The sequence below is a fragment of the Lycium barbarum genome, chromosome 4 (genome assembly GCF_019175385.1).
Source record: "Lycium barbarum isolate Lr01 chromosome 4, ASM1917538v2, whole genome shotgun sequence".
Taxonomy (NCBI): domain Eukaryota; kingdom Viridiplantae; phylum Streptophyta; class Magnoliopsida; order Solanales; family Solanaceae; genus Lycium; species Lycium barbarum.
The window spans coordinates 144306491-144378579 of NC_083340.1; the positions used below are offsets into that span (position 1 = coordinate 144306491).

At 34.6% G+C, this 72089-nt stretch overlaps 2 protein-coding genes and 1 pseudogene across 2 annotated transcripts; all 3 read left to right on the forward strand.

The window, feature by feature from the left end:
* Positions 1-18637: 18637 nt before the first annotated feature.
* Positions 18638-22680, forward strand: LOC132638775 (protein SPEAR3-like). The gene is made up of 5 exons (XM_060355547.1): positions 18638-19148; positions 19555-19653; positions 21561-21628; positions 21746-21830; positions 22348-22680. Exons 1-5 carry the CDS (start codon positions 18912-18914, stop codon positions 22441-22443), a joined length of 585 nt encoding a protein of 194 aa, XP_060211530.1. The 5' UTR covers positions 18638-18911; the 3' UTR covers positions 22444-22680.
* Positions 22681-28703: 6023 nt separating this feature from the next.
* LOC132636805 (probable xyloglucan endotransglucosylase/hydrolase protein 26) lies at positions 28704-32374 on the forward strand. Its single transcript, XM_060353830.1, has 4 exons — positions 28704-29739; positions 30414-30514; positions 30632-30825; positions 31750-32374. The coding sequence occupies exons 1-4, from the start codon at positions 29571-29573 to the stop codon at positions 32156-32158; spliced, it is 873 nt and encodes a 290-aa protein (XP_060209813.1). The 5' UTR covers positions 28704-29570; the 3' UTR covers positions 32159-32374.
* Positions 32375-34865: 2491 nt separating this feature from the next.
* LOC132638776 (probable xyloglucan endotransglucosylase/hydrolase protein 26) lies at positions 34866-44808 on the forward strand (annotated as a pseudogene).
* The last annotated feature ends 27281 nt before the right edge of the window (positions 44809-72089 follow it).

A 72089-nucleotide genomic window follows, 5' to 3' on the forward strand; every position in this document is an offset into this window, starting at 1 on the left:
TTTAATATTTGACTGTGCGAGTTCGAACCCGGAACCCATGGGTTTTATGCGAAAGATAAAAATTAAAAATTTCAAATTTGAGGGACGAAAATTAAAGACCACTGCCTTTGAAGGGTATTCCGCACAAAAACAAATGATTAAAACCTTTGCTGCTTGTTAAAAAAAACCCCATTCAACACAAAAGAATCAACAATAGTTCCCTTCCTTATTCTTCAATATATGCAGGCAATTTGCAGGATTGTTCTTGGGGTGGTCTTTAATTTTTTTTCCCTTGGATAAACACCCCTAATTTCGAGTTCGAACTCCGCTCAGTCAAAAATTAAAAAAAAAAATCGCAAAGCATAAGTTGGAATTCGCAAGGCCTTAAGACATAAATTGGGTTTCAAACTCTGCCTTAAGACAAAATGAAAATAAAAAATAAAATAAATTATTTTGCTGGAATTTGCAAACCTCTAGCTTAAGGCCTGACTTTGGACAAAAGTTAGGCCTTAAGGCAGAGGTGCCTTGAGGCCTAATTTTGGATAAAAGTTTGCCTTAAGGCATAAGTTGGACTTGCGAATCTAACTTTTGCCCTGCGAATATCCCAACTTATGGCTTGCGCTTTTTTTTTTTTTTAACTGAGCGAAAGGTAAATATTAAAGATCACCAATTTGAGGAAGAAAAATTAAAGACCACCCCAAAAGAAGGCCAATCCGCGCAAAAAAAAAAAAAAAAAAAAAAGATATATTGAACATCTTAACTAAATAATGGCCCAGTAAAATCCATATCTTCAGCCCGCTGGAGAAGCCCAAAACTCTTAGCTCCGATATCACACAACTCAATAGAGTGTACACTAACATGTCACGCATTTGCTTTTGTTTGACTTATTGAATTATGAATTTGAATTGTATGAATCTGTTCACAGTAAAAGTATTATTTTTTTTGTTACAAAGTCGGTATATTTGACAATTTTTTAAACTATTTGTTCAACATTTTTATGCTACCGATTAATACTACATACGTTTGTGAAAGAATACGGTGAAAAGCATTTACACCCCCAATTATGCTTTAAAAATCAAACTCCTCCCTCAACTTTGAACAATAAACATTCTCTCCCCTTTATCCTATTTGACTTTTTAAATGCCTATTTTACTCATACATAACTTTTGTCTTATTTTTTTACTTCTTTAAATCATGATATTTTTCATTTCTTAATTTATATAATAAATTTCTTATAAAAAGTAAATATTATCTTCTAGGCGAACAAAAAGTGAGAAATACTAATTGAGTATATAAGTTAATGATGTTCTTAATAAAATAAATTAGCAAAATAAACAAAAAAATATTTTATTAAAAATAATCAAAACTTTAATATTTATTTATACAAGTGAAAAATAACAAGTCATAATAACTTTATAAATATATATTTGTGAAGGTAATGCAAAAACAATTAAAAATAGAGATTTTTTATTTAAAAAATATTTATTTGTATTGTAAATGAATTTTATTATAATTTAAGAAATCTTTCATTAGTGACAACCAAAACTTGTTTATTTATATGAATAATAGAAAATAAGAGAGAAGTGAAACTTAAATATAAACACACACACACACATATATATATATATATACACACACTCACACACATACCTACTGCATATGATATTGAAATAATAATCATAAAATATAGCATTAGATTTTGTTGCAAATTCATAAAATTATTATTCTACTTATAATGTAAATGAACTTAAATAAGAATTTATAAATACCTAGATTAAAAAAAATATCATATATAATATAAAAATGTATTACATAAATGGAGGATTGAAAAAAGTAAGGGTGAAATAGTCGTTGCATAGGGGGGGGGGGGGGGGGGGGATGTATATTGTTCAAAGTTGAGGGGGAAATTTGATTTTTAAAGCATAGTTGTGGATGTAAATGATTTTCACCGTGCAAAAAATATGAGCATCTAACTCTAAACTTAAGTAATAAATGAAGTAAAGCAAAATTATTACTCTTTTGTGAACTTTTTCACAACGAACTTCGGATATTATGAGTATGTTTTTCTAAAAGGCATTTGGGTATATTCCTACTAAAGGGATTTATATTTATTAGATTAATAAAGAGTAGGTTAGTATAGATCTTGCAATTTGACAAATAAACAATGTAAGACCATTGATTCTTCAACTCAAACTTATATCGCGCAGAGTCAGAATTTTCATCAGAGAGATTTAAAATATGAAGAAATAAATACATCAAGAGGCCAAAGGAATCCAATATCTACAATATATACCTAAAAATTGATAAAAATTTATTTTATCCTTGTCTGCACCAGTATAATTTTTCGGTGAAGAGGGTTCGGATGAATCCCTTGAGGCTTGAGCGCCCGCTAACTCAACCCTTGCTTATATGGCATGCGTAAGCTGCATGAATGCTGAGTTTTCACAAGCAACTTGGCTAATAATTACTAATACAATGTGGAAAAGCATATTAAAGCTACATCAGAATTTTCATCATTCAAAAGCTTTAGTGTTGAAAAAACAAACAATATGGCCATCATCGATCAAGTTTTACACTACTTCACAAATACCATTCTAAAAGATAATAAAAAGTTCTTCTAGGAAGTCTCCTTTTTAGTACATTGATGCCATTTTAAAGTACTAAATGTATCCCCACATGCTGAATAAAAATAGAAAAAGACTCATCCTAAAGAAGCAACTTGCTTCTTTTGCTACCATCACTCGTGAGTCTGCTTCTTTTGCTACCATCACTCGTGAGTCACTCCATGTGTTCATGAATCTTTCTTGATGTAGAATATATATGGCAGGCTTTAATTTGTAGTGATCAATCTGTTAGGAGTACTTAGTATCATTGCTTCAGCATATTGAAATAGAAAACTTTCAAATTTATTATGCATCACCTTTAATAGCAAGCTTATCAGGAGATTGAATTCTTCTAAACTAGATACTCTAAGGGTGTGTTTGGTATAAAGCAAAATGTTTTTCACGTACATATTTTCTAGTGTTTGATAAGTAAACATAAAATATTATCCAAGAGCATTTATATACAATTTAGGCAAACACTATAATTAAGGGTGGAGGTGGGGTGGATGGGGAGGAGGAGGAGGATGGGTGGAGTTGAGTTGAGGGTGAGGGAGTACTGAGAGGGTCGGGCGTGGGGAGTCTGCGGTGAGGGGAAGGAGCAAAGGCGAATCTAGGATTTCTAGAACATGGGTACACCACTAAAAAAAATGTATTAAGTGGGAAATTGATCCCTACTCCTCTAGGTAAATAACTCAACCTTCAACCAAGTGTACCATTTAGCCTTCTTGTAGTATGGGTGCCGGCAGATAATAATATATCAATTTTAGAAAGTATATTTAATGTATAAATTCGCCCCTGGGAAGGGGGGTGGGGATGGGTGGAATGTTGGTGGTGTGGGAAGACGATCAATATGGAATGATACTTGTGAAATTTATGTTTTCTAATTCCACTATCGAAGTCATTTTTCTGATTTTTGAGAAACTTATTTTCTTAGAGAAAATATTTTTTAATACATCTTGACCAACAAAATATTTAGAAAACCAGAAAATAAACCTTTCCGTACCAAACACACCCTAACTGATAAACATATTTGACCAAATCTGTTAGATAGGATGTGCAGCTTTGAGTACTCTTTGATAGAGTTGTTCCCTGGAGAGAGAATATTGATCTCAAGCTCTTTGATAATTGTTTAATCAATTACTAAGAAGCTTACCTTGGTTAGTAGAATTATTCGTGTCTATATTAATCGGTACAGCAGATGCTACGTAGATGATAATAGTCGAGGTGCGAACGAATTGTCAAACACCATCATTATAAACGAATTATGAATAAACAACATCATAAAATAAGAATTTAAAATGATATTGATAATACGGTGGACATTAATTATATTAGTAGTCTGGTTGGTGAGATAAGGATAATAATCCTGCGGAATATGAGATTGTTTTATCCTGCTTTTGATTACTGGTATTAATTAGTCTCAGGATTATTTTATCCCACTATTTATACTAAAATGATGAGATTAGCTATCTCATATGAAAAATGCGACAACTAATCCCATAAAATATCTTTATTCATTCTATCCCACCAACCAAACGACCCTTTAAATGTTAATGAAGGAGTTTAAGATCAGGGTGCAACAAGATCGAGTAGCCACCTCTAATGAGTCTGAATATATTTTGATGGGGGTAAGATTATGTTGAACTACAATCATTGATGTTTCTAATTTCACCTCCTATTTCCACTACCCCAAAATTCTCTAGGCATGTACTATCTGTGTTGAAAGAGATTAATTCCGTGATTATTCTCATTGATGGAATTGGTAAATATACCATAGTTACAATGTCCTATTAGGATACAAAATATACTAACCTAAATTAGAAGATTTACAAAATATTCTATGACTACATATTTACATTATTTATCACACCCCCGCAGTCGAAACGGGAGGTTTACGAACGCTGAGACTGTCCCGAAAATCCTCAAATAAGACCTGTGGCAGTCCTTTAGTGAAAATATCAGCGAGCTGATATCAGGATGGAACATGAAGGACACGGACGTGGCCGCGCGCCACCTTTTCACGAACAAAATGTATATCCATCTCAATGTGCTTGGTGCGCTGATGTTGGACTGGATTTCCAGACAGGTAAATGGCACTGACATTATCACAATAAACTAAAGTAGCCTTAGGGATCGGACAATGTAGTTCCAAGAGAAGATTACGTATCCAGCATGATTCAGAAACAATATTAGTGACCCCCCAATATTGTGCTTCCGCACTAGAGCGGGAAAGAGTAGGTTGACGCTTAGATGACCAGGATATCAAATTATCTCCCAAAAACACGCAATAACCCGACGTGGAGCGTCTGGTGTCTGGACATCCCCCCCAATCAGCATCAGTGTATGAAACCAAATCAGTAACTGACGATGAGTAGAGATGCAAACCATGATCAAGTGTACCCTGAATATACCGAATAATCCGCTTAAGAGCAAGCATATGCGTATCTCGTGGAGCATGCATATGAAGACAAATCTGCTGTACAACATAAGAAATATCCGGTCTGGTGAAGGTAAGATACTGAAGAGCACCTGCAAGGCTCCGAAAATGAGTGGGATCGTCACACAGATCGCCAGAAGAGGCACTGACCTTCGGTTTAGTGTCAACCGGAGTGGAAGAAGGCTTACACGAGGACATTCCTGCACGTTCAATAATGTCCGCCGCATAACTACGTTGTGATAGAAACATACCACCCTTGTGACGGGTCACCGCAATGCCAAGAAAATAGTTCAAAGGACCTAAGTCCTTCATAGCAAATTCTGAGCCAAGAAGGTCCATAATAGAACAGCGGAGAGCATCTGACGAAGCAGTAAGAATAATATCATCCACATATAGTAAAATGTAAGCCAAGTGGTGGCCTTTGCGATAGATGAACAAGGAGTGGCCAGACCTGCTATTAGCAAAACCAATGGAAGAAACAAAGTCAGCAAATCTTTTATACCAAGCTCTCGGTGCCTGTTTAAGCCCATATAAGGACTTGCGCAACAAACACACATAATCGGGACGAGGTGGGTCTCTAAAACCCATAGGCTGATGCATATAAACCGTCTCCTTGAGCTCGCCATGAAGAAATGCATTTTTGACATCCAACTGATGAATGGGCCAATGTTTAGATAGAGCTAGGCTTAAGACAGTGCGGATCGTTGCTGGCTTTACGACCGGACTGAACGTCTCACCACAATCAATGCCAACCTGCTGTGTTTTGCCATCACCTACAAGACGGGCTTTATGCCTCTCAAAATCACCATTAGACTTTTCTTTATGAGTAAAATCCACATAGACCGAATAACATTCACATTAGGTGGACGGGGTACCAAATCCCACGTCTTATTTTTAATAAGAGCATCATATTCATCATCCATGGCCAATTTCCAATTCGGGTCACGTAGCGCATCCAACGGGTTACGAGGTATGGGGGACTTGGTAACCGTCGCATGTAGATTAAATGGGTGCTTGGGTTTGAAAATCCCTCGTTGACTACGAGTGACCATGTGAGTGCGGGTATTGGGCTGGACAGGAGTAGGAATGGACGAAGTTGGCGGGCTGGTGGCAAGCTGGTGGGGGAGAGACGCAGACTGGTCCGGCATAGAGGATGACGGAGGCTGCTGCCTAGTTTGGGAGGTGTCGCCGTGGTGCTGTGTCGCGGGCAGCGATGGAGGGCTGGCGGCTATATGATGGATCAAGTAAGGAGAGAGGCCATCATCAAAGAAGTTATAAGCGGTGGGAGCCGGAGTATGGATTTTGGAAAACGGAAATTGAGTCTCATCAAATAAAACGTGACGACAGATAATGATTTTATTTGAAGATAAATCAAAACATTTGTAGCCACGATGGTTTGGTGGATATCCCAAAAAGACACATGGAGTTGACCGAGGGTACAACTTGTGAATAGTAGTAGACGGAAAAAGGGGATAACATAAACACCCAAAGACTCGGAGATGAGAATAAGATGGTTTCCTTTGGTAAAGGACCTCTAAAGGTGATTTGTGACCCAATAGCTTACTTGGTAAAATATTAAGGAGATACGTCGCCATTTTCAATGCATGATGCCGAAAAGACGGAGGAATGGAAGCATGAGCAAGAAGAGCCCGGATGACATTATTTAGTGAACGAATTTTTCTTTCTGCTTTCCCATTTTGAGAGGATGTATGAGGACACGAAAGACATCCCATTGGACGCACAAAACTTTCCGAATTGGCTATTAGTATATTCCCTCCCATTATCACATTGGACATTCTTGATAGGACGTTCAAATTGAGTAAGAATATGGGTCCTAAAATCCAAGAATTTTGAGTAAACATCAGATTTTCTAGCCAAAGGGAAAGTCCACAAATAGTTGGTAAAATCATCCAAAAACAGAACATAATAACGATGGCCCATAGAACTCAAAATCGGAGAAGTCCACAAATCACTATGAATAATGTCAAACGGAAACAAAGTTTCGGACATAGAACTAGCAAATGGCAACTTAACATGTTTACCAAGAACGCAAGAATGACAAATACTAGATGAACTAGAACTATTACATTCAATGTTTTTATTACGCCTAAGAAAATCCAAAATAGAAGCTCCCGGGTGGCCCAAACGATCATGCCAACGGGTTGAAGACAAGGCAGCAAAAGTCGACGGTGAATTGGTGGAATATTTGAAGGTGGACAATGGATAGAGAGCACCCCTACTATTACACCTCATGAGAGCCATCCCCGTCCGCAAATCCTTCACAGAAAACCCATAAGGATCAAATTCAACACTCACATAGTTATCAGTAGTAATTTTACGAACTGATATCAAATTCTTTATGAGTTTTGACGCATGAAGGACATTGTTTAACAATAAAGGAGGGTTCGGGGGAGGCAATTTAGCATGACCACAACCTCGAATTGGAATTGAATTACCATTACCAACAACAATGCCAGTATTACGATTTCTCAAAGTAAAATAAGACGAGAGAGTACCTTTTGTGGATGTCATATGGGACGTGGCGCCGGTATCCATATACCAATTCGAATCGGGTTGGTTCAACGTCATCTTGTGCATGGCCGATTCAATATCCGTCGGAGTCCATTGCGTCGGGGGGCCCGCGGCTGCATATGCCTGCTGCTGTGGTCGCGAACCCAAAATGCCAGGCTGGGCTAGCGACCTCGGGCCAGACGAAGAAGATGGCGGCTGCCACTGCTGCTGTGGCCGAGCCCACTGCATGGTCGGATAAGGGCAAGGGGGAGCCCACTGCGGCATCCAACCCCACTGCCACTGTGAGGAGGGTTGTTGCCACTGCTGTTGGTCACCTGAGGGGCGTCCTCCATGGCGTCGACTGCCACTGCCGCCGCCCGAACCACGGCCACTGCCGTTATTATTCCCGCCGCTAGCGCCGTGGTTTTTGTTGTTATTTTTGCCCCGATGATGGTGAGCACGACCAGAATTTTCCAGATGAGAAGAATCATCAAAATCACGTTTGGAATTAGCCACCATAGCCGCGGGCGAGTCATCGTGCATCTCAGCCAACGCCTTTTCCTCAAGACACAAACTTGACCGAGCTTCGGAGAATGGTGGAAGAGGCTTACTTTGGCGGATGTAGGTACCCAAATTCTTGTATGCCTCGGGTAGTCCAGCCACCAGTTGGAGAACGAGGCGGTTGTCAGTCACCGGAGCCTCCACACTCTTAAGTTGATCGGCCAAGGTCTTGAGACGTTGGCAATACGCCGAAGCGTTTGGAAAATCCCACATCTTGACATGAGAGAAATCATGTTCCAAAGCAACAGCACGGGAGTTTTTGTTGTCTTGAAAAAGATTACGGAGGCGATCCCAGGCCTCTTTTGCCGATAGGTCTTCTTCGATGATCGTATGCAATAAGTCCGTGGAGATGGTTGCATAAACCTATTGAAGTACCGTGGCATCCAAAGTGGACCACAACTCCTTTTCGTCGTCGGTGGTAGGAGCCTTCTCCTTTCCGGTTGGCAGAATGTGGGAAAGGACACGGTGAGACCGGACATGAAGTTTGAATAATTCGGCCCAAGCCGAATAATGATCCGTTTCCATCTCAAGAATGATTGGGATGTGATTCTTGATGTTGGAGACAGCCAAGGCAGGATGGAACTTGGTGTCTGCCATTGATGGAAGGCGAGAAAATGGACGGAAATCGAAGAAGAAGAAGAAGAAGAAAAAGAAGAAGAAGAAGAAGAAGAAGAAGAAGAAGAAGAATAAGAAGAAGAAAACGTCGGAAAAATGGGATAGGACGTCGGAGAATTAGGGCAGCGGAAGAGAAGGAAAAGAAACCCTAGTATCTGATACCATGACAGAGATTAATTCCGTGATTATTCTCATTGATGGAATTGGTAAATATACCATAGTTACAATGTCCTATTAGGATACAAAATATACTAACCTAAATTAGAAGATTTACAAAATATTCTATGACTACATATTTACATTATTTATCAGAGCTTAAAGATAGCCTCATTGGGTTTGTTGTTGGGTTGGTTATTATTCCTGCTTATCCAATTTTACCAAAAGCATAGGTGAATCTATATTTTAATTTTAAAAAATGATTTTCCTTATTTAATTGTGGCAAGAAGTCATTCTCCTTGTAACAGTAATACAAAATCACTATTTTCCCACTGAAAAATATTCAGTGGCTATTCTCACTGAATATTGATGGGAAAAATCTAAATAGTAGTGTTAACACGGGAAAATTAGAAAGTTTTTCGGCTTTTTAATGGGAACTTGTTTCCCACTATGCGTTTGAGCTATTTTGGTGAGAATGAAGTGAAAAAATCATATTTTATAATACAAATTTCCCACGGAATATCGGTGAGAAAATTTCTGTTTTTAGTGGTGTAGCTATGTTGATTTTAATTCCATATACTTGATCCAACAATACTCCATTATTAATCTTTCGTACAAAAAAGTTTTATAAGAAATACCTAAATCTGTTAATATTATTAGTTCCTTGGTCTCAAACTCTCAATTAGTATGTGATTCTTTTTGTTTCTCAGGATTCAAACTATGTGAATTTTAATCAATATTTTAAAATAAATTTTTCATCATATTGACATGAAAAATGTTGTAATTTTTAGTACTTCCCGTATAGTTTTTGGATGTCTTTAAATTAATGTAATCAAATTTTGCTTCAAAAACTAGTCGGACTGATTCTCGATAAACGAAAAGTGTCATATGAATTGAAATAGAGGAAATTACTTGTTTTCGAAAAATATTTTTCACATGATTTCTACCTAACCAAACACACGGTCTTCATTTCTTTATTGAAATTGCCTTTCATTTCTTAACGCGTAGATCAGGATCAGGACTTTCTTTGTGGTTTCCAAGATTCCATTTTTACTTGTTAATTCTATGATATGATACAAGAATACATAGACATAGACTCATTTGGACTTAATTAATTGAATATTTTTAGTTTTATTTGTTTATTTATGATTTTTGGTCAATGCAAATGAAATTATTAATCTTCGATTCTATGGCTACTAAGTAAATATTTAGTGGCAGCAATCCTAACGAAAGAGATCTAGGAATCTCTAAAGTCCTTAGGATCAATAATGCACTAAATTATTTCTCTTGTTTGTAACATCTAAACTAATATATGCCCCCACATGACCACCAAGAAGTGTTGTGATAGGTTATGAATATGATCCCTAGATTTTTAATTAGAGGTTTCGAATTCGAGTTTTGGATATGAAATTTTTTTTATTAAGAGTTAAGGGTTGTCTCCCTTAATTTGGGTCTTACTTGACACATATCCAGACAATACAAGTACGAAATATAGGGGAACAAACCAAAAAAATATATGCTCCCACGTGATTCTACAATCCCAAGACCTATCAATATGACTATACAAAAATATTATACCTTCATTTGCATGCAAATCTTGTGAATGTGTTTGGTATTCATGTCAAATTAGGTGGGCGTGGGGTGATGTGTTTGGGAAATAAACTAATATATATAATTTAATTTCTGGAGAATTTTGTTTCTTTTCAGCTTCTTGTGGTCAATAAAAATTGATTTAAATATTTTGATAACCAATCATTCCACGAATCAAATTTCACTTAAAATGAAACTATATTTTATGTATTATATTGAAGCGATTATTAGACTCAATTTTGTTTCTTATAGCCACCGTTTTCAACAAATATAAAAAGATAGAGTTCTAATTAAACAAAAAAAGGTCCAATATTAACAAATGTTGAAAATTCTTCTAAATTCAACAGATTATAAACATCCACTTTTTGTTGAACGCCAAATATTACTACTGATTAATAAGAACATACAATCTAATTAACTCCATGAATTAGATTAACTTGTGTAGCACAAGTTGAATAGCACATTAAACTTGTGTAGTAAGAGAAATAGAGGAAAGCTTCTAAATGTATTTTATTTATTGCTATATTTTTGCTTTTCTTCTCGACAACATCAAGTCCTAATCACTAATAGTTGTCTGTCTTTTTGGTGCAGGTGAACTTAATTTCACTTATAAACACTTGATTAGTTCATTGAACAAGGCCTAGCTTATATTTTAAACAGCATATAGTATTGTGTTAATTAATAAACAGGCACTAAGATAACAGTTTAACAATTAGTGATGGCATGTACGATGGACAAAGGAAACAAAATGGACCACAACATCACCAATTAGTCCATTCAAAAAGAGGAAGTTAATAGGTACAAAGGAGCACCTTCCCAATTTTACCGTTTAACGATTGAAGTTATTCATCGTTAATTACCTCGTACTCTATTTTTTTTTTAAGCTTAGGTCATTATAGCTAACATCGACTTATATAATAAATAAGTGGCTATGAAGGTTGAAGTAAATTAAAGGGGACCTTAGTGTAGTTTGGTGGAGCCGTGGAGATGGATCGAATTTTAATTTGTTCAAAGCTCAATCTCGTAGCAGAAATTCAGATTAGATTAATTAAACGAGTTGAGTCAAAGGTTCATTTTATTTTATTTTCCATAGATTTTGTCGGAAATTTCATTGTATCACTGTATTCACCACGAGTTACTAATTAGTTTCACACGGAATTAAAATTAACAATCCATGGAAAATTTGTGCAAATTTTTTCATCAAATCTGTAGGAAACATTTCTTGACCGTTTGTTTTCAGTGGAATCTCGGAGATTTCTCACTGGTTTTTCATAGATATATCCATGGCAAATTGCCTAATTTCTAGTAGTGATTCGAGTCAGACCCATTCATATTTTTAAATTACTGAAAGTTGGAAATTCGGCCCCATGTTATATTGTACACATCATGGATGTCCAATTCGTGACGTGGAGAGAACATGTTGTGTCAATATATCCCCTAATATATATAGTATTGGTTAATTATCTCACGAACTAATTTTGGAGTTGAGTTATTCCGTCTAATATTAATTTTATAATTTACATGTTATATTCTTAATTTTCTCATAGAAGTGGGAACTCAACAAAGTTACATAAAAAATGTAATCCTAGACATGAAGAAACACAATGACCCTCAACTCTTTATAAGAGGGGTTTGATTAGTTTAACAACATTATTAACTAGAGTATCATTATTTTATTAGATTATGGTTGATATGATGTCTAGTTGGATTGACATGGAGGTGTTGGGTTATTCTCTTTTCTTATGTTTTAAAATATTTTTTCTCTTTCCAAGGGATTTTGTTTTGGAAATCCTGTAGAGTAATGTATACTGTAGTTTTGCATGTGCCCACAAATCTATAGTAGATATTCTCTTTTGTTTTTAAAATTTCCTTCCTAATTAATATTTTCAGATAATTGCAAGTTTGGTCCCTATATTATTAATAAATTTTACTTTTGGTCCTTGTAATACATATAGTGCACTATAATTAACCTTCAATTGATTAAAATATGTATTTTTGTGCCTTCATGTAGAAAATATAATTATTTTTTACTATGTTTAAAACTATATTACCGTCAAATATGAAGTAACAATAAAATTTTAACAAATATGAAACTATTAATCATTATGGTAAATTTGTGAGTATTCACGAGCAAAGTGATCAAATGTGAACAATTCAACTTATTAAAGGCTTAATGTGTTTAGTTAGATATCACAAAGATTAAAATCAGAATTATCAATAACGGAGGTACCAAATGTGCTGTGTTCTTCTCCAGATCAAATCATTACTTCTAACAGCTAGATCAAATCGCCACCTAATCAACATAATCCCTTTGTTTTCTCCTACGATTGCTTTATTTGTTTGTTTAGATTTATTATTGTACTTATTGATCCTTTGTTATAATTATTATGTTTTACGCCATAAAAAGATTAGGTTCTGCATAAGCATATTTTTTTAATCATGATTATGAATGAAAGAAAGGTGATTCTCTAATGCTATTAAAGTATTAATTACGCTTTATGAGACAAAGTTTGGGCTCTACATGTCTAAGCTAATCCACTTTTCACATTTTGCTAAGTAAATATTTTATTGTGATTTTGGAGCCAAAGAGAAAAAGGAATGAAAAGAGGCACCTTTATTGAAGCTAACCTGAAAAGAGAAATCCCTTAGCTATGTTCTCTTTATGTTTCCCTTCTGTCTAGAATTTCTAGGATAAAAATATTAAGGCATTATTCTCCATATTTAAATATTTTATATATATATATATAACCGGGGCGTCGGTCGCCGGCTCCCCTGTCATCAGGTCACCAACTTCCTTGACCTTCCGGCACTGGGCAGGCGTCAGCCCCTATACATGGTCTGATATATATATAAAATTCTAGGATAAAAATGTTAAGGCATTACTCTCCATATTTAAATTATATATATATAACCGGGGCTTCGGTCGCCGGCTCCCCTGTCATCAGGTCACCAACTTCCTTGACCTTCCGGCACTGGGCAGGCGTCAGCCTCCATACATGGTCTTATATATATATATATATATAATTCTAGGATAAAAATGTTAAGTCATTATTCTCCATATTTAAATTATATACATAAACACACATATATATATATATATATATATATATAGCAATTAAATTTTCAATGTATTTTGATTTGTTCCGGACAAGTTATTCATCATCTTTTTCAGGTTACTAATTCATACAATAGTAACACCACCACCACCAATAACAATAATATATATATATATATATATATATATATATATATATATATATATATATATGTGTGTGTGTGTGTGTGTGTGTGTGTGTGTGTGTGTGTCTTAAGCATAAATAAGTTGGGGTCGGATATATGAATTCCCAATTTTCTGTTTAAGCTCGAATCGTGCCATCATCATGCCACATAAAAATAGAAGTTTAATTAACGTAAATATTTGCTAATAATAATAATAATATTAGAGGTCCTCTATATACAAGACAAAACATATTCACAACTAGTAGATATGATCCATTTGAATATTTGTTTCTCCATTTAATCCTATCATTAGCTACAATACATGATAAATTCAGGTTACTAGTTAATCCATGTTAGAATGTTAACCTGTAAATTGTTTTTAAATAATCAAATTGCACTGATATTACATCGTTAGTACATAAACTTTAAACCCTTCATTCTCTACTTATATAAGCATCTCATTATTGGTGATGTTTGATATTTGATATTTGATATTAATAAGATGTACATTACAATAACCCTACGCAATCAATGTCTTCTAGCTTCAATCCAAAGATTTTTTTTTTTTTCAAATTTATATATAACAGTTTTTGTTTCTTGGTATTAGGGAATTTATGCTTCTTGAAGATTCTGATTTTAAGATTACCATCTTGATTGGTCGCAGTAGTCAGTCATAATCTTTGAATTTTATAATTATTATTAATTAATATAGTACTATCTTTATTGGTGTTAGGGCGTGGCTACTTCTTGGACGTAAGAAAACCACATTTTTATGGAATAATTAACCGTTTAATAATATACAAAATGATTTTTTAATAACTGAGATAGAAGACCCTATATTTTTTTAATATTTATAGATTGAGATCAAAGTTTGACTAGTAAAACTTGAAAAGCAAACGAAATATTATGCCTAATTGACTTCAGTGTGCATATATATAGTCACACACTTGCACGGATTTTATATCTAACGTTTATTATTCAAACTAAAGAAAATACCAGAATAAAATAGGAAAACTGCAAGTTCAAAGTAGTCGATTCTTTTTGTCTTTCATTTCTTATTAAAATCATCTTATTTAAGAGCTTAATTAAATCTCATATATAGGAAAATCCTCTCATAAGAGTGAATGTGAATAAATAAAGAATAATTGGACTAAGTTTTTTTCCCATTATTTTTTTGCTAAACCCTTGACCTGCTATAAGTTGTTCAATCTTGATATATACTGAGTAATTCATATTAACTTCAAGAATTGACCCTTAAAAAATGACATCTTTTGGAAAGACGACCATCTAAATATAAAAGCTAAATAAGGAAAAGAAAAGAAAAATTCAACAGAATGACATCTTTTTAAGGAATTGATGGTTTTCTTTGTTATAATTGCTTGCGTTCACATGTCTATTTAACAAATGAGATTATTCTCTCTTTTTCACTACAAAGCAACTATGACCCACAAATCACAGCGTGTAACAGCTCGATTTGATATGGTTTTGCATGCCAGCTCCCCTACCCTCCCCGAAAAATTATTTGCGCTCCATATTTATGCACTTTATGTATAAATATAGATACATATTTAACTTGTATGTCAATTTATTTTATCTTCATCAAGGGTTCCAGTGGCATGAACGAGACTCCTCTATCCTTAATCAAGATTTTAGGGTGCGACCCTGAGAATGGAAAACCTCACACGACTAGGAAGCGTTTTCCTATAAATGAACCTACGCCACGAAAATAGATTAATCGGAACCATATTGTCTCGGACTAGATATAGTTTATACGGAAAAAAGAACTGATTTTTTTAGCTTAACCACAGCTTAGTTATATGTGTTACTATCATTATAATTGCTACTCTTAAGATTAAATTACCGGATGCATGTAAGTATTTTTCAGCCCTATATTACTCCTATTATTTATTTATTTTCTTTATTATAGGAGTAATGGATAGTCTCACCAACATAGTTTACCTTAGATTAGAACTCGGATTCTGCAATAAATCCTCCAAATATGAAAACTTTGTTAAATAATACATTAATTACATTACAATTAAAAAATAAGGACAATCTATAAGGTCACCGAATTAATTCATCTCTCTCAGTGGAAAATCTCTATGAAGATCAGCTAATTAACGAGGATTTATGGATTTATTCATACTAATGTTTTTACGTTATTCTATAGAAGTTGCCTATAGAAATTGAATCTATAAAGCTGATAGATAAGTGCATTGAAGATAGGACTTGATCAAATCCACATCGATGGAAAGAAATTTTTCAGTAACGAGAGAATCACTGAATCAGACATGATCATTTGACAAATTACTAAATAACATTTTAAACTTGATTGCCTCTTACCTAAATCATAAATGATCTACCAACCAAATTCCTATAGATTTTCTCCCAAGTATTTTTCCGGAGCACATCATAATGAAATATTATAATTAAGATTATTAGGGTATGAAGCACGCTACTTGGATATTTATTTATTGTTTTGTAAATTTTAAGTTTAGAAGAATACAGTCAAACCTCTCTATAATGACAATGTTTGTCCGAAAATTTTATAGTTGTTATAGTGAGGTGCTGCTATGTATGTATACAGGGGCGATTTTAGGCCCTATTTTGGAGCACGTGAACACATGGTCTTGCCGTAAAACTAGGTTTTTTATGTATATATTTTCTAAAATTAGTATAATACTACCTACTGGAACACATACTACAAAAGACCAAATGGTGCACTTGGTTAAAAGTTGAGTTATTTACCTAGGGGACTAGGGATCAATTCCGGCTTAATACATTTTTTCTTATTTTTTTTAGTGGTGAACCCATGCTCCAGAAATTTTAGATTCACCTCTGTATGTATACTGACATTTGATGTTTAGATTTCATTTAGCTGTTATAAACAAAAGTATGCAATTTTTTTTTGTTGACTTTTTATGCTGGTATAAACGAAATAAAAAATACTTGTTAAATTTAAAATCCCAATTGATTTTCAATATTCATTAATTAAAAATTGAAAAGACTAATAAATTACTAAGAAATCCATAACTAGTTATACCATACCGATAAAGAATTAAAATCTAAGGAACATATGCACTTAAAATTAATTGACAATTTAAATTTTCAAGTTTGATGTAAGAATTCTAAAATTGTAGATTGTTCCAAAATTCCAGCCTCTTAGTAATAATATAACGTTTGAACTGACGAAGATTTTTGTTCAAACTTTCAACAAAAGGGAATTCAATAGCTTTCTGTTGAAGGCTGTGTAAGAGCTTAATAGTATAATTGAAGATTTTTAGATATTCGTACTTGAAATTTACTATGTACATGACATTAATGATGATTATCATAAATATTTTAATATTTTATTTTATAGATAATATATTTCTTACAAAATATTATTATACAATATTTGAGTGTGGTTGTTATAGAGTAATTTTACAAAGAGTGTACCCCTATAATGAATGCCATTGCTGCTATAGGCAGAATGTTGTTATAGAGAAGTAAAATAAAACATAAAAAATCGGTTCCGGAAAAAATCAGGCCGTCATAGTGAAATGCTGTTATAAGGAATGACAATTATAGAGAGGTTTGACTATATATTGTCAACTAGAAGGTTAGGTTTGATGTGAAAAGAAACTTCTTGACTAAATAATATAAAAGGGGAAAAGGGTAAACAATGCCCCTCTATTTTCGGAAAAGGGCTAAAAATATCCTCCGAACTAATTTTGGATCAAAAATACGCCTCCCGTCATTAATTTTTTTAAATATACCCCTGTCTTAACGGAAATCCGCAACATAACCCGATTTCATTTTTAAACCCGTTCCATTTAAAACCGACCCAACTAAATAAAAAACGCATATGGGTTGCCCGCTCCTGTGCCTAGTGGCTCCAGATGTAGGACTCGGGAACAAGTTGGTCGCATATGGGTTTCTTATGTAGTTTTGTCAGTTTTAAATGGAGCGGGTTTGAAAATGAAATCGGGTTATGTTACAAATTTTCGTTAAGACAGGAGTATATTTGAAAACTTTAATGACGGGAGGGGTATTTTTGACCCAAATTTAGTTCGGACGATATTTTTAGCCCTTTCCCAAAGTAGAGGGGCATTTTTTACCCTTTTCCCATCTAAAAATATAGAATTAGGGGTGGAGTTATACATTACATGTTTAATTGAATACCCTACGCTTAAAACATATACCTTGTAAATAAGAACAAAATAATATACATAAAAAATGTTGAATTCCCTGTGATATAAAGGGAGCTTTTAGTATAGCATGCATAGTGGCTCAAAAGGTATAAGTCTGAATTCCAGGTTTAATATTATTACAATGCAAATAATTATACAATTAGATAAATTAAAAGATAATTGAAGTAACTCCATTTAATTGCATTACTAGGAAACCATAAATAAATAATAAGCAGCCTATAGTAATAGAGAATAACTTTCAATAATGGTATACAAAAATAATGACTATTTTATCTTAGATCTTTTTTTCTTGTTAAACTTTCTGGCTTCATCACTGTGTAAAATTGCGGACATTTAGAAAGTAGAGTATTATTTCCTTTTCCCAAAAAACAAAAACAATAAGAATGAAAAGAATTTATACTATTAAAGATTGTGGTGGGATGGATATAATTTTTTTACCCTTACACTGACATCTCGCATTTGAACTCAAAATTCTAGTAGGAATCCCCTTTAATCGATTTAAATGCGGCACACATATTAATCGAGATCCCAGAACGAATGTCAAACAGAAAAAAATTATACAAATGCTAAAAGAGTGGGTAGAGGAAACGTGGGAGTGAAGCGCGTAAGGGAAGATATGATTTAGAATAATTGCATAAACTAATGAGTTTATGAGACAATCACTATCAAGTCGACAAAAGTCTATGACTAAGACAAAAAAATAATAGAGGTAACATTTTTATAGAAGTTCACAAAAATGAGCTAGCAAGCAAGCAAAAGTAAGGGCATAAAATCCAATTATATAAGGATAAATCAAATCAATCTCCATAAATCTAAATGAAATCTCATCCAGCGATGCAATTATTGTCATCTTTTTTTTTTTTTGAAAAAAAAAATACCCCTTTTGAAGATCTCTCTCTTTAACCTATTGATTTAGCCTTATAATGCTACAAAGTTTTGAGCAAAATCATCTCAATTCTTGAATCTTTCTTGGTTTCAATTTCTTTCTTCTTCATCTTCTTGATTCTCAAGTTTTTTATTTTTATTTTAAAAAAAAAAATTGAGAATATGGGCAGCAATTATTTTGGTGAACTAAACTTGGGAAATGAAAGATCATCTTCATCTTCATCAGGATCATCAAGAAAAAGCAAGAAAAACAATTCAGAAAAACCAAACAAGCAGCCACAAAGAGGACTTGGTGTTGCTCAATTAGAGAAAATTAGATTGCATAGTGAAATGGGTTGTGCTAATAATTATCTTCCTTCTCTTCACAACAATAACCCTTATGCCAACAATCTCACACAGGTAATTAATTTGCCTCTAATCTTGTTTATATCTCTAACATCTTCAGTGGCAGATCTAGTCATGAGTTTAACGTAGTTAGTGTTTTGAAGTCAAACCTAATATACATCTGCAAAAAGTTATGAATAGAGTATTTATCATAGTGCAATTTATCAACTCAAAACCCATATCGTCTAAATTTTGAATCCATTACGTGCACTCCCAAGTTTGTTTCAGAACTCATAGCATCTAAATTTTTTAATCCACCACTACACTCTCAAGTTGGTTTTCAGAATCCATAGACTTTAAATTTTTGAATCCGTCGCTTCACTCCCATAATTGTTTTCTTGCACTAGATTCTTGAGTACTCTTTGAGAATATTCAGGATTTTGATGAATTTTTTTTTTCTTTTGAATTTGTATATATGCAGGAGGATATGAGACTACAAACATCATACTCATCATCTTCATCTTTTTCATACTCAACATCCTCTTCTGCTTATGGTTTTCCCAACAACCAAGGCATTATGGTATGTAATTGAATATTAGTTCAAAGGTTTTTTTTATTTTTTTTTATTTGTGATTCCAATAATATGGGAGATGTCCCAAAACATTACGGAGTGTTATGTACTAAGAGAATGCCTTATACTTCTTGTGGAGATGTCTAGATCATTTCTTGTTTTTCTTTTTTGGGTTGTCGTCAATTCTCTCTTGTTTATCTTAAAGAGAAATACTCTTGGTGTTATTAATAAAATTCTTTCTGATTATCTGATAATCCGGATTAACCCTAGATACATGCTTGCTTTAGATTTCTTCATATTTTGCAGAAGATACACAAAGAATGAGATTCTTCTATTTTGTTTCCTTTACTTTTTTTTTTCTTTTACTTTTTTCCTTTAGAAACCCTTTGAGCTTAAGGAGGATCTTTCTTCTCCTAAACTTGTCCATATAGTAGATAAAAACATTGAGCACTGGTTGTATAGCAAATATAAGTAATTTAAATGAGTAAATAGTGAAAGAGAATTCTAGTCTGTGTATTTGGAGGATATTTATGCACTTCTACCCTCATTTTCCCTCTTCTTGGAGGTATTTTATAACACTCGCTCCATTTCATTTGATGTGTCTTTGTTTGACTGAATACAAAGTTTAAGAAAGTACGACAAAAGGTCATATATACCCCTGTACTATCCCAAAATAATTGTGCGTATCCTCCGTTTGCTTTTTCGATGATATGTACCCCGCCGTTAGCGTTTTGGTCATATATACCCTCGCGTCTAACAGTTCCGTTTAACAGGGACACGTGGCATGATCTCACGGGTCCAACCATTTTTTTTATTTAATCTAATTTATCATAAATAAAAAATTGAAAATTAGAAAGTCTAATCTTTGGTGAAGCTCCACCACCGGCATCCGACGACTGCAACGGTATATTCATGGATCCAAAATTAAACTCACTTTGAAATCTGCCCATAAGGTTCATGAACTCTACAATTAGATTCTTGCATACGAAAATGGTGGCCCAAAAAAATTCAAAATGGTGAAAAATTTGTTGGAATAAATTGTGTATTGATAATTGAATGTAAAAATTGTAATTAAAGCTTGTCTTGAAAAGCTGGAACGTGAAGAAAAAACAGAAACTCCATGGACATCCATTAATGAAACTTGAAGCTTCAAGTTCAAGTTTTGGGTTTCTTCATATGAGCTTTGTTTCTAGTGAATGTTATTGAAAAAGATTGGTTAAATCTTGAAGAATTGATATATGAAATTTGGGATAATTTGGTGGGTTTTTGGGTGAATTTCAGTTGAAAATTAGTTGGAGGAGAAGAAGAAATCCCACATTTTGAATTTCAGAAATAGCCACATTTTTAAGAAATAGCCCTTTCTGGTTTAAAATATTTTTTTAATGATAAATTAGATTAAATAAAAAAAAATGGTTGGAGTCGTTGAGATCGTGCCACGTGTCCCTGTTAAACGGAGCCGTTAGACGCGGGGGTATATATGACCAAAACGCTAACGGCAGGGGTAAATATCATCGAAAAAGCAAACGGAGGATACGCACAACTATTTTGGGATAGTACAGGGGTATGTATGACCCTTTGCCGAAGAAAGTAAGATCGATCTTTGAATCTTATGATCTATCTACAGTTTCATTTTATGTGTCTTAATTTGACTGATCACAAAGTTTAAGAAAGTAAGGTAGAGTCTTGAATCTTGTGACCTGTGTGCAGTGTACCGAAACACCCTTTGAATCTTATAGTCTTAAATATGTGAATGTTGGAAATATTTTTTTTTTTTTTTAAAACAAACTGAAAAAAAAAAAAAAGTAAAGACACATAAATTGAAATAGAAAGTATTTGTTTTCTTGTAATTTGTCTTTTTTACTTCACATTTTAATTCTGCCCATAACAAAACTCTTTTGACTCACTCAAAATTTCAGATGGGAATGAGTGGCATTGAAGGAGCAAATATCAGATATGGAGATTCTCAGCCTAGTTCTAGACCAAGGTACTGAAAAATATCAATGGACGATTTTAACTGTTTTCTCAATTTATTAATCTCCACAAAATATTGTCATTATACTTGTCTCAAATGATTCTAACTACTTTTTGTGGTTAAATTCAGTACTTGGCATCCCGGCACAGTATATGAGCCTCAACATTATGCTCAACCAAACATGACTAGACATCTCCATACCATGCAAGTAGAGGTATTTTTCTTGTTAATCATTAATTCCATGTATCATAATTTACAAGTTCCTTTTTTTTTGGTTTCGCACACAATGTCCGGTACCTATTTTGGGGCCCCAACTTATCCAGATACGTGTTGCATAAGGCCATTGAAGGGGAAAGCGCTCTCTACTGAGATTTTTTTTCTTCATTTTGAGGGCTCGAACCTGAGAACTCTAATTAAGGATGGAGGGATCTTGTCCATCCCACCCCAAAACATTGTAATTGTGCGCTTGGGCTATTTTTCAGCCATGTAATTGAAAATAGCTACTATCATGGAAGTTTCAATTTCCATAAATGAAACTTCATGATAATATCCTGGAATTTCACCTGTGAAATTTGAAACTTCACGGCAATAGCTACATTTCAATTACACGGATTGAAAGTTTCTTTGTTAAAAGATATTATCCCACCATAATCATTGGTGGTGCAATTAATTTCACGTTAATGCATTAATAGAACTGATTGCAAATTTTGTTTGGTTAATTTATTTTATAGGATTCAATGGAAAGGAGGAGAAAGAAAGACAGAAGTGACTCTATTGGTTCAAGTAATTCTGAAGAGTTAGATTTGGAGCTCAGACTTTCCCTTTGATCTACTATTACTATGGATTGAATATATGTTACGATACTTAGCTAGTAGTTTTGAAAAATAGAGAAGCACCCCTTGGTTTGGATTTTGCAAATGTTGCACCAGTTTTGTTTAAGCAACTTATTGAAATTCAGCAGTCTTTTTTAGAGACAGGAAAAAAAAAAAAAGCAAAAAAGTGTAAGAAGGGAATTGATTTTCCATGGCATGTGTTATAATACCATTTTAATGGAAGGAATTATCTCTTATTGGGACCTTTGTACAAATGGTCTTTTTTGTGTCCATTATTTAAATTATTTCTCTCGTTAGCTAGTGTAGTGAGCTAAATTTGGTTTGCAAAAAGAATAATTCATCCAACTTCTTGTAAAGGGATAAAATTCAAAAATAGTTACTTTTCGGCCATTGTGATTGAGAATATATATAGCCATTGTCAGATAATTTCAAATTCTACATTAAATGATATTATCATGAAGTCTCACCAGTAGAATTCGAAATTCTACGATAATGGCTATTTAAAAGATAAAAAGGAGATTGGAAAGTAGCCGGTGGATGCTATTTCTCCTTTTAAAGGTAGACTCTAGCCTATTGAGCTAACGTAGACAGGATTCAATAAAGGCCGTAGCAAATAATCTCATGTCATTGGGGTATCTATATGAAGCATAAATCATCTCCAACCATATTTTCTTTAATTATTCTTTTTTTTTTGTGAATAAGTAATTTAGATTCATGATTTCAGAATGTCACATTATTATTGACCTGTTCAACTTTATAAAAGAAGGAAGCTAGATGGATGAATTTGGTGCTATGTTGAAAACCAAAGTTTTTCCCCTTTAGGTAAAAAAGGGAACAAATCTTTGCGGTTTCCTCATTTTTGTATGCATCTTTATGGACCTTTTTGGTGTTAAAGATGTTTTTTTGATTTGGTACAATGTATTAATGGTCATAATTCAAAACATGTTAATGTCAAGAGGCTAATTATATCTTGACATAAATCCTATGATAGCTGTTGGAAAAGGATTTGGCTCCTCTCCATTTCTCTTCTCTCCATTTTCCCCTAGTTCCTATTTAGATTAGTGACACTTGTCCTATTTACATATTAATGGTCCAGATTTATTCAACTAATCAATAATCTTAATCATGGTTAATATACCATTGTTCTAGGGGGGACAAAAATACCCTCCAACTTTGGTAAGAAATCTTCCGCTCCAAAAATATCACTTTCAAAAGTTTTTACCTTAAGTAAATTTAAAGTATTTGCGTGGAAAGTACGGAACACTGAATTTGGTTGTTGATAAGTATACATGCACCATTTTCATATTTGTTCTATGTTAAATGGTAGAGTTATGACTTCCATTTAATTTCTGTTAATTGGCAAAGTTATCTAGCTTTTGAATTTTTTTATCCAATGATAGTTTATAGCATAACAAGAACTCCCAAACCGGAGATAATCATGTTAAATTTTTGAAAATTTATAAAAGAAATTTGTTCAACTTATTTTTTTTTAAAAAAAATGGTGACAACTTCCGCTAAAGAAGCAAATAGGTTACATGTAATTATCTTCATCTAGGATTTTATTAAGGGTGCTTATCATTCTTCTAATAATAGCTTTACAGATGAAGATTTCTTACCAAAGTTAGAGAGTAATTTTTTCCTAGCATAAAGGCATATTAACCATGATTAAGATTATTGATTAGTCAAATAAATTTGAACCATTAATATGTAAATAGCACAAGTGTCACTAATCTAAATTGGAACTTGGGGAAATTGGAGAGAAGAGAAATGGAGAGGAGCTCAATCCGTTGGAAAAGATAAAGTTTAAAGAAAATCGTACCTTATTTGTTATGATCGTAGAATTCATGAAACACTTTAATTTGATTTTGAAAACTTAATATACTGACAAACTTAATCCTGACTTACTATAATTAGATTAGATATTAAATCTAATGTAAGGGCCATTTAACAGTACAACTCTCCACCAATTCACTAGGGTTTTCTTACATTATTTTGCATAATCCTCACTTCATAACTAGTTTTTGGAATTGAGTCAGACTCAATGTCCATTCGTTCAAATGGTAAATCATACAGAGAACAAAACCCATCTCATTTATTGGTTTACCCAATATTAGGCTCCCATATTATATTGTTCACGCTACAGTTGGCAGGCCTGGAAGCTAAGTATGGGATTGTTAAGTTGTCCCACATCATGTATAGGATCGATGTGGATTGATCTCCTTATAGGGTTTTGGCTAATACTCACCTCATGAATAAGTTTTTAGGGTTGAGTTAAGTCCAATGTTCATTTCTCCACATCCCTGCTCGACCCCATTTCGATATTACATTGTTTGGCTTTATACACACACCCTATTAATTCGAACTTGCGCTACGTATGGCTAATTGAAGCAAAAAAGTTTCCTCCGTTTACTGTTCACAAGGCGAAATATCTCATCATATGTGGAGGGATTTTATATATCCCATCACACTTCTTACCAACCCATATTACGCTGTTACTTAAATACTAGACAAAACTCAAGACATTTCTGAAGCAATAACCAATAATTCTTGATTATGACCAGGCAAAACTTAATGGTCTGTCAGGCATTTAAATTTGTTAATTAATGTGAGTTCTGATTGTGATAATTGACTAAAGTTAGCTCCATAACAGCTCACAATTAATTAGCTTTACATAGTACCACGTCGGGTTTTAGTCAACACTTGTCATTTCCATGCCATAAATAATTTTAGTTCTTAATTTGTTCTCTAGATCTGCAGCCACTATATATATTCATATATATTCTTTGATGTCATGAATCAGAAAATTAATTTCACAAGATTTGCATGAGCTGTATACTACTACTTTAATTATGTACTCATTTTTCGAAACAGATAGTCAGATACTAATATATATGCTGAGTACTTAGAGAGATGATAACAAGGAATTAAATTTTCACCTCTTTATAAATCATTTATAAGGAATCTTCATACATACGTATGTTGTCCAAGACATGCTTGATATATAATCTTAATAATAAGTTACTTTCCATTTAAACAAAAAACAAAAGATTTTCATTTTCATGTTTTATTTGATATTGTTGACATAAGTTGCTTTTTATGTGAAAATGCCTCTTCCAGCCTTCCGTATGTTTCCCCTCTCTCTATATATAATACTCCCCGTGATTTAATTTATGCGGTACTGTTTGATCGCTACATAATTTAATAAATAGAAAAAGAGCTTTAGAATTTTTAGTAATCTTAAACGTGTCACAAGATTTATGCAACTATAAAATTTGGTAATTCCACCCAGAAAATGAGTCAGAATTTGAAGTTTATAGGTTCTATATTATTTTTTTAAGTTACCTGTTCTACATTAATAATATGTACGTATGCAAAAAAATTTTTATTTAAAAAAATATAAGATTTGAACCAAAATACTAATTTCAACACTCACAGTCACACTCTAGCTTCGTCCCCGATACCACCAAATGTGCTGCTTAACTACCCTAATGATTTTTGACTCAAGTTTCTAGTATAATAGGTGGGCTTGTAAATTAGGCCTTCAAATTCAAACTCCAGGCTGCACTCCTTAAACTATCCATTAGGTTGGGCCACTTTTAAGCAGAACGAGGTAGGAAGCTTTAGTAGCCCAATTCAAATGACAATAATGTTACTTCCTTTGTCCCAATTAATGTGGTATATTTTTTTAGGCAATTTGCACGATTTCCCTTACTTTGGGGTGGTCTTTAATTTTTTTCTTCATGTAAAATATCCCGAGATTCTGGGTTCGAATTACGGCTCAGTCAGAAAAAGATCGTGAGGCATAATTTCGTAACAAAAGTAGGTCTACTTAGGCAAAAATTAGGCCTTTGTAGAATTCCAGCAGAGTTAAAAAAAAAAAAAAAAAAACTGCCTTGCAAAATTTCGCAAGGGAAACTTTTGCCTTAAGGCAGAATTTTCGCGAAGCGTTGCCCTGTGAAATTGGCTTTTTGTTTTGACTGAACGGGGGTTCGAACCCAAAACCTCGGAGCATTTTCGACCACCTTTTTAAGTGACGGGGAAAAAAATTAAAGACCAGAACCTTTGAAGGACAATCCGTGCAAAAAAAAAAAAGAAGTATTTTCTTGAGGGAAAGAACGTTGTTGCCCCCTGAAAACAAAATAATTACCCGCCCATATCCCTTTTATTTTCACGTCCCTAAAACTATTTAATTGAAATGCCCCCAAATTTATGATACCAACATGGTATATAAATATGTTCATTTATTAAGAAAACTCACTTTTCAAAAAAAAAAAACTCTCGAGATACCATCATCTTATATGCATATACTGTGGTGGTATCATGGAGGACTGCTTCAGTTCTTCAATTATACACTCACACTCCTTAGTCTTCCGTGATACCATCGTGGTACATAAATAAACTGAGATGATATCATGGAGCACTACTTCAATCATTTTCTTAATCCTCCATGATAACATCATGATATATAAATATATTGTGATTGTATCATGGAGGAATGGTTTTGGATGAGGGCGTACTCGGATAAATATTTTCGGTCGATTGGGTAACAAGCGAAATTAGTTTAGGAGGGGGCGGGGCTGGTAAATATTTTACATTTTTGGGTTATTTTGTGTTGTTTTTCCTATTTTCTTTCTAATCAATCCCAAATGACACACCTGTTTATTACAATATTATTTAATTTTAAATTTTTTACTTTACCCTTAATGAGATGATAATTTATAACTATACAAATGTTTATGACTTGTTTTAGACTATAAGTCTTAAAAGGCCTCTTTTATTTTTTAAACTTCATTCTCAGTCAAATACCGGCACATAAATTGACACAGAGTGAGTATAAAATTGACCTGAATCTCATATTACTTGACTTGACTAAAATTGTGATGTGATTAACTTCAATTTTAAATCTTATAGTTAACGTCAAAAACTGATTTTGTTTATTCTATTACATCTATTGTTACGATTCTTTGCAATGGATAGATATATCTATTGCAATAGTCTCAAATGCCAAATTCCTCTCCCTTGCACTTGACGTTTTTAAGTGCCGAACTCAGAGCTCACGAAGTTGAAATTCGAGTTCACTTCGTCCTGCGATTAGCAGGTCCACAAAATGCACAAAGTATGAAAAAACATCTTCACACATACAGTGAGAAGAAGTGAAGTCAAGGAGTTTTAACATTTATGATAAATACATAAAAAATAATTTGAACATTGTATATAAATGTTTCGCCGAAGGGGATTCTAACCCCCTAAGCTCCACCTGGCTCCGCCCCTGCACATATATCTTGTAATCTTTTTAACCGAAAATACTTTATTCTCATGCAAAAATATTGATCTATTACGGTCTCTCATGTGGTAATATTTGAATTTCATATTATTAATAAATTTAAAAACCAAAATTTTTACCTAAAATGTGTGAAATGTAGAAGTACTGCCATACAGGAAGATGTAGTAAAAACTTATCCATATTCAGTGTTTACACTAAACAAATTAGTTTAACCTTAAGAGTGAAGAACAAATTAAAGTAATACAAATTCATATCAATAAGCAGATATTTTACGTTTTTCAGTTTCCAGAAGTTTATTTTCGGATACAGAAAAAATAATATAAAGACCGGCAGAAAAGTTTTTACCCAAGAAGTAGATCGTAATCCATATCGAACCACACGAAAAAAAGGCAAAGTTTTGAGAATAGATTGGGATCAGTCTCATTCGCTAACTGTTTATATAGTTCCCTCAATTCAAAGAATGATGTTAAGTAAGGTCTGCACGTCTTAATTAGACCTAATATATATAATTGTGAAGTCCTTGTAGAATTGATCACTTCTCATATTGGACCATATATAGCCAACTTGCTATCTCAACATCTTTTAGTCTCATGCACGTCATTCAGAACCCCAAAAATCTAATTCACATTTTCAAAATAATTAATGTAATGCCATATGTCGCAGGGAAGAATTTATCTAGCTAGTTAGCTTTCAGAACACATGAGTATTATTTTTAGTAGAATTTCCATGTATATTCCAAGTTCAGATTTAGGTAAAATAAGTCTTAATTAGTGTGTCAGCAGACACTCAAAGCTCATATTTACGTGTTCTAATTAGATATTGTTTGTTAGATTCAAGTTCATGACGTGTACCTTTCGGCCCAATAAACCTCACGAATTTGTCCGTCGGGCTATGTTATCATCGAACACAAAAGCACGCATACTATATGAATTTGTAATATGCCTTATACTGTCTATAAAATTTTTCACTTTCCTCTACCATTCTTAGGTGGAGTTCACTTAAAGTGTAACATGCAACCGTTCTTAGAAGCTTGCTACTCCTTTCCTTTGACCTCCACCCTAGTTGGTCCGCCCTCTGTCATGAATATCAAACTGCTTTTGCAAAATGGCGTAACCATATATGTTGATCATGAAGTGAAAGTGATCCTCTGAAATACAACATGTGGTTCATATTATTTGCCCTTTAAATTTGTGCACACCTCTGAAAAATACATTTTAACTGGTATTTCTTAGAAATACATTTAAACTACTCTTTGTTATATTTCTCCTCAACATCTTATGTATTTAACACCCTACTAATTGTAGCTATACAGGAGAATTTGAAGAAAAAAACATAGTAATAAATGCTTCTTTGCTCGCGGAAAAGGTAATATTATGGTACAAATTCAGTTTGTCCATACAACTCTAGTATTTGAGACCAGAAGGAGTACTTATCGGAAGCTAGTGGTGCAAGGGGTTCCCTTTGGTTTCTTCGTATATTTACTTATTTTATTATATTTTGAGTACTCTTACTAAAAATTCTGACTCCGTTAATGGTCTCTATTGTCGTAAGTTTCTAGATATATCTATTCAATTATCTTAACAATCATTTTTTCCTTGCTCAAACACTAACAAATGCAACATACATGTAACCAGATTCTTGATTAATTGCCAACTGCGTCCACACGGCATCTAGAATGTCAATCTCAGACATGGTCAGCACAAAATGCATAAAAGAGGTTTACTCACAGTAGAAAGGGTCTTTTGGGCTTATATAAAGCCCCCACAGCCTAAGATCAAAATGTACCATTTCCAAGTGATCACTCACAAAAATAAAAGTGTCCCAACAATTAGTTAAGATGGCTAAATCCATAGCTTTCAATTCCTTGGTTTTGATCATTGCAACAATTGCATTTCATTCATCACTAGTCAATGGAAAGATATCAAGTAGCATGTATGTCAATTGGGGTGCTCATCATTGTAAAATGCTAGGCGATGATCTTCAACTTGTTCTTGATCAATCTGCAGGCAAGTTTTAATTAGTTATCTTTACATCTAAAATCTGCATTTGATAGCAGCTTGTTATTCCTATGTACTATTTCTTTTTCAAGATTTTAAAAAATAAAATGCGAACTTGTGTAATCTTCTGTTCAGCGGCCGCGGGTCAGGAATTCAAGTAAATACTAGTGTCACGCCTAGGATTTGGACCTATAATTTAAAGCAACTTTTGGACCCCCTTTGCCATTACACTAGAATTTTCTTTTATGTCAATGGGATTGAACAATTTATATATAACCAAAAACGACAGTAAATATTTTTAGCCAATACATAGAGAAGTTTTTCGGTGAAGGTGATTTAATTGATCCCCACATCTAGACCTAGTCACGCCCTTGCATCTATTGTTACTGCTCCAGGCAAAGAAAAAAAAGGGCAGCCCGGTGCACTAAGCTCCCGCTATGCGCGGGGTCCGGGGAAAGGCCGGACCACAAGGGTCTATTGTACGAAGCTCCAGGCAAAGACAAACCTAGAATTTAGAGTTAATGGGTTCAGGATGATTTTGATCTTAGTGTATGTATATATTTTTAAAAATCCGCATATGTGTACATAATTGAAAAACATCGACAGTTGAACTCACATAATTCACTCTAGTGCCGTTAAGCTTTTTGGGTTGACAATACTAGCTGATTTGGTTTCAATTTCAGGTTCTGGTGCACAATCAAAAAGATCATTTCTCTTTGGTAGCTTTGAAATGCTTATCAAGTTGGTACCTAACAACTCTGCTGGAACTGTCACAACATACTATGTACGGATATTCGTACAATATTCGACGTGATGTTTACTTTATGTAACAAAATTAATAGAGTTTAAATTTTGTACACTAACAATATATAATAATACATTTGTTTATTGATTGTGGCAGCTATCTTCTACCGGTGCAAAGCATGATGAAATTGACTTCGAGTTTTTAGGAAATATGTCAGGACAACCTTATATTATACACACAAACATTTACACCCAAGGTGTTGGAAATAGGGAGCAACAATTCTATCCATGGTTTGATCCAACTGCTGATTTTCACAATTACACCGTTCATTGGAACCCCAATGCTGTGGTGTAAGTCGATCTTTTCATATAACTTCTTTCCATTATATGAAAATCTTATGTATGACCTCTCCCCACCTCTATTTTTTATCTATATATATTTTTAAAAAAAGTCTAACGTAGTTTATTTGATATGACGGAGAATATTTTTTTAAATATATTTTGCCAAGTCAACCTTCTGGTGTTTAATTATCAGAAAATATTTATTAAAAAAAAAAAAGTTTTCTGCCAAAGGGATAAAATGACATTCCAACGCTTCTAAGTGGAAGTCACTTTCCTTTACCCTTTTCTTAACTTCATATCACCTCTTTAACTAGCTCTTAACTTCATCAAAACACAATCAGTTTGCTACTGTAATAATAATAATAATAATAATAATAATAATAATAATAATAATAATAATAATAATAATAATAATAATAATAATAATAATCATAATCATAATAATAATAATAATAATCATAATAATAATTATAATCATAATAATAATAATAATAATAATAATAATAATCCATCTGTTCTAATTAATACTCCCTCTGTTCTAATTTATGTGTCCTAGTTTCCTTTTAAATCTATTCCAAAAAGAGCATCATACCGTTCTTATAGAAATAATTTAAATTTAAATTTAAATTTAAACTTCTCATTTTATTATTAATGAGATGATTTAAATAATTGTTGCTTGTTTTAGATTACCAGTTTCAAAAGTCTTTCTTTAGTTCCTTTTTTAAGCTCTGTATCTAGTCAAATCCAGCCATATAAATCAGGATTGAGGGATATTATTTCTTTAATAGTAAATATTTCTTTCAAAATATGTTTTAGATTTTGTTTCTTTTTAGAAAAATATTTTCCAGAAATGACTTCAGTCATATCAAACACACTTTAGGAAACTAGAATAATCCTCAAAATTTGATATGATACTTCTTATGTTTTTTTCAGATGGTACATTGATGGTATTCCAATTAGAGTCTTTAGAAACTACCCACTCCAAGGAATTCCATTCCCAAACCAACAAGGAATGAGAGTCTACACTAGCCTTTGGAATGCTGATAGCTGGGCAACTAGAGGTGGCCTTGTGAAAATTGATTGGAATAGTGCACCATTTACTGCAACTTATAGAAAGTTCAGGCCAAGAGCTTGTTATTGGAATGGACCATTAAGTATCGTTCAATGTGCTATTCCCACAAGATCCAATTGGTGGAATTCCCCTTTATATAATAAATTGAGTGCTGATAAGTTTGGTCAAATGAACTCCATTAGAAGCAAGTATATGATCTATGATTATTGCAAAGATATGAAAAGATTCAAGGGAGTTATGCCTACTGAATGCTCATTGCCACAAAACTAGAAGGACATGGTCAAAGTGAAAGCTGCTCCATTGGATCTTTTTTTTTTTCTTTCCAATAAATTCTTCAATATATTAATGTACTAATCTTGAGCTTCAACATTTTGCTTCTGTTTTTTTTTTTTTTTGAGCAAGATCTTGCTTATGAGTTGATCTCATTCATGTACTCTATTCTTTAAAGTAAAAACTTGATTATTTTTATTAACGACTTTTCCACGATTATTCTGTTGAATTCGAATTTGTGTTAATCGATTATAGCCTAAGAGGATAATAATGTGGCACAAGTGGTGGATAAATAAAAGGCCTAATTGTGTATGTGATAAGTTAGGCCCAATAGCTATAGGTCTGTGATAAGTAGACACTCTCTATAAATAGAGGTCAGCTCCCTTTTCTTTAGCATCAGAAAACCTTAGCATATTTTATTTCTGAATGTGTTGACATCCCATTAGTTGAGTTCTCCGAATTGTGAGAGCGTTATAGCTAGTGGACTGTGGAAGTTGGTTTCAAACTTAACCGATGTGAGATTCACGTAAAGTGTAAAAAACGCCCTTTCTTCAGAATTCTTTAGAAGCTTGCCAGTCGTTTTTTTTTTTTTTACCTGTCCTCATATGCCTGCCTTCCATCTTGTATGTCACACTGCTTCTGGAAAATGGTGTAACCATCAATGTCGACCATGAAGTAAAATTTAAGTGTTTGTCTAAAATACTTTGTAGGTTCATATTATTTGTCCTTATTATGTGCTTGTCATCTCCTAAGAAAACACATTTTAATAGCCTTAATTATAAGAGTATTCATCTAAACTACTTCTCTTAAACGTCTTGTGTATAGATTTAACACTTTACTAATTGGAGCAGTACGATTGAGTTTGGAGAAAAAGTAATATACGCTTATTGCTTTTCGAAGTTAAATATTTCATGAAACAAATTGGATTTGTCAAAACAACTAAATATTTGAGACCGAAAGAAGTACAAATCCTGAAGATTAGTCCAAATGGTCTCTATAGATGTAAGTTTGGAGATATTAGCTAGGGCTGATAAAATTAGTTCATAGAAGCATGGTTAGGCCGACTCGCATAGGTTTAGGCTCAATTCACTTGATTCGTCCAATTCAACCTTTTAAAAAATTTGATTAATACGTTGACGAAATTCTCACTCATTAGAAACTTTGTCAAAAAAGTTTTTTTTTTTTTTTTATATATTATACATAACAATAATAAAGAGAAAAAAGGTTTTATTAGGTACTTTAAAAAATTATAAAAATAAAAACTTAGTAAAAAATAAGCAGGTTGTGTTAGGACCCGTTTCTTAGCTCATTTTAGGCTTTTAGCTCAAATGACGCGCTCATTGATTGACACAACCCATTTTAACTTGTCCAAATTTAATTCAACCTGCCCATTTGATACCATTAGCCCCTAGGAGATATGTCTATATTAAAATTCAATAATCTTCACTAAACATTCTTTTTTTTTTCTTGCTCAAAAACTAACAGATACAACATACATGTAACTAGATTTCTTAATTAATAAATTGCAAACTGCGTCCACTCGGTATTCAGAATGTCAGATTTCGGACATGGTCAGCGAAAAATACATAAAAGGTTTACATGCACATAGTAATTGAAAGTGTCATTGGGGCTCTACAGATCCGAATTAATACCAGAAAGTCCCCCTTTTGGACTACGTAAAACACTTCCTATTAAAGACGACTTTATTCTCCGAGCTCAAAACCGAAACCTCTAACTAAGGCTGGAGGAGTATTGATGATTATCTCGTATTTGGAGTCCTTTGTTAATATTAACATAAATTTTGTAGTGCAATTTTTCCAAGACATGTCAAGATAATGTGGAAGTCCTGGTTTTTAAGTAAAGGAAAAACTCCATGTCAATGTCAAATTTAATTAGATATAGGTACAATATCATAGGTGATAGTATGTCAACAGGGTCCTCGAACAAATTAAGAGGTTTCCAATTAGATATGCCTTTTGTAAAATGTTGAGTTTGTAACCATAAATACTGATCATGAAGTAAAAAAAGTAAAAACTGGTGGTCTACTAAAATACTATGTCTGCACACTCCCTCAGAAAAACAATTTAATAGTCTTAATTATCAGAAAATTTGTATCTCATCTTTTTTAACCAGTTGAGAAATCCCCAAGGACAAGTAGGGCAATGTTCAAAATTCGATGGACAATATGTTCGTTCCTCTACCCTTCTCCATTTACATATCATGCTTTTGATTGTAATAGAGTTTGAAATTGTAATGTGCATCTAATCCACACATTACGTGTTGCGCTCTTACTACTAGAAGAAATTATTGGGGTTTCTTTTGTGTTTCATTATCATATGGATTTTATGGAATAAGTTTAAGAGGTCTTTTAATATATTTTAGCTTTAGGCGGTCAGTTTTGTTAAGTCGTCCCTGATTTTGAGATATATCTAAATCAAACTTCAAATTATCTTCACTATGTATTTCTTTTTTCTTTTTTTTTTTGCCTTGAGATATAACCAATACAACATACATGTAAGCAGATACCAATTGCCAACTGCATCTACTCGGTGTTTAAGATGTCAATCCTCAGAGATGTTCAGCACAAAATACATAAAAGAAGTTTGCATAGTAATTGAAAGGGACTTCAATTATATGCTATATAAAGACTCCACATCCTAAGAGAAAAATGTACAATTTCCAATTGGTGACTAACAAAGAAAAAAAAGTGTGTCATAATTTATTAAAGATGGGCAAATTCATAGCTTTTAATTACTTGGTTTTGATCATTGCAACAATTGCATTTCATTCATCTCTAGTCAATGGAAAGATCTCAAGTAGCATGTTTGTCAATTGGGGTGCTCATCATTGTAAAATGCAAGGCGATGATCTTCAACTTGTTCTTGATAAATCTGCAGGATATAATTTTGTATATTATGCATGATACCAAAACACCGGGGTTGCTAGAGAATTTATAGCAAAGTACGTAGCCGATACGTATAAAAGAACCAAAGCCATCCAAAAGGTAGGGGTAAAGTCTGCGTACACTCTACCCTCCCCAGACCCCACTTTGTGGGATTTCAGTGGATATGTTGTTGTTGAAAGCTATCCAAAAAATTTCTAACAATAGTAGATCCTAGCAGGTCTGCCAGTAGTATATATAGACACAACAAGTAAATTACATTGGTTATCTTTCATGTATGATGTGCAACGCCCAAAGCCTCGTAAAAGCTGGATGGGATAGCAAATTGTTACTCCTAATTCTTTTCCAAGATAAAAGTTGCTTGCTTGTGTAGCCTTCCATTGTAACCAATCGAGATATAGGCGAATTCCGAATCTTGAGTCGGTTGATTTAGAATGAGCGTGATCTTATTAATATGTACATGTTTAAAAAAAGCATATATCTCTGTGCATAGTTTAAGCTACAAACAATTGATTCAGCTGAACGTACAAAACACGCTTTAAATTCTAATCTGGACCTGCCGGCCTAAAGTGAAAAGAGGGAAAATAAAAATTGACATTTCTATTTTGATTGAGCAAAATATTACTGAATTTAAATTATTTGTGTCACGCCCCGAACTTGGGCCTGGACGTAACACGGCACCCGGTGCCTGACTGCATGTGACCGAGCGAACCAACTGGCTGGCTGAATCAACATGTGATACCAAAACATAACTAATTTATAAAATAAAACTAACACATGATGATTAACTAAAAGTCTGACTGAAATATCATAATACGGAAATACTTAGACAATCTGAACATATCTGAAAGTAGCCAATATGGCTAAACCAAAACAACTGAACGACTGAGTATAACTGTCTACAAGGCTAACATAACAAATATCTGACTGTCTGAACTGTGTCTATGAAGCCTCTAAGAGTACTGAATAATAGAGTTGTCTATAAACTGAAATAACTGGATAGCTGACAACGCCCCGAAGAAATTTGGGGCTCACCAGTAGCTGATACGTGCACTCCTAAAGAGCTGGGTCGTCAACCTGTATATCGTTGCCTGCATCGCGAGATGCAGGCCCCCAATCAATAAAAGGGGACATCAACACATTTGAATTGTACTGGTATGTAAAGCAACTGAAGCAATAAAATACTGAAACTGATAACTGTAACTGTAATAGCAAGGAAGCAGAGATATGGATACTCCCTGCTCTGTATCTGAATCATCTGTATTATCTGTGTTTGTATATGTGGGGCCTCGGCCCAATAATAAATGCACGCTATGGCCTCGGTCTAGTAGTGCGTGCGTCAATAGCCTCGGCCATGTATACGTATACACAAGACTGTGCTGTGCCCTCGGGCAAAATCACATATGTATAATTATGGTTAATTAATAAGGACTGAGACCATAACAACAATGAACAATGCTGAACTGAAATAGACATGCTGGACTGAATTGAAAACACTGACTGTTTCTGAGCATACTGAATTTCTAGACTGAGACTCATGTGGTAACAATACATAATTCTATTAAGATTACGTGTTGAGTTCATGATATTCAAATTGATAACCATGAACGAATTCTGTAACTGCAACCCTAGAAGATAACAGTTCTACAACATATCATAAAACTGGGCTAAACTGTATTCTGAATCAAATTACTGACAAGTATGAAGAATGAGGCGTAGGGAGAATCATGAACATTCCCTACGTAGATAGTTATCCTCACATACCTTAATTCCAGCCTTTGAGCGTAATACAATGTTCATCAACCCTTTCAACTTTGATCTATATCAATACAAGTCAAAGGGATTCTATATTAGCAATAATATTCATGTTTTGGTCATCTAAGCATTTTATCAAACACTTAGTGGGCATAAAGCTCCACAATCTCCATTAATGGTGTTTCTTCACCTAATTCCCATTCTATTACTTCTAGTTGATTCGACAATCTCAATTTGGTGTAATTAACATCATTCTCCATCACCCATATCATTATAACAATCTCAAGTCAACAATCCAAAACCCTACTATAGTTCGTGTAATTCTCTTTACTAAACCCATTTACTATTCTCCCAAGAACTCATCAATTCACTATTATGAATGATTAGAGTGTAGAAGCATTACCTTTTTGACGTTCCATCCTCTTGAATTCGAGGTCTAGGGTTTCCACGCCCAACAATAATGTTCCACTCACAACTCTATTGATCAGAAGGGTTTACTCAAGTTAGAAAGAGATTAGGGACTTGAATTCAACTTAGAATCATGATAAAACTTACCTTGGAGGGTTCTTGAGGCTTGGGACTTGTTCCCTCTGACTTTAGGGTGATTTTTCGTGACTAGGGGTGTTAGGGAAATAAACCCCAAGCTTAAATATAACTTAAAATGCGAAATCCCGAAATTTGACCCGAAACCCGGCCTGTTATGCGATGGGCCCGCGACGCACATGCAGCGCACGACCCCCTGCAGGTCAATATTCAGAGAGGGGGTTTTTGTGCGATCGGTACGCGACGCGGGGCCAGCGCACGCGCCCTGAAAAGCGACGTGTGTCGGTTCTATGCAGTGTTCGGTAAAATGGACATAACTTCTTGTACAGAGCTCTGTTTGGGCTCCACAATATACCGTTGGAAAGATATTTCAAAGGGCTACAACTTTCATGATTAAGTTTCCTCAAATTCCCAACATATTTTCACGAAATTTGACTGGAAGGCAGACGTATCAAAAACTTAGCCGATTCTATAGAATTTTAAGCACTTTACTATTAGCCATCTTGACACGATCATATCTCTTTGCGCCGATCTCTGATTGGACTGGTCCTTATATCGTTAGAAAGCTATTTCTATATACTACAACTTTCATTGAGGGTACTTGTCACACCCCATTTTAACCGGGTCGATTTAAGGAGTATGACATATTGGTGATTCCTATTATTTTGTTTTAAGGAGTCGCCACCTAATTAATTTAACGGTGAATTAGGACACCTAAATGTTAACTAAGGTAAAGTTAAGACTAAACCTATTCTGCTTAACCAGTGTGATTCTAGGTAAGGGCTCTATATTATCCTAAAGGGAAGGGGTTAGGCATCCTTTAGAATCCGTTAACTTACGGTTATCCGACCAAACTTAGGTTAATTAATTAAGATGGAAATTCATATAAAAGAGGACTTTGAATGCCATTTTAAATAAACTCGTAAATATTACTAAGGCTTTAAATCAAATGCTATTTGGAAATAAAACTTATAAAAGATAATTTGCATAAAAGAGGATTTTAGATGCTATTTAAATAAAGCTTAAAATGTTGCTAAGATTTTTAAGAAAAATATAAGAATGTCACTTAAGATGAGATTTAAAGAAAATATAATAATTTGTATAAAAGAAGATTTCAAATGCCTTTTAAAACGAAATTGATAGAAATTGATAAAACTTTAAATAAAAATGTTATTTAGAATGCGATTTGTAGAAAACGTGATGATTTGCATAAAAGGAAATTTCAAATGCCATTTAAAATAAACTTATGAATGTTGATATGATTTTGAATACTAATGCTATTTTTAGCAATAAAACTTGCAAAAGATAATTTATATATGAGTAGACAAAAATGCGAGTTTATGCGACGTTTTCACGAAATACTTGAAATAATTCAAATGGTGAGATATTCATTGATTTTTAGGAACAAGATACAAAAATAGCTATTGAAAGTTTTCTTTATCCTCTTCATTACTTTTTATTAACTATGCTTAGCAAATATATATATATATATATGATTGATTCAAACTTAAAGAGTTAAAAATATACTTGAGTTCATATTTGAGTATTAATGATGTTTTGAAGTGTCTATAATAGACAAATATGCTTCCCATTACTTGAATATGCTATTTTAAAAAAAAATCAATTGTTCTAATGAAAGATGAATGTTATAAGCGTTATAGATAATTTTAACGTAAAATAAATAAGGATGAAACCTGTGTAATTAACTATTGGTTTATTACCCATTATTAAGACTAAACCCCTCTAACTTCACTAAGGTTCATCTAAATTAAGAAAACAAAACGTTAGTCATGCAATACAAATTAAATGCACAAATAATAAAATAGAGGGATAAATCAAATTGAAATGGGTTGAGCCCCTTCTTTGGACTGCTCCAAATATGTTACTGTTGGGCTTTGGCCCAACTATAATTTAGCCTGCTGTGGCTGTTGCCGCTGTCCGTGTTTATTGGGCTTTGGCCCAATACTTCTTCTTTCTGCTATGGACTGTTGCTACTGCTGTGTGGGCTTAGGCCCAATAATAATGACTCGAGAGGATTTCGTTGGGATAATGACTCGAGAGGATTTCGTTGGGCTTTAGCCCAACTTCGAATGCGGAAGAAGACGAGTCCGAGGGACTCGTATGCGATGGTCATGCATAAAAATGGAAAGAGAAGGATTAGTATATAACAAAAAGACTAAGGCTTAAAGAAAGGGACTAAGTACACATCTTGAATTTAGCACAAGACACAGCAAAAGGACACTTAGAGAAAATGTTCAAACCCAAAACAAGATAATAATAAAGAAAACATTGCAGCCCACATGATCTATTTCATATCAACAAGTGAACTTAGGCCCAATAGAGCCATATTCCAAACATTTTAGACAGGGGCCTAATAAAAAAGAATGGAATTCCCAAAAGACAAACACTTAACAGTAGAACTAAGTGTCTAGGCCGATACATCCAATACACGTTTGATATACCATTATACCTATATTAGGACAGATGTGCAGAGTTGAATATACTATGTATATATGAGTATATACCTTATGTATACTACAGCAACTCGGTCATATAAGAGGAGAAATTAACTGACTAAACAACAATTCATACTAGCTACCATATAAAACAAACCATCTAACTAAATACATAACAAAAACACCATGATTGCATAGAGACCTGAGACCAAAATAAATAAGGAGATGGACCAGATCTGCTCCACTTTATTAAACTTAAGGAATGATATATACTCAGGTATACATTGGACAACAATAGACTTATTCGAAACATGAAGGATAATTTGGGTTAAAAACACATTAAACCATGATAAGCATTCGACTTCTATACTTAATCAGACCAGTCATAACATTATATCTACCATAATAATAGACCAATAGAACCGATATTCAAACAGATGATAATCAAACTAGACTAAAACATATTTGCAGCCAGATTCAAGACTTAACATATCGAGACTCTACGTTAGATTATTCAACCAACACAAGATACATGCTTAACATGGCCAGGTTGCATGATGCTCTCAAATATGTTTAAACTAACAGGATTACTAAAGTATAATGCAAACTGAATATCATTCAAGAACATTCATCAAACATGTCTCCAAACTGAACCAAACACAATGAAAGCAAACAACTAAGTAAGATAGTGAAGCTACATCATGCAAGCATTTAAATACATCCTGATGAAGTAAGCATGGAAACACACTGCATACCAGAGCTGAAAGATGAAAACATGAAATTTACTGACCTTGGACTAAAGCAAACATCATTCTAAACCAGCAAAGCTAACCATATATATACTTATATTAACATAAAATCATTTAACTATACCAACAGATGAATGTGATTGCATACAATTGAATCAAATAGTAAAATCATAAACCACAATATTGCACCTACTAACAAAATATTACCAAACTAATGCAGGTTCTGCCAACATAGTTTGAAATATCTAATCTTCATTATGGAATGACCAACCTTGTTATGATAACCAAAATTAATCAACATGGAATGCTTACTGAATATAATACCGATCTAAAGGACACTTAAGGCATTTGATCTAACATACTATACTAATCAACCAATTCAACTTTAATATAGCTAACTGTTGCAGGTAGGTCGAGTATAGAGGATCAGGTTAAAGTAGTCTATAGGGCCATGAAAACTGGGTCAAGCCGAGATGCCTAGACAAATTCTATTATCAAACTGAAACTAAAGTATTAGAAGAAGAGAAAATTTTTATGCCGACAAACATGAACAGGTTCACACATATTAAGCTTTCATATGCGAAAATGGTTAAAGCAACTTGAATTAGATAGGAAGAACACAGCTCACACATTTTGAACCAACTAAAATCAAACTACTGTGCCCAACATATCTACTGGCATAAAAAGAACTAACTTGGCGAGTAAACCATCATGCAGGATTGATTAAATCCGAACTAATGTCCGCATACAAACAGACTTATCCATTTAACTGAGCTAATCAACTCTAACCAAACAGCATATAGAATAGCAACTGAAGGATGCGAAAACAAATAGAAAAGGGGAATTACCTTCTCCGGGTGCAGCGAAGTGGGTACGGGGGTCTTCGATTCACCTCGAAACACTTGAGACTCTGGTTTCAAATTTACTCGGACTCGAATCAGTTGCGGGAAACAAAAAGGAATCAGAATAATCTTTTGTTTTCGAATGAATATCCCAACGATATAAAAAAAAAATTGATGAAGATTTGATAATTTTAGACGGGAATTTGAAGCGATTAAAAGAAGCTCAAAACTTTAGGGGATTTCTGCAGCTAAAAAAAATTTGTTCTTGGGAAACTTTGTGAATCCAAAAATCCTCCCATTACTGCGACTGGAAAACGATTATTTATAGGGGATTGTCAGGGTTTTTCGTGTGAAGAAGAGAGAGAGGAGCGTGAGGGGAACAGACGAAGTGGGGTGACAGAGGAGCGTGGGGGGACAGGGGTAAGTGGAGATGAAGAAGCAAGTGAGGTCACGGGGTGTAGTCAGAGGCGTGGGTGGAGACAAGGTGAAGTGGCGAGGACAGCGGCGTGGGGTGGCAGTGGAGGGTAACGTGATGTAGTGGAGGTGTGATGGGGAAAAGGGGAGGGGAGGTGCGGCGGAAGTGGGGGTGGCGATGAGAGGAAGGCGAGGGAGGTGAAGCGGCGGTGGAAGGGAAAGGTGGAAGTGCGGCGGTGATGGAGGAGCGAAAGAGGCGAAAAGAAACGAAGAAGAAATGAAGGGGAACCCTTTTTAGGGTTTCCCTTATTTCTCTTGAAAATGGGTCGGACCCAGTCCATAAATGGACTGGGTCAATTTTTAGACCGGGTATTAAAAGAACGGGCTAGCGAATTAAAACACGGATTGGTCTAGAAATTTAGGTAAAAAATATAGGCTGGTTAAAAAAATATTTATGAATTGATTGGACTTTGATTCGGGATTTGATAAGTCAAAAAAAAAATACGGACTAAGTGCACGAAATAGTTTGGCTTCTAAATTTAAACAAAGGTCCTGTTGAAATAACTTATATTAAAATATTGCTCAATACGCAATCATTAATTCTCAGATAAAGAACGGCATTGTAATAGCCGTGCAATAATATTCCGAAAATCCTCAGTGAAATAAATACTATTATTCAATCGTGCAAAGATAAATGAAATGCGTGTGCGTAAGCTGGTAAAATACTGAAATGATAAAAGTTGTGAACTATAATAATAATAATAAATAAATAATAATAAAATAATAATAATAATAATAATAATAATAATAATTAGTAACTGTAATATAATAATGAAACACCAGCTTTGATAAAAGGCTAATAATTATAGTAAAATATAATATATGTATTTTTTAATTTTCCATAAAATGTTAGAAACATAAATAGGTATTTTGGAAGAGAGGCGGGGCAAAATTGGGTGTCAACAGTACTTTCCTAAATTCCTAACTAATCAAGGAGTTATCGCTGCCCGAAGTAGGCCTATCAACCATTTTCGCAAAACGTTCAAACCTTCAGTTTTTTCACTAAAACTCTAATGATATGAGTCTAACCTTAGTTCCAAGATACGGGGTGTAACAATTTGGGTTGACAATACTAATTGTTCTGGTTTCAACTTCAGGGTCTGGTGCACAATCAAAAAGATCATTTCTCTTTGGTAGCTTTGAAATGCTTATCAAGTTGGTACCTAACAACTCTGCTGGAACTGTCACAACATACTATGTATACACATGTACAATATTCATGATGTTTAAATTCTGTAACAAAATCAATAGAGTTCTAATTTTCTACACTGACAATGTACATCTAACAAGACGTGAACGAATTATTTATATACTAATGATGTTTGTTTTAATTTATCGTGGCAGCTATCTTCTACCAGTGACAAGCATGATGAAATCGATTTCGAGTTTCTAGGAAATATATCAGGACAACCTTAAATTATACACACAAACATTTATACCCAAGGTGTTGAAAACAGGGAACAACAATTCTATCCTTGGTTTGATCCAACTGCTGATTTTTTCAGTTCATTGGAATCCAAATGTTGTTGTGTAAGTCGATCTTTTCAGATAACTTCTTTCCATTATATGAAAGTCATCTTATCTATCAACTCTCTTCACATTCATTATCTATCCATAATCGGTGTTTGGTATGACGGAGAATGTATTTTGAAATATATTCTCCAAAAAAATAAGTCAGTTTCTTGTGTTTGATTGTCGAAAGATAATTTTTGAGGAAAATATTTTTCAGCTAAGAAAGAAAATGACACTTTTTGGTGGAATTCGTCTTCCATTACAATTATCTCAACTCTTAACTTCATATCACTGCTTTAACCAACTCTTAACTTCACCAAAAAACTATCTGATCTGCTACTATAATAATAATAATATATATTTCATCTGTTCCAATTTATGTATCGTACTTTCCTTTTTAATTTACTCCAAAAAGAACATCATACTTTCTTATTTAAAATAATTTAACTTTAATCTTCTCATTTTATTCTTAATGAGATGATTTGCAGGCACAGAAATGATTGTTGCTTGTTTTAGACCACTAGTTACAAAAAAAATTCTTTAATTTCTTTGTTCAACTCCTAGTCCAGTCAAACACAGTCACATAAATCAAGACATGGGGAGTAATATTATTACTGTATAATTATCTTTTATAGTAAATGCTTCATTCCGGATATATCCACTCTCCTACCAAACAACAAAAAATATTTTTTCAAAATCTTTTTCAGATTTTTTTTCCCGTAAATGACTCCTATCATACCAAACACAATTTACAAAACTAAACACTTTCTTGATATTTGATGTGATACTTCTTATGGTTTTCAGGTGGTACATTGATGGTATTCCAATTAGAGTCTTTAGAAACTACCAACTCCAAGGAATTCCATTCCCAAACCAACAAGGAATGAAGTCTACACTAGCCTTCGGAATGCTGATAGCTGGGCAACTAGAGGTGGCCTTGTGAAAATTGATTGGAATAGTGCACCATTTACTGCAACTTATAGAAAGTTCAGGCCAAAAGCTTGTTATTGGAATGGACCATTAAGTATTGTTCAATGTGCTATTCCAACAAAATCCAATTGGTGGAATTCTCCTTTATACAATAAATTGAGTGCTGATAAGTTTGGTCAAATGAGCTCAATTAGGAGCAAGTATATGATCTATGATTATTGCAAAGATGTTACGAGATTCAAGGGAGTTATGCCTACTGAATGCTTATTGCCACAAAACTAGAAGGACATATCAAAGTGAAAGCTGCGATTTTCCATTTTCTTATTGGAAATAAATTCTTCAATGTACTCCCTTTGAGCTTCAACATTTTGCTTTCTGTTTGTTCTTTTATTAATTCCTTTTTTGTTGTTTTGAGATCCTTGCTGAGTGGATCTTATACATGTACTTTATTCTTTTAAGTTAAAATTTGATTGTTTGTATTTAGTTCACTAGGCCTATTTCGTTTAAGTTGCGTTGAAATATGATTGTTTATATATATATATATATTGGTTTTCCAAACCTTTTTTTTTTTAGTTTTTTTAATAAAGCTTACCCAGCAATGCAGGGTAGAGTTGTATTGATATAAAAAGAGGAGGGCTAGACCATACCTCTATGTAGTATACCACTGGTGATTCAATCACCCCAAAAAAGAAGGTATACCCAGAGGACATATTCCTTCATCGTAGCAAAAGAGACTATACAATTAACTAACTCTAAAATTAGACTTGTGATATCTAGTCCTTAGACTTGGCATTTGCCATTTGTCTAGTTGAAAAGGCCCTTTAGATACATTAGGGAGTTGATCAACAAAGAAAAACATCTTGTTGTGGTTAATGTTATCACTTAGCAGCAAGCTTAGCCAAATAATCTGCAACTTGGTTTCCTTCTCTAAAGTTGTGAAGGAATGCGACATTGTTGTTCTCCAGTACTTTGATGGTTCTGGCAATGATCACCTCCAGTTTTAGATTGTTTGTGTCCCTTGCCTTGAGCATGTAAGCAATTACTTGAGAATCAAGTTCAACTGAGAAATTAATGTATCCTTGAATTGTACACCATTTCCCACCAAACTCAGCAGCTAAGGCTTCAGCAGCATTGTTACTATTGCACTGTACAGCTATGGAGAAGGCTATTATAATGCTCCCATTTGAGTCCCTTACAATGCCTCTTGTGCCAGCCTTACTATTAGAGGGGTTATAGCTACCATCAGTATTTACTTTGGTAGTTCCTTGACAAGGTTTGTGCCAAAGAACTTGAGTAATTACAAGAGAGGGGTCTGAGGAGTTACACTATTTGGTATAGTTGTGGCCACTGTCTGTTCATATCCAAACTGGGTGCCAATCTATTGAGAGCATGCTTGATTTTCCAAAGACATTATTGTTCCATTCTTGAGTAACTGAACTTCTTCTATGTCCCATATCTACAGGCACTACTCTGTTTCCAGATTTCCCAGCAGATAATGGTTGGTGTGATATGCATTATAGTCTTATGCACCTTATTCTTAGTTTTTCCATTCCACCATTATATTTCCTGAAAACATAAGAGACAGATGCATTAGAATGCAGAATGCCTAGTGGCCTGCCAATGCTATTCCATAGCCTATTAGCAGTTTACTAGTCACAAATGCATGATGACTTGTTTCATGCGTGGCCATCCTGCAACAAGAACAATCAAATCTTAAGTTAGTATCAAATCTTCCCACTGTGTCACCAAAAGGTGGCTTGTTCCTTAAAATTCTCCATGTATTGAAGCAAAATTGTAAAGATTAAGCTTTTGTGCCAAGCATTTTGTAAAAAAAGATTCTTGTCCTTCTTAGATCTTAGCATATTCCAAGCAGAGACACTAGAAAATTTGCAATTTTCTGTCAAATTGCTGCAGTCACCAATATTGATATTTTTAATATATTGAACAACGTGAGATGGAAGAGTATTGTTAAGCTTGTTGAAATCCCAAGCACCATTCAAAATGAAGGAATTTATATTTAGTTTAGCAGACTTACCTGGTCCTCGCAATATTTTAGCTAAAGCACCCATACATGTCCATTTATCCCACCAGAAGCTGAAGTCCCTTTGTTGAATTTTTCAGATCATGTGAGGTTCTTCTTTGGCCTTAATCTTCATCAAAAACACCCATCCATGTGAATCGTTAGAAATAGCAACGTTACCTATAGGGTGAGATCTTATGCAATACTTGGATTTCAGAAAATTGCCCCAGCGTGTAGATTGAGTCTTCGGTCTCCACCATCTTTTAAGAGTGAAAGTCTCAGAGATATCACACATTCTTCTTATTCCAATACCATTTTCATTTTTTGGATAGCACAAATTCTCCTATGAACTCCAGTGATACTTGTTTTTACCTTTTTGACCGCTAAAGGAAATTACAGAAGTGCTTCTCTATGAGCTTGATAATGCGTTTAGGTGGTTTTATAGCAGATAGAATGTAAGTTGGAACAGCTAGCTGGACACTTTAATGAGTACAATTCGACCACCAAAAGACAACATCTTACTTTGCCACCCATTAAGCTTTTTGATGATTTTGGCTAACATGTTATCAAAATATGAATTTCTTTTCCTTCCCACAAAGATGGGACATCCCAGATAGTTAAAAGGAAATTCCTTATTCATGAACCCAGTAGCTTTCTTCATCCTATTTATCCTATTTGCACAAGTATTTGGAGCAGTAATGAAAAAACTTTTATCAGTGTTAATCATCTGTCTAGACGCATTTTCATACCTTTTGATTTGCTTCAAAATGAGTTTGGTTGTTCTGTTGTCTCTATCGGTGAAGATTACTATGTCATCATCATAGGCAAGGTGGTTGATATTAGGACCATTGGGATTCATGCTGAAAGGAACAAATCTTTCATTGTGATATAGACTATCCTTGAGAACACCTTAGCACCAATGATGAATAAAGAAGGGGACAAAGGATCTCCTTATTTCACGCAGGATCTCCTTGTTTCATGCCTTGGGAGGAAGTGAAGAAACATTTTCTTCCACCATTGATAATAGTTGAATACCACACAACATATATGAGTCTTCTAATAAAAGTGTTCCAGCTGTCAAAGAAACCAATTTTGCTCATAACTGCCAATAGAAATTTCCATGACATTCTGTCATAAGCTTTAGCCATATCCAACTTGATGATCATGTTGCCTCCATATTACTCTGAGACACCTCTTGGGCTAATTCTTGTGCTAGAAGAACATTTTCAGTGATGAGTCTGCCTTTGACAAAGCTAGACTGATTTTCAAAGATAATCTTATCTAATAAAGGATTCAGCCTGATGGAAAGGATCTTAGAGATAATCTTGGCAGTGAAGTTACTAAGACTAATTGGTTTTAGATCTCCAAAGTTAAAATGAGACTATACCTTGGGAATCAGAACCAAACAAGTATGTGAGTATAACTTGGTCAAATTCTTTCCATTGAAGAAGACGTGAACCATGTTTTTGATATCCTCTTGAATGATATTCTAACACTTTTGAAAGAAACTGCCATTGTATCCATCAGGGTCAGCAGTACTAGAATGGCACGTATTGAATACAACATTCTTTATCTCTGACACGCCCCGAACCATGGACTGGGCATAACACGGCACTCGGTGCCTGACTGCATGTGACCGAGCCAACCAACTGGCTGGCTGAATCAACATGTGATAGTAAAACATACTGAATGCGAAAATAAACTCAACACATGCTGATCTACTAAATGTCTGACTGAATAAACATAAGAGCGGAAAAACTGAATGAGTCTGAAAGTATAAATACATAGCCAACACGACTAACATAAAAGTCTGCTAAACTCTGACTGTCTGCAACTATAATCTATAAAGTCTCTATAAAGTACTGAAAACACTGACTGTCTGTACATACTGAAAGACTGTAAAATAATGATAATGCCCCGAAAGACTGGGGCTCACCAATCAGCTGATACTAGAAATCCTAGCAAGCAGATCCGTCATCCTGTAAACCTGTATCTGCATCGTGAAATGCAGGACCCCGGGCAATAAAAGGGGACGTCAATACATTTGAATTACACTGGTATGTAAAGCAACTGAAAGAAAGAACTTCAAATGGAGTGCTCGGGGAAAGGGCAGCCTAAATCAATAAACATGTAAAGAGTGCTGAAATTGAAACTGATATCTGATAACTAATAATTGAAATGAACAAAGGAAGTAAAGATATGAATGCTCCCTGGTCTGAATGGGGAACCACCTGTTTAACTGAAAATCATAGTCTGTGGCCTTAGGCCCATTATGTATGTGCATACAAATTCTGTGGCCTTGTGCCCAAGTATAAGTATGCAAAATCTGTGGCCTTGTGCCTATGTATGAGCATGCTAAATTTGTTGCCTTGTGCCTAAGTATAAGCATGCTAAATATATGGGCTTGTGCCTAAGTGTAAGCATGCAAAATTTGTGGCCTTGTGCCCATTTACAGGTATTCAACATTCAACAATTTGTATCAAGGAACTGAGGATCATGCCGTAATGCATAACTCTGGAATACTGAACATTACTATACTGAGACCTGTATTTATGAACTGATTAAGAAACCTGAAGCTTTACTATTTATAAACATGCTGCGTATATTCTAGACTGAGACTTATGGGTATCAAACACAAGTCTATATTAATTACGTACTGAGCTTATAACGTTTGGAATGAAAGTCATGAACGAATTACGAAACTAGAAAATAGAAGTTTTGCAACTATTCAAGGAACTAAGCTTAACTATATTTCTGAGGCAATTAGTAATGTTGTAAAAGAACGTGGCTCAGGGAGAATCATTAACATTCCCAAACGTATAGAGTTAGCCTCATATACCTGAACTTCCTGCTTTTGAGCGTATCACAATGTTCGTCAATCCCTTCAACTTTAATCTATAGCAATACAAGTCAAAGGGATTCAATATTAGCAGCAATATCCATGCTTTGGTCATCTAAGTATTTTATCAAATACTTGGTGGGCATGAAGCTCCACAACCTTCATTAATGGTGTTTTCTTCACCCAATTCTCATTCTATTACTTCTAACTGATTCTACAATCTCAATTAGATGTAATTAACATCATTCTTCATCACCCACATGATTACAACAATCTCAAGTCAACAATCCAAAACCCTAGCATAGTTCATAAATTCTCTTTATCAAACTCATTTACTATTCTCCCAAGAACTCATCAATTCACAACTATAAATGATTAGAGAGTAGAAGTATTACCTTTTTGAAGTTCAATCCTCTTGAATTCGGATTCTAGGGTTCTTTTGTCCAAGATGAATATTCAATCGATAATCTATGGAATAGATAGGGATTCTAGCGTTAATCTTTGTTAGATTGATGTAATGATCAATGGGGTTTGAGTAGGAACTCACCTTGGATTCTTTGTGGAATCCCTAGGGTATTTTCTTTCCAAAAAGACGGTTTATAATGAAGTGGGAAAAGTTTTTCGGAGTTGTGTACATATAAAATTCAAAAAAAGACGTTTCAGGCATAATTTGGCCTAGTGCGTCGCCCCGGGCATCGCCTAGGGCGGTGCACTAGGCTTATATTACAGGACCTGATCAAAATTACATTTTCATGTGAATTTGGCTTAGCGTGGCGCCCGAGGCGGCGCCCTAGGCCATTTTTTACAGCGTTCGGTAAAATAGGCATAACTACTAACACAGAGCTCTATTTGGGCTACATAATATACCGTTGGAAATGTATTTCAAAGGGCTACAATTTTCATATTTTGAGTTTTCTCAAATTCTCAAAGGATTTTCATGAACTTGGGATGGAAGGTAGACATATCGAAAACTTAGCTGATTCTATCGAATCTTCAGCCCCTTCCTATTAACCATCTTGAGACTATCATATCTCCCTGCTCTGATCTCTGATAGGCCTGTTCCTTATATGGTTGGAAATGTATTTCTACATACTACAACTTTTATTAAGGGTACTTTCCCAAATTCTCAACTAATCAAGGGGTTATGGTTTCCCAAAGTAGGCATGTTAACCATTTTCAAAAAACATTTAAACCTTCAGTTTTTCCACTAAAACTCTAACGATACAAGTCTAAAATTAGTTCTAAGATATAGGGTGTAGCATTCTCCTCTAAATCAGGAATGGTAGTGAGAGAAACATGTTCATTATGATTGATACATTCAGGGATCACATTAAGGATGTTATGATCGGTAAAATTGTGGTTGAGATTGAACATATGTTCAAAATGATCTATGGAAGCCTTGGAAATACCCTCATCCCCTTGAACTAAGGGTGGGCGTTCGGTTTTATCAAACTTCGGTTTGGCTATTTCGGGTTCGGTTTTTTGAAGGTGGACACCGAACACCGAACCAAGCTAGTTCGGTTCGGTTCTTTCGGTTTCGGTTTTTTAAAGTTCGGTTTGGTTCGGTTTCGATTTTTTCAATTCGATTTTTTTGATATAATATTAGAAGCGATTCCATTGACACTGATTCATATTCTCAAAAGCAATAAAACATAAAACTGATAAATTGAAATCAAAATCAAACAAACAGGATACACAAGAACAGAAAACTATAATCATGATATAGGATTACCAGGTGTTATATACATACCGTAAGAATAATTAAGAAAACACATAAAGGACATACATTAATCCTAAAGACACATCCTAGTTACCTTTCTTTGTTAAGGATATTTGATTTTCTCAATTGAAGTGGAAAATTAGGGATATAAATGCAAAAGAGGACTTATTACAATTGGTTTTTTTTTTGCTTTAAACTTAATGGGCCTAGACTATTTTTTTTTTGGGTAATGCATTAAATTTCGGTGCGCGTTCGGTTTTTTGGTTCGATTTTGTCAAACTTCGGTTCGGCTATTTCGGTTTCGGTTTTTTTACGGTGGACACCAAACACCGAACCAAACTAGTTCGGTTCGGTTCGGTTTTTCGATTTTCGGTATTTATGCCTAGCCCTACCTTGAACCCAACTGCCATTTCTTTTTTTTATTTTGTGGAGTTGAAGCCTTCTTGTTCTATCTCTGATCAAGCAATAAAAGTATTTGTTGTTTCTATCTCCATCATCGGTCCATTTGATATGAGCTTTTTTCTTAAGAAGTTTGTCTTGCATATCCGACCACCTAATATATTTAGCATTGCCTTTGTTAAGCTCTTCTCTAGTTTTCTCAGTGTTAAGAGAGCTATCCAAGTTTTCCAGATCTGGCATCTTGGCTTCCCATACATTGACTTCATCATAAACATTGCCAACAACTTTTCTGGACCATTGACTGAGCTTTTTACTAAGTATTTTGAGTTTTTGTTGAAGTATCCACATGGGGTTTCCCGAAATCTAAACATTCCAAGTGTCTTCCACTATCTGGTGAAAGGTTGGTTGTTTAGTCCAAAAATATAAAAACCTGAAATATATTTATACCATCTTTGTGAGCATTGTGACAAGTGATTAAGAGGGGTCTGTGGTCAGATCCATTTCTAATAAAATGTCTAACACTGTTGGTGTGGAAGAGGTGAGCCCAATAATCATTTACAAGAACTCTATCAAACTTATTCCAAATCCTTTTCACTGACCTCCTATTATTACACAAAGTGAACCTTGGCCCTACATACCCAAATCAATAAGCTCACAATTGTCTATGCAACTGCTGAAATCCAGACTCTTATACATTCTATGAGGTTTTCCACCAAGCTTATCCATAGGATCAAGTATGACATTAAAGTCACTACCAAGACACCAAGGTCCGTTAACCTGAGGATAAACATTCTCCAAACTGAGCCAAATATCTTTTCTTTCAAAAGTAGTACATTTTGCATAAATAGAGGTAATAAAGAGATGTTTCCCAATAGCACCATAAAGCATCTTAATAGTAAATTTTTTTATCAGCGTTGGCAATGATAGCAGTCAGGTAGTTGCCATTCCAGAAAAACCAAATCTTGCCATTTGAGTTGTTGATGTTGTATTGAAATCCTAGGTACTTCTTGTAAGCATCAATTTTGTTAATGCTAACAAAAGGTTCCAGGATTGCAGTAATATCAATTTTGTGTATGTGAATGAGTTTCTTGAGCATGTGAATGACTTTTTTGCATTTGACACCCCTGATTTTTCAAAAAATGGCCATAACTATAAAAACAAGCTAAAGATTTTTTGTTTTCCTTCCAGCATTGGAAGGATTGGTTTGTTCAGATTTGTTCTTTTCAGCCTTCTTGTTTCTATTTTTTTTCTTTTTTTTTTACTGTGGTAAAACCTATATCATCATCCTTGTCATCAGTGGAATTTTTTTGATATTGGATAGGTGACCAAGCTGTGACAACCTTTCCATCAGGGGAAGAGATCTCTATAATTTGTTCTTATGCTCTGTTGCTGTTGTTTTTATTCTTTTTCTCACGTTTGAACCCTTGGTATCTGGAGTTGGATTCTGATTTTGAAGAATATGCTGAGAGTTGTTGGTGTTCTGCTTTTTCTTTTGTTGCTGCACTTCCATAGTACTAGGAGAAATAACCTTTTGCTCCTGCTGACTCTTATTCTTCTTCTTAGGAGCTTTATTCTGAGACTTGCTAGCATTCAGATCCACCACCAAATTAATAGTAGGGCAATCACTATTTTTTCAGTTTGTAAACTTTCACAAATTCTTGTCTGCTTATCTTCAGGATTTTTACATGTAACAGCTCTGTAAGGAGTGTTGTGCTTATGCTGATTGATGTGTATATTGCTGGACTCTTGTACTTCCTCCCAAGTAGAAGAGTTGTCCTCGCCTTTTGGGATGCTGTTATTTTCTTCTTCTTGCTGAGGGTCATGTTGGGATTCATGCTGCCCTTTATCCACAACTTTGAGAGGAGTTTTTACTGTTCTTCTCTATGTCTTGCCCAGTTTTATCTCCATTGTCCTGAAAAATGCTATTTTCCTTCATCAGGAGGCTTATCAGTAGACTTTAACATATTCTTGTTTTTCTGAAGCTTTTACTCTTGGACTAATTGAAAAGAGGTTTAAAAGCAACTGAAGATTTCTTTTTGGGGAGCTTTTTCTTCTTCTTCTTGGAATTCTTCTTGTCAAACCTCTCCCCCATAGTAACACTATTATCCTTAGTATTTTGTGTATCTTTAGTTTGATCTGGCTCTATGGATTGAACATCATTCTTTTAGCTACTTTCTGTTATCTCATTGTCTTTACTTTTCTTAGCTTCTTCCTCAACAACTTTCTTTCTTTCCAATGATCTACATTTCACAATTTTGTGACCAAGTTTTCTACCATGTTGCAGTATTTGGGTATTGTCACAACCCAACCCCGTAGGCCGCGACTAGTGTCCGTGCTGGACACCCGAACGTACCCCATAACCCAAACCGACATATTAGCAGAATATATAGATATAAAAGTCAAATGGCGTCACTAACTATCACAGATGAACAGAATATAGCATGTAAAAGCCGACAAGGCTATCACCGATCATATCAACCCAAAGCATACACAGAACCCACATGTATGTCTACAGACCTCTACAGAACACATCAGAATCATAAGACGGGACAGGGCCCCGTCGTACCCCTGAATAGCATAAATATGTACAGTGGCAAAAGACTGTACCAAAATGTAGGCTCCGAACAATAGAGCACTCCAAGATAGCAGAATATAGTCCTAAGCAGGCGGATCAACAAATATGTCGTCTGTACCTGCGCGGCATGAAACGCAGCCCCCGAAGAAAGGGGGTCAGTACGAAATATGTACTGAATATGTAAAGCCTGAAGTACAGAAACAAAATCATAGTCGAAACAGAACTTGCAGAAAAATGAGTGTAATATCCAGATTATCAAATGCATATTTCCAAAACATAAAGAACGTATGCAGAAACATATGCCATATCATATCCGGCCCCCGTCAAGGGACACGGTGAACAGAACGTGGTCGCCACCCCGACACTGGCGCCACAACACATCATACTCCAGAATAGGGAATTACCCCGTAGCAAAACATATCATATCAGATGGCCACAACAAATCATATCATGTCATATCAGAATGTGTGTATATGGCACAACATACTCCACAACCCATGTACAAGTAAACCTTGTCACACCCCATTTTTAACCCCGGAGAGTTAAGTTAGAAGTATGACGTATTGGAGATTCCTGTTTTTCGTTTGTTGTTAAGTAGTCGCCACCTAATTATTTATGGTGAATTAGGACACCTAAAGTTTATTAAAGTTATGTTTAAAGTTAACTCTGTTTAAGGTCTGCGAAACTTAAGATTCTAGGTAAGGGTTCAATTAGTCTAAAGGGAAGGTATTAGGCACCCTTTAAGACCCATTAACAATGGTTAACCGACCGAACTTAAAATTAACTAGGCTAAATGTAAATATAATATTATAGAAAAAGAAAGTAATTTTGTAAGTATGGCTAAAGTTATAGATAAATATGTAAGAATACTATTTAAAATAGAGCTTGTAAAAAATAATAATAATTTGTATAAAAGAGTACTTTTAATGCTATTTTGAAATACGACTTATAAACGTTGTTAAAATTTTAAACGAGAGTATAAATGTATTGTTTAAAATAATACTTGTGGAAAAGTAATAGTTGCATAAAAGAGTTTAGTCAAAAATGAACTAAAAGAAAGCGGGACATGTAACGTTTATATGTGGAGGAAATGACTAAAATTTAAAAGAGTTATTTAATAAAGTTTTAAAAGTTGTTCTAGATAAATATGTATTTCAATATGTTGGAAAAGGATTAAAGTGAAAAGCTATTCGTTAAAACTAATTGGCTTTTATTTCTTAGAGTAAATTAGCGTTAGTGTAAGATTTGTTACGTTTTAAACTTCTAAAATAGTAAGAGTGAATGTTGATTCTTTTAGCTTGAAGATATGTAAGCATACAAATATGAAAAAATCGATTACTCCAAGTAAATATTATAGATACTATTAACAATTTAGAAAAATAGAGTTGAATGTAATTTTTATGGAATTAACTAACCATTACTAAATCTAAACCTCACTAATTTCACTAAGGCGTCTAAATTAACAAACACAATGTCAGTCATACAATGTAAGTTAAATGTACAAAAGAAATAAAATGGAGGAATAAGATGATTCAAATGGGGCTCAGCCCATTTAGGAGTGCTGCTGTCCGCCTATTGGGCTTCGGCCCAGATTTTATTTCCCTGTTTGGCTGCGGATTGGCTGCTACTGTATGGGGCTGACCAGAGAGGAGCTGTGTTGGGATTTTGGCCCAACGCCCAAAATGCGGGAGAAAATGACGAATCGCTTGGACTCGTATGCGGGATGTCGTGCATAAAAAAAGAAAGAAAAAAAAACGATTAGGAAATGAGCAGTGAATAGCAAGATAAAACACACATGACATTAGATTTCCAAGCAGACACAGGAAGTTGCAGCAAACCTTAAAAAAAAAACATTCAGATGTTTAATTAAAGCATATGTTATAACTTTACTTATTAATAACAAATCTGGTCTCATTTGAAACATGAATATCACAAATCAAAAATATATAGGCTAACGTCTTAAGCTAATATTATTCATTCGAAGGCCTTCTCATTTGATGTAATAGATATCGAGCAGATATTATAATCTTTTACACAATTGAATGGGTGATGACAACCAATGAGGGACACGACCAAAGGTACCTATAGCCGAATCCTTGAACATTAAATTCTCCAATATCTTGATTCTTGAGTCTCAGCATTCAATGGAGAACTAGTTGTGCAAGACAGTTAAACACATGTTTTTTATTTCTCACTTGACTCCAAGGAAAAAGGAAGAGCTAATTGTGTAACTACCGGGACAGAACAGATTAAATTATGGTAAGGGGACTGCCAGAGATTGAGCTCACCAGTTTCAACAAAAAAAAAGCCATACACAAGTTGATAAGGTCGTGTATCAATTATAGAAAGTCCGACATGGTTTCTAACTTCCAAATCATGTTTGGAATCCATTACACATACAATATTCGAACAGATAGATTATCACCATTCTTTAGCTAATCAGACCATTGAACTCTGGGGAAAGTCTAACACATCGTTTCTAACTCCTAAAATACATATACTACAAGAAATGAAATCAGGAACATAGGTTGATCTCTTAACATGCAAAATAAGTATTTTGGCACATGTAGAACACTCAAGAGCATTTTGTCGAACATTCGTAATTTGAACTACATGCGGCCAGAAAAAAAAAAGACATTACTTTACTTTAAACTAATGAATGTGATTTAACCACCCTTAACACAAGTTACATCAAGTTAAATCCGTATCCGTGACAGGGAAGCAACACTTATGCAACGCAAACACACTTGAAGAAGCGCAGGACATCGAGGGGTGAAATTTTATTTCCAGTTTTAAGGGCCTATGCTAAAAGAGACAATACTCAGTGAGTTATTATATGCAGTAGCAACATCTAAATTACAGAAGAACAAACAGCTAATACTCATTGCCACTGTCTTATATTAGCATTAATCAAACAGAAAGCTTAACTTACGGATGAAAGACGATTATGGAGATGATTCATTGCCGCTCTGTTTTAATCACATATACGATATACTTAAGATATACACATTGCGGCGTGTATATCAGATGTATATCGAATGTATATCTCTTTCTTACCTTGATAACCCGCTGTATATCCTATGTATATTAGACTTTAAATAGGTTCTAAGCCCTGGAAATTCAGTCTAAACATCCAAAATACAGTATACATCTTTCAAATTTATTTTAGCAATTAATATCTTATCCTAACAACTCCCAAACATCAAACAAATAACGCGACGACAACGAAACTACATAACCACTAAACATACAACAGAATAAACTAAAATCTTAACCGAAACATAAATTACAGCTTATGAGTGATAAGGTATCGAAGTTTACCTCTTTTGTGTGCAATGAACTGGGGTCGTCGGGGCCTCGGGTCTACGCTCGAACTCGATGAATCCAAATCTAAACCCGATTAAAGTGACTGCAGTTTTTGAAACAGAAAAAGGGAAAGGCAAATATAGTGATTGTTCCCGTTTTTGTTGATTAAAAATGGATGTTTTGTAGGGGGGTTTTTGGGCTCCAAAATCCTCTTTTGTCGATTTTGATTGTCGGTTTCTTGCTCAATCCAGTCCTCTTTTTTTCTAAAAAATGTTGGATTCTTATTCTTTCTTTTGTTTGATCTCTGTTTGATCCGATTTTTCTCATAAACAAAAAAATCCCCGTAACAATTCGATCTCCCTCCCTCTTTATAGAGTGATAAGAGGGGGAGCGTATGAGAGAGAATAGTGTGTGACAGGTGTGGGGGACAGAAAGAGGTGGAGGAGACAGAAGCATGGAGGGGGTGAACGGGGGTGGAGAGAACGTGGGATGGCAGAGAAGGAGAAAGAGAAAGAGAAAGGGAAGGAGAGGAGGCGGGTGGAAAATGAGAAAGAGGAAGAGAAACAACCCTAGGGATTCTTTTGGTTTACTGACCCGGGTCGGGTCAATGGACTGGACCGGGTCAGTCCGAATAACGGGTTGGGGTTAAAATTTTGGTTGGGCTGGATCTGTTGAAAACGTGGGTAATGGGATGGTCCGTTTGGGCTGGCCTATTAATTTAAATATGGGCTGATAATGTGGGTTGAGTATTAAAATGTGGGCTAATTATTTGGGTATGAAAATGATATTGTATTTGTGTTTTGGGCCATTAATTTGGCTAAAAAATATTGGTTCTTCCTCCGCTATTTTAATTATTTTCGGGCTTCTAATTTAATGACTGGTATAATATATATTATGTAAAGACAATAAATGATTAATACGTAGAAAAATAAATATTTTGTAAAGTGTTGTCTTGTAATTAATTTAACGAGTCCAAACCCGAAAAATGAAATGATGACGAATCATTAAAAATTTGTGATAAAGTAATACTCGTAATGTTAAAAATAAAAGTAGCGAAAATAATAGTAGTGAAAATAAAGTATTTGGCTCGTCAGTTAGACGCCCGAGTGAATAAAATTAAATAAAGGAGGGACAAAATTGGGTGTCAACAGATGCCCCTCTTCGACCGGAGACGATGTAAGAATCTTCGGGCGAAGAAGTTGACGTGGTAGCCAATTTTGTTTGGACCGACGAATATGAGTTTGTAAGAAAGTACGGTGTAGGAAAATTGATGGAAAATATTATGAGGACCGAAGGAATTATGGAAAATTATGGCCGAATCTCAGTTTCGAGTTGCCTACATATCTCGGGCTGCACGAGAATCAGGCCATGTGTAGTTCTAAAGTTTTTGAGGATTCGTAATCTTGTGGGGATTGTAGACAGGTGACGAGAACGTTCAAGAATGGAACATATGCTTATAGCCTCCTAATTATAAATGTGGCGCGCAACACACCTTTAAGTAGGACTCTAATGGGCACGATGTAAATTCTTCAAAGATGCCCCATTGTTGAGTTGTGGAGACACTGGGGGTGTAGAAAGGAACATGAGATTGTGAAAAGAGTAGATTTAGTAGAGTTTTAGCGGAGGATGTGAAAGAGAATTTAACCTACGTATCACGTTTTTGTGGACATAGGCGGAATTGAGTTCGAAAGTAGATCCGAGACCTTTGCTTATGAGTTTGATATTCCTCTTCAGCAAATTTGCCCCAGTTCACTGCGTAAGATAAAGTTCCACGTTGTGTTGCGCCTCTGCAAGTTGTACTTTCTGCCAAAACTGAAATTCATGTCAAAATTAGTAATAAAGTTGAAATTATAAAGAGTGTAAAATGATAGTAAATATGAGTGTGGGAATGAAAATGAAGCCGTGTGGCCAATGTTGTCTCTGGTTGTCTTCAGGGACTTGAATGAATGTGTGATGCGTATGCTGAGGATGTGATGATATCTCTAGTTGTATTTGAAGATGATAGTGATAAGGTCTCCGGCTGTCTTCCGGGACTCGATGATAACTAATATCTGCGAATTTTAAGGTAAATTCATTAAAGTGGTAAAGTAGATGATGAAATAGAGGAATGAAGTAAGGAGTAAAATAAGTGTATAGCCGTTTGGCTTTATGCAGGTGAGGCCGTGTAGCCATGCGATGTCTCCGGTTGTCTTCGGGGACTTGATGATATGTCTACGGTTGTCTTCGGGGACTTGATGATATGTCTCCGGTTGTTTTCGGGGACTTGATGCTACGTCTCCGGTTGTTTTCGGGGACTTGATGCTACGTCTCCGGTTGTCTTCGGGGACTTGATGCTACGTCTCCGGTTGTTTTCGGGGACATGATGCATATGCTGTGTGAGGCATTTAAAGAAATGATATCCTATTAAAGGCGGACGAGTCTAAAATGTCCTATTAAAGGCGAACAATCCTAAAGTGTCCTATTAAAGGCGGACGAGCCTAAATGTCCTATTAAAGGCGGACAAGCCTAAAGTGTCCTATTAAAGGCGGACAATCCTAAAGTGTCCTATTAAAGGCGGACGAGCCTAAATGTCCTATTAAAGGCGGACGAGCCTAAAGTGTCCTATTAAAGGCGGACAATCCTAAAGTGTCCTATTAAAGGCGTACGAAGCTAAATGTCCTATTAAAGGCGGACGAGCCTAAATGTCCTATTAAAGGCGGACGATCCTAAATGCTGTGCGTTTGCGAACAATGATGTTGTCCCTTTGTCGGGCATTTGAAAGTAATAATGCAATGCGATGCGGTGCCTTTGCAGTGCGGGCATTTGAAAGCAGTAGTGCATATGCAGTGCGATGCTTTTGAAGAAATGATGTCCTATTAAAGGCGGACGATCCTAAAATGTATAGTTATCCTCGGAGTGTGATATTGATGCCTCCAGCGGTCTTAGGAGATGCCTTCAGCTGTCTTTGGAAACTTAACAATGATTCCTGCAAAGTTCAGAGTAAAATGGTTAAAGCTGGTAAAGTATACGATAAAATAATTGATAAAGTATGGAGTAAAGTGGTGGAATAGCCGTCTGGCTCATAATGTTGATGGTATCGTGACAGGCCAAATTTAGGACACGTAATCCTGATTTAATTCGCCTTCAAATCTCGTCAACCTAAAAAATAGGTGTATAAATTTATAAAATTATTTTGATAAAAAATAAATTAAAAGATAAGGTTGGAAGTAAAGCCGTATGGCTTTTGAGGCGAGGCCACAATGGCCCTGATTGATAGACTTGACTGTTGATCCCGCGATTTTAAGTTCCTGCACTCAAAGAAAAATTCTTAGTTTGGGAGGGGGAAGTTGATTCGTGTTGACTCGAAGCTTGACGTTGTTGGCGCTCCGTTCGTCTTGTTTGTTTGTATCTTGTGATCTCCGTTCAAGCCTCGGTAGATGAACAGTAGTGAAATAATTGAAAGAAAATATTTCATTTGAAAGGTAGGTATGTAAGTATATGTATAAGGAAATGTAACTATACGTATATAAGTTGTGAAATATGTATATGTAAATGTATGTGTGTAAGGAAAGATATATATGTAAATGTATATATATGTAAGTTGTAAAATATTCTGCCAACTTCGGATTGTGACACTTCTAAAGTAATTGGTCTATAATACTTCCTGTCTGATAGCCTAAATATTGTCGATGTCCAACCGTTCTTTCGTCTATATCTTTTCAAAATATGCCCCAGTTTTGGGTTCAAAAGGGTATGCTAAACTTATGTTGTGGTGTGACCGAACCTTATATAGGTTGCTTACGTATCCTTCCAGGGAATCAGGTCAGAACGTAGTTCGTAAGGTATATAAGAATGGTTTAAAATTTTCTAATAAGGGACTGAACCCGATCTGGATTGCCTACGTATCCCGTCATGGGAATCAGGTCAGCGTAGTTCTGTTATATAAATGGTAAAAGATTGGTTAATTTTTTTTCTAGGTGTGACGGACCTATATGTTGATAGTCTATGAATCCCGCCGAGGGAATCAGGCCCTATGTGGTTTTCCTTGTATAAGGATTTTTTTTTTTTTTTGGATTTTCTCTTATAATGCAACCGAACCCTATGTGGGTTGCCTACGTATCCCACCACGGGAATCAGGTCAGCGTAGTTCGTGGGCATAAGATATTTTGGATTTTTTGTTGTAAAGCAACCGAACCCTATGTGGGCTGCCTACGTATCCCCCATGGGAATCAGGTCAGCGTAGTTCTACTTGGTTGTTAAAGGAAAGGTTGCAAACTAGGTTGTCTTATCTAATGTCGTCCTTTGATCTCTTCTTAGATTGCTAGCTTTCAGGCTTATGTCATCACCTATCGGCTATTTCAATTTCTTTCGAGTGGAATCTTGTTTTATCCTCTAAACTCTTTGTTGTATGTTATTTATTCGTTCGTTTTATGTCACAATCGTAGAGTTGGCAAATTTGAGTAGAAAAATAATAATAATAGATGATTAAGGAAAATCAGAAATGCATTCATAGTTTCTGCAATTTAAACTTCCCAACGACGAGGCAAAGCAACAAAAGTTTTGTGCGTGATTCAAGCCTCAATTTAAAAAAAAAAAAAACAATTTTACTGCATGTTCAAACTACCAAGTCTCCCGGAGTAAGAATCCAATTCTCCAATGTATCTCCTGATTCGGCATCCCGGATGGTCGGTGTTTCGGTGTCAACATGAATCAACTCTTTGGGGATTAAATGAAAAGAAACATAAAGTGCAAACGATGTTAGTCTCATTAACATATATCTAGGTAAAGTCATGATCACGTAAAGTCAAGTAAGGCATTTAGCAAATAATTTATTAAATAGAGTCAAACAAGTTGTCAAACAAGTATATCAAACAATAACGCGTCCTAATATGCATGTGACCTCTTTGTGCCAGAGGTAGGCCTAACGTTTGTTTGAAGGGTAAAGTGTGCCATAATACGTCATCCTGTTGCTTTGGTTAATTAAACAAATTCTATTTCCCAAAAAATAAAGTACAAAAGTTGTGTAATATTTATTACATATCAAATGAATACAACATGGAGTGTTTCCTAATCTAAGTAAAGTAAATACAGTTTCCTATGTCTAACTTCTAGCTCCATTTGTGATGTCCTTGATCTTCGTCATTTGTCGTACTCCAATGCAAATCTATACCTGTCATAGAAACGTTAGTCATTCCCTCCCTCCTAAAGTTTAATTAATTAGAGCAAACAGTCAATATTTAGGCACAGTTATCCTTCAAACATGCACATAAAGTATGATTGGTGTCACTCGGGGTCGTGAACCCGCTTGGACGTTTGGGTAAAGTCATCTAATGAGCTTAATACACCAAGGGTATTAAACCTCCTAGGTAATGAAATGTATGTTCTTAATAAAGGGTGTTGGTTTAGCTCTATCCTAGGTTGACTAAGAGTGGGTTTACTAGACGCAAGGTTCCCGAGCGGACTACTCGAGTGAGAAGGCTACGCGGTCCCCGTTACTCGAGCACCCCGCGCATACGCCAACTCTCTTAAAATTTGGATTCCACAAAAGAAATTTGCGGGTGCGCAAAACACACCTCGCGTGTACGTGTGATAGTGTGAGTTTCCAGAAGTGGAAGAAATATGAACGGAATGACAATTTATCAAAGCAGTAACACGTAAACAGTTTATATCGAACAAACAATTTATATCAAACAAACAATTAATAGCATGTAAAAAACAGTTAACAAACAAATAAAGTAATCAAAATAAGCACACAAAGCCTATTTAAACTAAGTCCGTTATGGTTAGAACCTAGGTAGATTCCCCAGCGGAGTCGCCAATCTGTCACACCCCATTTTTAACCCCGGAGAGATAAGTTAGAAGTATGACGTATTGGAGATTCCTGTTTTTCGTTTGTTGTTAAGGAGTCGCCACCTAATTATTTATGGTGAATTAGGACACCTAAAGTTTATTAAAGTTATGTTTAAAGTTAACTTTGTTTAAGGTCTGCGAAACTTAAGATTCTAGGTAAGGGTTCAATTAGTCTAAAGGGAAGGTATTAGGCACCCTTTAAGACCCATTAACAATGGTTAACCGACCGAACTTAAAATTAACTAGGCTAAATGTAAATATAATATTATAGAAAAAGAAAGTAATTTTGTAAGTATGGCTAAAGTTATAGATAAATATGTAAGAATACTATTTAAAATAGAGCTTGTAAAAAATAATAATAATTTGTATAAAAGAGTACTTTTAATGCTATTTTGAAATACGACTTATAAACGTTGTTAAAATTTTAAACGAGAGTATAAATGTATTGTTTAAAATAATACTTGTGGAAAAGTAATAGTTGCATAAAAGAGTTTAGTCAAAAATGAACTAAAAGAAAGCGGGACATGTAACGTTTATATGTGGAGGAAATGACTAAAATTTAAAAGAGTTATTTAATAAAGTTTTAAAAGTTGTTCTAGATAAATATGTATTTCAATATGTTGGAAAGGGATTAAAGTGAAAAGCTATTCGTTAAAACTAATTGGCTTTTATTTCTTAGAGTAAATTAACGTTAGTGTAAGATTTGTTACGTTTTAAACTTCTAAAATAGTAAGAGTGAATGTTGATTCTTTTAGCTTGAAGATATGTAAGCATACAAATATGAAAAAATCGATTACTCCAAGTAAATATTATAGATACTATTAACAATTTAGAAAAATAGAGTTGAATGTAATTTTTATCGAATTAACTAACCATTACTAAATCTAAACCTCACTAATTTCACTAAGGCGTCTAAATTAACAAACACAATGTCAGTCATACAATGTAAGTTAAATGTACAAAAGAAATAAAATGGAGGAATAAGATGATTCAAATGGGGCTCAGCCCATTTAGGAGTGCTACTGTCCGCCTATTGGGCTTCGGCCCAGATTTTATTTCCCTGTTTGGCTGCGGATTGGCTGCTACTGTATGGGGCTGACCAGAGAGGAGCTGTGTTGGGATTTTGGCCCAACGCCCAAAATGCGGGAGAAAATGACGAATCGCTTGGACTCGTATGCGGGATGTCGTGCATAAAAAAAGAAAGAAAAAAAAACGATTAGGAAATGAGCAGTGAATAGCAAGATAAAACACACATGACATTAGATTTCCAAGCAGACACAGGAAGTTGCAGCAAACCTTAAAAAAAAAAACATTCAGATGTTTAATTAAAGCATATGTTATAACTTTACTTATTAATAACAAATCTGGTCTCATTTGAAACATGATTATCACAAATCAGAAATATATAGGCTAAACATCTTAAGCTAATATTATTCATTCGAAGGCCTTCTCATTTGATGTAATAGATATCGAGCAGATATTATAATCTTTTACACAATTGAATGGGTGATGACAACCAATGAGGGGCACGACCAAAGGTACCTATAGCCGAATCCTTGAACATTAAATTCTCCAATATCTTGATTCTTGAGTCTCAGCATTCAATGGAGAACTAGTTGTGCAAGACAGTTAAACACATGTTTTTTATTTCTCACTTGACTCCAAGGAAAAAGGAAGAGCTAATTGTGTAACTACCGGGCCAGAACAGATTAAATTATGGTAAGGGGACTGCCAGAGATTGAGCTCACCAGTTTCAACAAAAAAAAAGCCATACACAAGTTGATAAGGTCGTGTATCAATTATAGAAAGTCCGACATGGTTTCTAACTTCCAAATCATGTTTGGAATCCATTACACATACAATATTCGAACAGATAGATTATCACCATTCTTTAGCTAATCAGACCATTGAACTCTGGGGAAAGTCTAACACATCGTTTCTAACTCCTAAAATACATATACTACAAGAAATGAAATCAGGAACATAGGCTGATCTCTTAACATGCAAAATAAGTATTTTGGCACATGTAGAACACTCAAGAGCATTTTGTCGAACATTCGTAATTTGAACTACATGCGGCCAGAAAAAAAAAAGACATTACTTTACTTTAAACTAATGAATGTGATTTAACCACCCTTAACACAAGTTACATCAAGTTAAATCCGTATCCGTGACAGGGAAGCAACACTTATGCAACGCAAACACACTTGAAGAAACGCAGGACATCGAGGGGTGAAATTTTATTTCCAGTTTTAAGGGCCTATGCTAAAAGAGACAATACTCAGTGAGTTATTATATGCAGTAGCAACATCTAAATTACAGAAGAACAAACAGCTAATACTCATTGCCACTGTCTTATATTAGCATTAATCAAACAGAAAGCTTAACTTACGGATAAAAGACGATTATGGAGATGATTCATTGCCGCTCTGTTTTAATCACATATACGATATACTTAAGATATACACATTGCGGCGTGTATATCAGATGTATATCGAATGTATATCTCTTTCTTACCTTGATAACCCGTTGTATATCCTATGTATATTCGACTTTAAATAGGTTCTAAGCCCTGGAAATTCAGTCTAAACATCCAAAATACAGTATACATCTTTCAAATTTATTTTAGCAATTAATATCTTATCCTAACAACTCCCAAACATCAAACAAATAACGCGACGACAACGAAACTACATAACCACTAAACATACAACAGAATAAACTAAAATCTTAACCGAAACATAAATTACAGCTTATGAGTGATAAGGTATCGAAGTTTACCTCTTTTGTGTGCAATGAACTGGGGTCGTCGGGGCCTCGGGTCTACGCTCGAACTCGATGAATCCAAATCTAAACCCGATTAAAGTGACTGCAGTTTTTGAAACAGAAAAAGGGAAAGGCAAATATAGTGATTGTTCCCGTTTTTGTTGATTAAAAATGGATGTTTTGTAGGGGGGTTTTTGGGCTCCAAAATCCTCTTTTGTCGATTTTGATTGTCGGTTTCTTGCTCAATCCAGTCCTCTTTTTTTCTAAAAAATGTTGGATTCTTATTCTTTCTTTTGTTTGATCTCTGTTTGATCCGATTTTTCTCATAAACAAAAAAATCCCCGTAACAATTCGATCTCCCTCCCTCTTTATAGAGTGATAAGAGGGGGAGCGTATGAGAGAGAATAGTGTGTGACAGGTGTGGGGGACAGAAAGAGGTGGAGGAGACAGAAGCATGGAGGGGGTGAACGGGGGTGGAGAGAACGTGGGATGGCAGAGAAGGAGAAAGAGAAAGAGAAAGGGAAGGAGAGGAGGCGGGTGGAAAATGAGAAAGAGGAAGAGAAACAACCCTAGGGATTCTTTTGGTTTACTGACCCGGGTCGGGTCAATGGACTGGACCGGGTCAGTCCGAATAACGGGTTGGGGTTAAAATTTTGGTTGGGCTGGATCTGTTGAAAACGTGGGTAATGGGATGGTCCGTTTGGGCTGGCCTATTAATTTAAATATGGGCTGATAATGTGGGTTGAGTATTAAAATGTGGGCTAATTATTTGGGTATGAAAATGATATTGTATTTGTGTTTTGGGCCATTAATTTGGCTAAAAAATATTGGTTCTTCCTCCGCTATTTTAATTATTTTCGGGCTTCTAATTTAATGACTGGTATAATATATATTATGTAAAGACAATAAATGATTAATACGTAGAAAAATAAATATTTTGTAAAGTGTTGTCTTGTAATTAATTTAACGAGTCCAAACCCGAAAAATGAAATGATGACGAATCATTAAAAATTTGTGGTAAAGTAATACTCGTAATGTTAAAAATAAAAGTAGCGAAAATAATAGTAGTGAAAATAAAGTATTTGGCTCGTCAGTTAGACGCCCGAGTGAATAAAATTAAATAAAGGAGGGACAAAATTGGGTGTCAACAAACCTGCCCCCTCACATCGAGGCACGGCGAACAATGCAGTGGAATACGCTTGACAACATATCCGGGCCCGGGCTCAGTGAGGGAAACATTGAGGTATCCACGAGTGGAGTAGTGAGAAACTAAATGCAATATAAAATACCATATATTTCCAGAGACTCAATAAGACATGTCGAATGACAAATCGAAATAATGAAATCGGACAGAATCATAGTAAGTGTATTTCGGATGTCATAATAAGTTACGGAGAAATAATCTTTCTGAGGTCGCTTCCATATTCCAAAATAGTTTACCAAACTCACGGGATCTATTAAAACAATTGTCCTTTAGTAGCTAGAAGGATAGTTAAAACGTTTCATTTTACATGGCTTGGAAATAAGACATTAGTACAATAAGAGACAAGTCGGGAATAGTGGGCCCACCTCGGGTCAAATGAAGCGATGGGAGCAAATTTCGTATATTAGGTCTATAGAGTCATCCATGGAGGTCCTAGGGACATTCCCTAACTTTCTAGGCAATTTGTAAAAGCTTACACAATTCTTTCAACAAAACATACAATTAGGATTCAATTCTATTGAATGGAAAGAGGACATTTTCAATCTCGAGTTTCTATGAATAGAATACTTTCCGAGGCTCAATTTCAACCCTAGTACACCTAAGACATGCCAAGAGAAGGAAAGAGACAGCTTTACATACCTTTTTCGCCCTTTACGCTAGTCCAAATTCAAATCCCGTTTCGTCCAAACTCTACAATTGGTCACATTTACCAAATATTAACCATAAGGCTTCAAGAATTTCATCTTAATTCATAGTTGTCTACAGAAATTTGGGCAGCATCTCCCCTATACATATAGCATCCCCGAGAATTTAACTCGGCCAAAATAATTCAACAACAACACCAACAACACCAACAATCATTACAAAACACAATATAACATAACTAGTCTTCTTTCCAACATAGTGCAATAGCTTTCATTCCAACTTCACATTTTCAATTCAATACCAACATTCTCATATTCATTTACTAATCAAGATCACTCCAATACAATTCGGAAACATTTCATCTTATTTTACAAAATATTCACAAAATATACAAATTTTCCACCAAAACCATAATTCATCCAAAACTTCTAATCTTCAACATACACATTCATAACATATTTCCATCTTCCAATTTCATCAACAATAATTATAATTTGCACCTTAACAACTTCATTTCCATAATATCATAAAATCATCCTAAAATGACATAATCTTCTACATTCCATTTCAAAGCCAACTTAGACCATTTTATCTTCATTTACATTATAAAGATCACAACAACACAATTAACATATTAAACAAGATTAATTCAATCTCATTCCCATTTCTATACCACACGGCCAAACCCAACATTTCCAACCTCAACCAAATTCGTTCAACTTTCATTTTCCAATATAAAGTCCACTACAACTACAACTAGAATACAACATAAAATTCAACTCATCATATGTATACAACATAGCATACACACGGCCACATACTTACATACACACCCACTTTGCAAACTTCCATATTTCCATAATTTCTACTCATTTCCACATACTACAACACAAACAAACCTTCATAACATAATAAAAAGGAATTGATTCTTACCTTTTTCTCCAACCTTCTTCACTTGACCAAGTTGTCAACTTGAGGAAACAAGTGCCCCTTCTTCCAAAATAGCTACACCAAGTTGTAAGGGACCCTTAATTTAGTAGGAAAACCACAAGACAATAATTTTAGAAGCAAGATTTTGAGGGGTGATTTTTTTTTTTTTTTTTTGGTTATGGCCGAATGGCCTTCAAATTTTTGCTCTTTTTGTTGTTGTTTTTCTCTTTCCTTGTTTCTTGAAGTTTCTAATGGATAGATGAAGAACATATGACCCCTTTATCTTATTTTTGCACATGGAAATTAATTAATGTGTGGGCTTGGGCCTAGTGCTTGGCCGGCCACCCCCTCATTTTGGGCCTAAATTTTCATTCAATATTTTTGAGCCCAATGACTTATGGATCACATTTTGTAATTCCCGAAACTAATTTTCGAAATTCCAATTTTGCCCCTAGCCTTCCTCAATACTTCCACATTAATATTCTTTCATAAACAGCTCTTGTGTTAAAGTGAAATTAATTATTACCTTATTCCTTACAAGTCAAATTATTTCCAATTTTCCCGAATACACGAAAATACGGGATATAACAGGTATCCCCTCATATTCCAACTTTTGCATAAAACCAGTTTGAGGGGAATTCTCATGAATGAGATACGGAAGCTGGCTGGGGTTTAAGTAGGTCAATCTCCACTATCACCTTCGCCATGCTTGGTCTAGTTCTACCCCTCGTGGCTAAGTCCAACTCAAGTGGAGTACCAACTGGTTGAACAATTTTCTTATGTAATGCCAATTGTGCATATGGTAAGGAAGCTTAGGAAGTAAAACCCAGACAGAAGCAGTGGCGATATCTTCCTCTGGTTTAAAGTCAGGAGACCATTTTTGAAGCCACATTTGTTTTCCATCAATTTCAATAACCCTTCTATACCAGGCGGTATTAAAGTCAGCCTCATTTGTAAAGTCTAAGAAAACGTTAAAGTTGTCATAAACCCCAATTGTAACCAACCCTTTAACCGCAATCAGTTCCTAAAATTAGAAAGTAATAGCTCTATGTGTGGTCTAGGTTTGAAAAACCTACCTACAATTGTGAATTTGCAGTCTGTGGCCATGACGCCATAGTAGTCAGTAGCTTGGAATAGCACCGCCGAAGCACCATTATGAGAAGATTGAATAGCCTTAGTCGGTTTTTTTTTGCTGTCGCATAAGAGGAGGATCAATGTTTGAGCAATGTTGAATACTTGTTGCATAGGAGACTTTCCCTTCAATTGACTCTGCGAGGATGATTGTAGATGTTAAAGGAGGCTTTTGCCCTTCCAGACACGCCGGATTGGCGTTGTCCAGCGGGTCCATTGGACCGGCGCGTGGAAGAAGGTTCCCTAATGGTATTACAACGATTAGTATTTAGAGGATAGAGAAGAGAGCATTTGGGCTGCGAATCTAGGGTTGAATGAAGAAAATAAATTGATTGTTTATATAAATTAAGTAATTCTCAAGGTCTATGCATATTTGTGAAAGGATCATAAACTACTAGAAATGTGATGGCACCATCCATCAACCAATTACAATACAAACAGGTTATATAGTGGGAAGATGTTAAAATAAGTAATCTACCAACAATCACGGACGAGTTTAGGTAAAAAATATGGTGCATGTGAATTCATGGTCTCTCCTCAAAATTATGTATTTTTATGTACATATTTTTTAGAATTGAATTAACACTATATTGCCTGGCACCCATGTTCCAAAATATTGACTAGTGCACTTTGTTGAATGTTGAGTTTATTTTCCAAAGGAATGATCAATTCCCAGTCATTATTTTCCAAAAAAAAAAAAAAAATGCTAAGCAAACAGAACGTCCAACTGCATTACCCAAGTTGGATTTGGCAAACGAAAGATTTTCTTTTTAAGGAACCTCCTTTTAAATATTTACATTAACTTATTAAACATAATTCAAATCTTTCTCGTGACAAAGAAAAAAAAAAACTGATTTTTCACATTGAAAGTTCCAAGTAATTTAGAAGCAACCCTTGGGAAAGCCTTCAAAAACATGGTGATGAAGCCATACGGGTATATTCAAAGTCAAAGTCTAGCAGGACTTTAAAAAGTAAGCGCTGATTTTCTTTTCCTTAAAATAAGCGTCTCGAAGTGCAAAACATAAAGCTTCCCAATATAGTTGAGATACTTGGCTAGAGATCGAGGTAAGAATTGCACTAATCGAGGCGGAGAAATCTCATCCATATCATCATGTAATTTACCAATAAATTAATTTAAGTTGATAATACATAGCGTATACTTGTACAAGTAATTTTTTATTTTAATGAATTATGCCTAAAAATGAGAAAGACAAAAGGTTTTCTAAAATAAACCTTAGGCGTTGTGAATCCGAATTAATCTTATCAACAAATTCATAACAATTGGATGAAGAAAGCAATGAACTTTTACATTCACGTTCACCCGGCCCAAGCTTATAATCAAAATGGATCATGTTTTCCAGCTTTTATCTGAATCGACCATATTGTATTTCATTTGAAAGTTAGATCACTTCTCCTGTTCTTTTCCTCTTCAAACCAGCCACTCCTAGATTGTTAGTGGACAAACTCGATTTATCACTGTGTTTGGAGTTTGAATCGTAGTTGGAATACTAGTTTTGTAAGATTTGGGTAGTGAAAATCATATATAAAAGATAATCTGACACTGAATAAACTTGACGACATGAGTTTGAATATCAAATCTGATTTTTGTGAAAATTTGGAATGAAATTTGTTTAAACCTGTTGGAAATATTCTAAGGAGATTGTTCATAAAATTTGAAGTTATTTGGTGGAGATTTCAATTGGTTTTGAACAAGAATTGCAATTGAAAACCGCAAAAGCAATTTGTATTTAATTTGTAGTTAGTGACATGTTATACATTTATATGCAATAGATAACATCTTTTCACACTATTACACATTTTTATATAAAGTAGATATATTATTTATGTAGGTATCTAAATATTGTATAATAATAACCATATATATATATATATATATATATATATATATATATATAAAAGAAACTTTAGCTATAATAATATAAACTCTCTCTATATATATGGCTACAAAATATTGTGTTGATTTGTAGTATATTTTTAAAAGTCCCAAATAAAACAACATGGTCTTATTTGACCGGCCAAGTCGAGGCTTTCCAATATTAGTCTCATGCACGTCATTTCATAAACCCCAAAGCCGTGTCCCAGCTGTATGCTTGGTCTTGTTTTGCTAGCTTCCATATTATTCTTCCAACAGCTACCTTAATTATTTTTCTCAATATATACACACAAAGAATATTTTCCATATCTATTATTTATTTATTTTTTCTTCACTTGAACGCCAATTTTATTTTCTCATGGATTAAGCCTGTCTATCCTTTTTTAAGAACCAAAGAATATATTTTCCTTTTAAAAATATTTTTTCCTGCCCCATCCACCTAATTTTACCTTAATTCTTGAAAAAATAACTATGTTCTGCGAGTCCACGCTGATCTGTAATTTTCTAACT

What these genes read in the sequence shown, in the direction of transcription:
- LOC132638775 (XM_060355547.1), top strand. Translation starts at nt 18,912, where the DNA reads ATGGGCAGCAATTATTTTGGTGAACTAAACTTGGGAAATGAAAGATCA. An exon ending in CCAACAACCAAGGCATTATG is followed by an intron (nt 19,654 to 21,560) that starts GTATGTAATTGA and finishes TCAAAATTTCAG; the next exon opens with ATGGGAATGAGTGGCATTGA. An exon ending in CAGCCTAGTTCTAGACCAAG is followed by an intron (nt 21,629 to 21,745) that starts GTACTGAAAAAT and finishes GGTTAAATTCAG; the next exon opens with TACTTGGCATCCCGGCACAG.
- LOC132636805 (XM_060353830.1), top strand. Translation starts at nt 29,571, where the DNA reads ATGGCTAAATCCATAGCTTTCAATTCCTTGGTTTTGATCATTGCAACA. An exon ending in GAACTGTCACAACATACTAT is followed by an intron (nt 30,515 to 30,631) that starts GTACGGATATTC and finishes TGATTGTGGCAG; the next exon opens with CTATCTTCTACCGGTGCAAA. An exon ending in TGGAACCCCAATGCTGTGGT is followed by an intron (nt 30,826 to 31,749) that starts GTAAGTCGATCT and finishes TGTTTTTTTCAG; the next exon opens with ATGGTACATTGATGGTATTC.